Genomic DNA, 72089 nt, shown 5'->3' with positions numbered 1-72089 from the left:
TTACTGTGTGAACAATAAGGGCCTGATACTCCACTCCATTACACCAGATTTACACTGAGGTAACCATATGCACACTGGCATCAAACTGGTGAAACATTAGAGGAGAATCTGTTGCTAAACGTCTATTTGATTGAGGGAAGGCGCAATACAAGTATAACTGAATTACTTGTACTTAGATTATTTTAGTATCCTTTAAATTAATTTGTCCTTATTTACATGAAGAGTATAAAGTATGCTTAATGCTGCAGAACATGTGTTCTCTAGGAATTTTGTTCAGACTAATAGAGCGTGCTTTGCATGATGTAATATTTTAACCACAAAATACTGTGTGGGGAGAGGCAGGGGTTACTACTTTTAGAAGCTAGTTAGGAGTTGCTCTTTCATTACTACAGCTACAGGCCCAATACAGTTCTTATTTTGTTGGGCTTCAATCACCCCTTGCCAAAGTTCTTTATAGCTCTGCTATGGCAAAACTGAAAATGATGACATTTAATGCAGGCTTCAGTTGGACATGCTGCTTGAACTTGTGACATTGTTTTGTTATTGACTGCTGCAGCTGCAACTTCTCCCATTAATCTCAATCTGCATAAATGCTGATCACATTGTTAGCATTCATCTGTCTGACTTTTCAAAACAAAAGTGGGAATGGGATGGGAGGAGACTGTATATTTGAATGGCATTTCACTTTCTCCCCATTTCCTTGATCTTTGCTCTAGGCTTGAACACTCTTTGCTCGTCATATAAAGGGACTCTCTCCTAGGAACTACAATCAGAATTCATGAATAGCCATTTTAGACAAGTTACAAATACAGTTTCTATATTGCAACAATGTTTTCCTGTGTCTGACTGCTTTGGGCTATGCATGTATGTATTTCACAGGAAAATACAGCTTTAGAGGGTGGGGAAATAAATTCCAAAGCGGAAGTTATAAAAGTGTGGCAGTAAAAAAAACCTTGTTCCTGCATGATAATAGATACATTTATTTGTACAGTGTGTTTTGTTTCATATACCTAATGTAAATAATGCACAGAGAAATATATGTTTTTGTTTGAAGGTCTTCAAAATGAAAAACCAGTTAGGATCACCGTTCCACAGAAATGTGGTGATTTCCTAACTTTCGATGCAATGACTAGTATTGGAAATGCCCTGCTAGGATAGGTAAACATCCACTCTCATTAGATACAGTACTTTATTGACTAGTTTATCACAGTAGAGGCAGTCACAGTTCTACCTAAATGTTTGAAGAGCACATTCCTTCCTGACGGTTCCATTAGTCATTTCATAGAATCACAGACTCTAGAAAATCACTCTTTCTCTTATCTAGTTGATTCCCAACCTGACAGGGTCCATCTCCTTTTACCAGTGTCAAGTGGTGAACTGATTGACCTTGTGTGACATTATCTGATAAAATATAGGTAGATCATTGTTGCTACTACTGTTATATAATTGCAACAAATCTTGTACAAAGTATGTCAAGTAAGGTGTCTATGGAAAGTTCATGATTTGCTGAATATGATTATGTTATTTGTATGTGTAACCCACACACCTCCTCGGTGTGGTGTTCTGTCCCATCTAGTGGCACTGAGACCACTTACAGAGAGAGCTTAATGAGTCTGCTCTACAGCCTTAGCTAACAGCGAGATGACTTTTAGCTCATGCGGTAGAGGCTCATGCACTAACCTGCAGAGGTCCCTGGTTCGATCCTGCCTGCCAACGACTGGGGTCTGTCGGCGTTACATATGCATGTATCATTTTTGTATTTGAAGTTATGAGTCCTGGCTCTATACCTGTATTTCAAATATGTTTGCTCTTGTGGTAACACCTACGAGGTATTTAGCCTGCGCATCTTGACTGGATTATCCAAGTTAAGTGGCCCATTAATGAACACTTAACTCACAATGGAAGATGCCTATCAGACACTTAATGGACTTTCCTGCTGTAACTAACGGAAGTCATGCATGGACATGTGACTTGCTCGTGTGACTCCAAACACCATCTTGCTACCTGTAATTTTTCAGTAGCTGTGCTGAAGGCTGTTTGAAACAATGGATTTCACTCCACATGGCAGAAGCTATCAAAGGCCCTGGAAACATCTCCATTTTGCCTCTTCCCTGCTCAAACCTCTGAACTATGAACTTATACTAATGGGAGCACTCTAACCAGAGGATGGAGGACCTTCCAATGATTTGGAAGCAACCAGAGATTTAACATGCCAGAAATTTATTCCATCTCTGCTACAAGCCTGAACCAAGAACTTTGCAACTGTTGTATGTATTTGATTCCTTTAACCAATTTTAACTTTCTTTCTTTCTTTCTTTCTTTCTTTCTTTCTTTCTTTCTTTCTTTCTTTCTTTCTTTCTTTGTTTCTATAAACCTTTAGATTTTAGATACTAAAGGATTGGCAACAGCATGATTATTGGGTAAGATCTGAGTTGTATATTGACCTGAATATGTGGCTGGTCCTTTGGGATCAGAAGAACCTTCTATTTGATGAAATTGGTTTTAAAGAACCACTCATCTTGAAGTCTAGTGTTTTTGGTGGTGATACAAGAACTGGAATACCTAAGGAAACTGCTTTTCTAATTTCTTGTTAGCCAGTGCGGTGAAACAGAAGTTTACTTTTGTTGCTGGTTTGGTATATCTTATGAAAGAATAACCACGAGTTTTTCTGCCCTATTTCTCAGCAGTTTGTCCTGAATTTGGTATTCTCCATTGTGACCCACGGAGGCATGGTTACACCTTGATTAAAGGATTTATTTTTATGAGATTCTCTTTAATACTCGGTTTCAGAGTAACAGCCGTGTTAGTCTGTATTCGCAAAAAGAAAAGGAGTACTTGTGGCACCTGAGAGACTAACCAATTTATTTGAGCATAAGCTTTCGTGAGCTACAGCTCACTGCATCCGATGAAGTGAGCTGTAGCTCACGAAAGCTTATGCTCAAATAAATTTGTTAGTCTCTAAGGTGCCACAAGTACTCCTTTTCTTTAATACTCAGCACTTTTAAAAAGCTTATTTGACCAAACGAGGCCCCAATTCCACAAAGCATTTAAGTATGTGAATAGTCCCATTCCTATTCAACAAAAGATTTAAGTCTCATTTGCTTCCACAATACTTAAGCACATGCTTATGTGCTTTGCTGAATCAGGATCTTGGGCCCCAATCCAGCAAAACACTTAGATGCATAACTTTAAGCATATGACTTCAGTGGGGCTACTTGTGGGCTTAAAGTTAAGCATGTGAGTGCTTTGCTGAATCACAGACTTAATGAGTACAGGCTTGAGAACTATCACAATAGACTGGTTCTTCATATATCTAATTGCATTTGAAAAAAAATTAAAGGAAAAATCCAGTGTTTTCCTGCTAAATGTTCTAGAGGTAGAGATATATACAAATAATAATAATAAAATAAAACTGGAAGACACAGTATTTGAGAAATGCCTCTTGAAATCTCAACATTTCTGTAGATGGTTGTGGAGGTCTCTGAGCTTTTCTCCTGAAAGCTACCTTTCTTCCTATTAACAGGCAGGAAGCAGGAGAAATTAGGAAGGGAAGTAAAACTCAGTTTGCACAGAAATCAATAGGAAATGCATTTATTTCCTTCCTGGTTGCCTGAAAACTGCAGCTACCAAGTAACAAGTTTTATAGTTTAGTTTGCTAATAATTTCTAATGGTCTGCAAGCCTTGTTTATTCTGAAATTTGGGGGGGAAATGCTGAATGTTTTCCTTTGAAATATGAATCCCTGAACCTCAATGAGCCATTATTCAAAGCTACAGAACAGGTATAATATTTAAATGCACTGCTATGCTCAGTGAAGACTGATGGTCCTCAGGGAAAAACACTGTGATTTTATCTAGGGAAGACAGAAAGAATAAAAAATGTCCCATTTCCACCAGCACGTCAGAAGACACTGCCCAACTTTTATCAAGCATGGTAAAGTATAAGAAATGTAAAAGGTGTCTTTTTTTAAAACCATCTTTTCTTTTTAGGTACATGTGACTCAGTAAGCATTGGGAATGAGGAGTAGTTGTGGCACCTTAGAGACTAACAAATGTATTTACTCCTCGTTCTTTTTGCTGATACAGAGTAACAAGGCTACCACTCTGAAACCAGTAAGCATTGGGTGACTGATAATATGGAAGGACTCCTTCCAAGTTATTTCCCAAAGATTCAGACAAAAACTGATGTGCTTATGAAATTCCAGGAAGAAGGAAAGTTTATCTTTTGACAGGTAGATATCATACCCCAACCTACCCATAACTAGAGCTGCATATATAGTGTGCCACAACTGATACTTAAGTGTTTCTTTCACTACATTCTCAAGAATTTAGAATTCAGCCAGAAATTTCACACATACACACACCCTAATGCTTTCCAGATGTACGTACAACCCAAGATCAGATTTTCACAAAATTCAGGAGGATTTTTTCTTCTAATTACAAAGTATTAAAAAGATGGGTTTGAATTACAAATGCAAAAATAACACTCAAAACCAACTAACATGTTTGCTTTATTTTTCTATGGGTTGTTTCTTAATCATCTGACATGTCAGGGTTTCAAAGCTGAGTTACACAAAGTCAAGTGATATTGAAAGGATTTTCACAAGCACTTAGTATTGGCCTAACTTTGTTCCCATTAAAGTTGATGATAAAATTCTCATTGACATAGATGAGAGAAGAATTTGACCAATATTGAGCACTTTTGAAAATCTGATAGGTAAGAGGAAAGAACATAAAAATGCTAGTCACCTTGTAATACCTAGATTACAAAAGTGGTCTCTCCAATGACTTGGTTTTCAGATACTAAATACTGGATAATAAATACTTTGACCATGGAACTGACAGTACACTCTATATATGAGCTAGGATTTTTTCCCACTGTGTCTCACGTTGATGCTGCAGTATTCATAAAGAGAAACACAAAGACCTTGTTCTTTGTTGGCGATGAATACTGGAGGTGTTAATCTCACTGGTTTCTGTATTTTCTCTTATAGTAAAATTATAGTTTTATTGAAACAGTTGAGCAAATCAGCACTCCCTACTCCCATCAATTACAACAGGAGCTCCATGCATGGAGCAAGTGCAGGATCGAAACTAATATTAATAATATTCAAAAAACTTGGCTGTGAAGCAATTAGTGTTGCTAAACATATGTAATGTACCTAGCACAAACGCACAAAGCAAGGCACTGAAACGCTAAGCTACCTAACACTACATATCTTTTCTCCTCCACACACCTTCCCATTACCAGGCACTACAACTTTAATCTGCTCCTCACACCTGACCTTCTTGCTGCACACCTCTTTACCAAATTCCTTCCTTTACAGACTATTGGTTGTGAATGTTTGGTAAATAGTGTATGGTGTTGGGAGGGGGTACTTTGGTAAAGGCAGTTATAGGAGCCAGGTCAACCCCAGGGGACTGAAAGTCTGAAAATGAATCCAGGGTCTGGAATAAACAAAAAATCAAGAATTTTGCCAAAGTTTTCTCAAAACATATCACAGGTATGTGAACCTAGGGGAACCTTATGTCAAACGTAGGTTGTGTTTTGTTTGTAACCTAGTTTCAGACCTTGTTTCAAAGACTTTGTCCACAGCTTTTGGATCTGATTCTGCAAACCCTCTGCACACAGATCTCCCACTGAAGCCAGAAGGAGCTCTACATGCAGTGGGCTTGACTAGTAGTAAAATCAATCCTTTACTACTGCAGGATTGTTCCCTCCAATGTAAGAATCAAGAACACTAACTAAATAGCATATCTTTCATCTTATAGTAGCTGTTGTCCCAGCCCCTAGAAGCTGAAAGCTTACCAATAAATAATTCTAAGTTCTGTTGGAGGTAAATGTAGCAAAGGAAATGAGGAGGAAGAAGATAAATCTGTTTCCTGACATTGGTTTTCTGCATGGACTAGAGATGAGTTTGAGCTGCAAAATCCATACTTCTCTGTAGTTCAAGGGTATTTAGAGCAAGATCTATGTTTGACTTACATGCATACCCCTGGAGTTGAGATTCCTTTGTTTATCTGCAAATCGATTGTAGTAATGGATACCCTTCTGCCTGTCAGAATTGGCAGCAACAAGGGCTGGGTTCAGTATCTAGGGGTTCCATTCCAACAACAATGCAAAACCGGCTTGAGCCCCCACCCAGTGACCTGGGACAAATATATACCACCCCTGCTGGGCGCCTCCAAGAGGCAATACTTCCCCTCTCGCAAGCACATAGTCTGAGTGTAGCAAAAAGCCTTTTAATAACAGAGAGAAACAATGTGGCATTATGTTGGGGAAACACCACCAACAAGATTCATAACACAACCCATGAGCAAAAAACCCACCCCAAGCAAATTGGGGTGTGTCCTTTCCCTTTGGTTCTTGAATCCAGCAACCCAAAATCACCCAAAGTCCCGAAAGTCCAACGACCCAAAAGTCTCTGTCCCTGGTCAGGGCAGCCCCAGAGTTCGAAAGTTTATCTGCAGAGTTTTACCTCCCAACCTGGGTGGAGATTGGGGGGGGTGGTTTAAGGGGCACCTTACGTGGTCCAAAGCTGATGGCCCCACCTCTCCATAGGGCTCGGCTCTGCCAGGCGCCTCATGAGCTGCTCTAGGCATCCGACAAACTGCTCTGCTCCACCAGCCGCTCTGTTCCACAAGCCGCTCTGCTCGCCGTCCCGCAAACTGCTCTGCTCCACAAGCCGCTCTGCTCGCCGTCCCGCAAACTGCTCTGCTCCACCAGCCGCTCTGCTCGCCGTCCCACAAACTGCTCCACCATATATCGCATTAGAATTTGCAGTTTCCAAAAGGAGTTGGCTTAGTTCTTAAAAAAACACTTGGAAATAAGTACTGTCTCTCAGTTTTGATGAAGTTCTAAACATGATGGAACACAGGTTCCCTAAAAATACGGTTTCTTAGCAATTAATAGTCTAAATGCAGCCTTTGAATGGGAAGGTGAATGGCAAATATGATGCTGAGCCAGAAGAAAATGTTTAAATGTACTATTTGTTCAAATATAAAATTCTACTTTGCAGGATAATTTAAATAACTCCATATAGCAAGTATTCATACATGGGTTGGTTTTGTAAATTAGTATTATTACTGTTGGAACAAATCATGGTTTTGGGCCCCACACTACAAGAAGGATGTGGAAAAATTGGAAAACGTCCAGCGGAGGGCAACAAAAATGATTAGGGGACTGGAACACATGACTTAAGAGGAGAGGCTGAGGGAACTGGGATTGTTTAGTCTGCGGAAGAGAAGAATGAGGGGGGATCTGATAGCTGCTTTGAACTACCTGAAAGGGGGCTCCAAAGAGGATGGATCTAGACTGTTCTCAGTGGTAGCAGATGACAGAACGAGGAGTAATGGTCTCAAGTTGCAGTGGGGGAGGTTTAGGTTGGATATTAGGAAAAACTTTTTCACTAGGAGGGTGGTGAAACACTGGAATGCGTTACCTAGGGAGGTGGTGGAATCTCCTTCCCTAGAAGTTTTTAAGGTCAGGCTTGACAAAGCCCTGGCTGGGATGATTTAGTTGGGGATTGGTCCTGCTTTGAGCAGGGGGTTGGACTAGATGACCTCCTGAGGTCCCTTCCAACCCTGATATTCTATGATTCTATGGTCTGATACAGCAGTTGAGGGTCAAAATCCTTCACCTAACCAGCATATAGGGCCCAGGGAACCCACACAGATAAGCTATAAACATTACTACACAGCATAGGTAGGAATAACTGACATACCCCATTGCTTTATGCTGTCTTTCAATAGGTTTGTGGTCCAGTAAATCTGCCACGTATGGTTAAATGTTGATAGATGTTTGGCTGCTTGTGTGTGTGTGCCGCCCCAGCCCTGCACAGACAGCTGGCACGGCAGACCTTGAGCGAACCACCCAATGACCACAAGATCCGTTACAGGATGAAGGCACCCAGCCAGGTTTATTCCCCCGGATGTTGCTAGTTATTACCCATTAATTTGTACATGTTGGTTTGATTAAAACATATTTATTACATTCTGACCTTATTTTTTAGGAGGGGTCAGTGTGTTCCTGTTATCCTTGAGGAATGCTTTTGTGCTGTCCTTGATATTGGGATGTTTGGGTACCACTTGATAACAGGATGTATTTGTGTGAGTACTGTGTACCTAGCACTTCTTAGGAATGTGTATTTTTGCAATATCAGCCTTGTTCTTGCCAAATTCTGTGAGCAGGTCCTGCTCAGACAAGGGCTTATGTCTCAGGCTCTTCCTACTACAGCATACACAGCTCCACTGACCATGACCCAGTACATCTGTTATTCCCTTTGCCTCAGTCAGAAACTTCTTAGCCTTGCAAATATTCTAAGAAAATTATGGGCAAGTGAAACTACATTAATGTTCTTTTTCTCTCATAGGTCTCGTACATTTTTGGTGGCTCTCAAGTACATGCATTTAGCTATGAAGAGAGAAAGATTGTGTTTTCCATCAAGATGAATGCTTGGTTTGGATGTTAATACCCAAAGACAGTGCTCTCATAAGCACCAAAAGGATGCTATCAGTTTGAAGTGTTTGAAACAGCCTCCGTTTGTGTGCATGCAACTTTGTGCATGCATGTATTTGTTCAGCTTTCTTGGTGCACGAGCACCTGTGGGTTTAGCTGAAAGATGGTTGAATTTATACATGCAAAACATATTTGGAGAAATGAGATTTGTGCACAAAATAAAATCTCTCACATCCATATGTGCCACATGTGTGAAAATCATGCACTTAGTATTCCAGTATTCCTGCTCTTGACCTCTGATTGCTTGCAGCACAGATAAGTCACTCAGAAACACTGCTGAGACACCATGACTATGGGTATGGCATTTAAACTTGGGAAGAATAGATAAGAAAGAGCAGTTAAAACCATGAGCTTGGCTTTCGGTTAAGTGTTCCACACAATTATACAAGGGGCTTTTCCCGTATGGTGACACTTAAAGAAAAGCCTGGCTCATGACTGTAACTGCCTTCCCCATGGTAATGTGAAACACTTAACCACAAACCTAGCATATGATTGCAATTGCTTTTTAAAATGTGATCTGTTGGGTTTAGAGGATAAATTATAGGTTTCTAACTTAAATGTGTATAATATGCTGCTTTAATGTGTGTGCGCAAATTCCAGAAGGGTTCACAGCTCTCCCACACAAGTACTTGTGTTTGACATTATATGTTTGGCTAACCAGTAATGGTCCTGCTTGGTTTGATCTCTCAACCCCAGTACTGGAAAATCTTTATGAATGTTTACGTCAGTGAATTCTTATCTCAAATGTTAATCATTTACACAGCCCCAGGGCACTGTTAAGTCCTTGGTGTTTATTCCAAATATAGACATAGAAACAGTAATTTACCAGGTGGAACCTCAGAAAAACATCTACTGACCTCACGGTTTTTCATGCTTCTTTGGGGTTCAGGCATGCCCAAGCAGGATGCTGAAATGAAAACCCTGTGGTTTTCACACCCACAGAGAAGAATAAGACAGAATAGTTTAATTACACTAACAGGGAAACAAAACTCATCACTTTGAATAAAGCAAAAATGAAAATCATTCCAACTTTATAGCAAGGAGACTGATCAGCCCCATTTTGTTAATGTACAATAGCACAGATTCATATTAAAGTACCCAGTGAGGGCGTCATGGTTCACATAAACTGCCTTCCTAGCATTTGACCCAGGTATATTTCCTGATCAACATAGGAAGACTCAACATGTCTTTTCCATTGCTGATATAGAATGTTGCTTATTTATACAAATCCATCAGGCTGCAGTGTGTGCAGGTAGCATCCTTGCCTGCTCCAAAACGTAGTTCCTACATGTTGCTTAGGGTCCAAACTCACTCACCCCCTTCCTGGGGTTTGTCTTAACAATAAGTTATCGCAAAATCAACCACTAACTCCAGCTCATGTCTCCTAGGTTCCTCACCTTAGGAGTGGTCAGCCTCAGCCACAGGACCCCTTCATATTTCTAGAGAGAGCTATTTTCACCTTCCTTATATCTAGGGTGGATTTAACAAATCATGTGCAACAGTAAATCAGCAGCACTCACTTACCAACTTCCCACAGGATGAACATCTACTGATAGGGCGGGTTCACACAGGTTGTTAGTGTTTGAGCCCTACACAGCCTTATGGATCTTAAACCATAAAGCTCTTACAAGGGTTTTTATTTATTAAACCCAACAAGTGACTTGCGGAAAAATGTGTGGCCTTTAAAAACAGCTAAAACTCATCTCCCATCCTGATCGCTGCAACCTCCTGCTCCCTGAGCCGCACAAAACCCAGGTCTCCCCGCAAAGCCCACGCAGAATGCTGCTGCTAAGTCCATCTCCCTTGTCTGTCACTCTCACCCCCTCTTTGAATCCCTCCTTTCCTAACTGCATCAAGTTCTGCCATTCGCAGCTTATCCACCCTTCTCTCTTAGTGTGTCACCCCATTACCCTGCCCATGGCGCCAGACTGGGTGACCTGTTTATCCACTTCTCCCATAACTGTCTCTGTGCGTTCTTCCATGCTGCCCCCTATGCTTGGAGTGACCCTTCATGAGTGCTCTCTAGGGACCCAAGTGTGACAGGGCTGTTCTCAATTCCAACTCATAGCTCAGCCCCATGCTCTTAGGCAGAATATTTATCCCCATGGCTCTCCCATCTGTGGCTAATATATTCCTTTGAAATAAGCCCAGTATTAGATTAAGGTTTAGCAGCTTTGTCCTCACAAAAAAATTCAGGGGAATCTGGAGTAGGAGCAGAGAGGTTATTTTACCTCTATTTGGCACTGGTGTGGCCCCTGCTGGAATACTGCATCCAGTTCTGGTGCACACAATTCAAGAAGGATGTTAATAAACTGAAAATTGTTCAGAGAAGAGCCATGAGAATGATTAGATAATTAGAAAACCTGCCTTATAGTGACAGACTCCAGTAGCTCAATCTATGGGCAGGATCCCCTGGGAGGCTAATATGAGGGGGAAAGGACTCCAGGAGAGCTGGCTGTATTTTAAAGAAGCCTTATTGAGGGTGCAGGAACAAACCATCCCGATGTGTAGAAAGAATGGCAAATATGGCAGGCGACCAGCTTGGCTTAACAGTGAAATTTTTGGTGAGCTTAAACTCAAAAAGGAAGTTTACAAGGAGTGGAAATTTGGACAGATGACCAGGGAGGAGTATAAAAATATTGCTCGAGCATGCAGGGGTGTAATCAGGAAGGCCAAGGCACACTTGGAGTTGCAGATAGCAGGGGATGTAAAGGGTAACACGAAGGGTTTCTACAGGTATGCTAGCAACAAAAAGAAGGTCAGGGTAAGTGTGGGACCCTTACTGAATGGGGGAGGCAACCTAGTGACAGATGATGTGGAAAAAGCTGAAGTACTCAATGTTTTTTTTGCCTCAGTCTTCACAGACAAGGTCAGCTCCCAGACTGCTGCACTGGGCAACACAGTATGAGGAGGAGGTGAGCAGCCCACAGTTGTGAAAGAACAGGTTAAGGACTATTTAGAAAAGCTGGGCATGCATAAGTCCATGGGTCCAGATCTAATGCATCCAAGGGCACAGAGGGAGTTGGCGGATGTGATTGCAGAGCCATTATCTTTGAAAATTTGTGGCAATCGGGGGAGGTCCCAGATGATTGGAAAAAGGCAAATATAGTGCCCAGATTTTAAAAAGAGAAAAAAGAGAACTTGGGGAACTTCAGACCAGTCAGCCTCACTTCAGTCCCTGGCAAAATCATGGAGCAGATCCTCAAGGAATCCATTTTGAAGCACTTGGAGGAGAGGAAGATGATCAGGAACAGTCAACACGGATTCACAAAAGGCAAGTCATGCCTGACCAAACCTGATTGCCTTCTATGATGAGATAACTGGCTCTGTGGATATGGGGAAAGCGGTGGATGTGATATATCTTAACTTTAGCAAAGCTTTTGATATGGTCTCCCACAAAAGCAGCAAAGGGTCCTGTGGTACCTTAGAGACTAACAGACGTACTGGAGCATAAGCTTTTGTGGGTGAATACCCACTTCGTCAGATGCATGTCACCCACAGTATTCTTGCCAGCAAGTTAAAGAAGTATGGATTGGATGAATGGACTATAAGGTGGATAGAAAGCTGGCTAGATTGTCATGCTCAATGGGTAGTGATCAACGGCTCAATGTCTAGTTGGCAGCCAGTATCAAGCGGAGTGCCCCAGGGGTCAGTCCTAGGGTTGGTTTTATTCAACATTTTTATTAATGATCTGGATGATGGGATGAATTGCACCCTCAGCAAGTTTGCAAATGACACTAAGCTGGGGGGAGAGGTAGATACACTGGAGGATAGGGATAGGGTCCAGAGGGCCCTAGACAAATTGGAGGATTGGGCCAAAAGAAATCTGATGAGGTTCAACAAGGACAAGTGCAGAGTCCTGCACTTAGGAAGGAAGAATCCCATGCACCACTACAGGCTGGGGACTGACTGGCTAAGCAGCAGTTCGCAGAAAAGAACCTGGGGATTACAGTGGATGAGAAGCTGGATATAAATCAGCAGTGTGCCCTTGTTGCCAAGAAGGCCAAAGGCATATTGGGCTGTATTAGTAGGAGCATTGCCAGCCGGTCGAGGGAAGTGATTATTCCCCTCTATTCCGCACTGGTGAGGCCACACCTGGAGTATTGTGTCCAGTTTTGGTTCCCCCACTACAGAAGGGATGTGGACAAATTGGAGAGAGTCCAGCGGAGGTCAATGAAAATTATTAGGGGGCTGGGGCACATGACTTATGAGGAGAGGCTGAGGGAACTGGGCTTGTTTAGTCTGCAGAAGCAAAGAGTGAAGGGCGATTTGATAGCAGCCTTCAACTACCTGGGGTTCCAAAAAGGATGGAGCTAGGCTGTTCTCAGTGGTGGCAGATGACAGAACAAGGAGCAATGGCCTCCAGTTGCAGCGGGGGAGGTCTAGGTTGGATATTAGGAAACACTATTTCACTAGGAGGGTGGTGAAGCACGGGAATGGGTTACCTAGGGAGGTGGTGAAATCTCCGTCCTTAGAGGTTTTTAAGGCCTGGCTTGACAAAGTCCTGGCTGGGATGATTTAGTTGGTGTTGGTCCTGCTTTGAGCAGGGGATTGGACTAGATGACTTCCTGAGGTCTCTTCCAACCTTAATATTCTATGATTCTATTTAGCTCAACAAAGAGAATGTTAAGGGGTGACTTGATCATAGCCTATAAGTATCTATGTGGGGAACAAATATTTGACAGTGGGATCTTCAGCCTAGCAGAAAAAGGTATAACACAGTCCAATGGCGGGAAGTTGAAGTAAGACAAATTCAGACTGGAAATCAGGCATAGATATTTAACAGTGAGAGTAATTAACCATTGAAACAACTTACTCAATGTTGTGGTGGATTCTCCATTGCTGGCAATTTAAAAATCAAGCTCAGATGTTTTTATAAATGATATCTTTGGGATTGGGGGGGCAAATTCTCGGCCCTGTGTTATACAGGATGTCAGACCAGATGACCACAATGGTCCCTTCTGAGCAAGCCCATCAACAAAACCAGAGAGGGATTGTAGCTAATATGTGCTATATCTGTGGCTTTCACCTACTGCTGCAGCCATCCCTGGGTGCCAGACACAGGGGAAAGGATGGATTTTATTTATTTATTTATTTAGTATTCGCACTGCAGTAGCACCTAGGGGCATCAATCAAGGTTTGGGGCTCCCTTATGCTGGGCACTATACAGACACACCATAAAGAGGATAATCCCTGCCCAAAGAGCTCACAATCTAGATCATGAAAAGACAGCAGGTAGATAAGACAAAGGGGAGTTATGGGGAGGACAGTAACAGTAAAGTGAACAGGTTGTCATACAACAAGCAGAGGTCTCAGCCCCACTACTGGCCTAGCCATTAAATGTGAGCATTGCCTGAAATCAGTAAGTTTTTTCTCTGGGATTGAGTTATATAACCAGCAAAACTTGTAGACTCTTAGCAAAAGTATTGCAATTTGCAAATTTTGTCTGAGTTTGGATTTGTAGAAAGCCAAAACAATGTGCTGGAAACTCATGTGAACCAAAACCAATGTGTTGCAAACAGCTGTTAATTAACACCCCTCATATTCTCTTGTGACAGAGCCAGGGGATTTCAAAATGTCCCTCAGTTTTCCATCTCATCCCAAGCCTCACACCATCCCTGACAGCATTGTGGACTTTCATTTAGGACTGTATCAAACATAAATGAGTGAGTCACCTACTCAGTTAGGACCACCATTCCTGCAGTACTTTGGTATCTCATGGACATCTTTCAGCCAGGTACTTACCCTTGTTTAGTTTGTAAGATCTGATGTGTTTACAGCTGAGGAAGTGAACGAAAATTACTTTCATTACAATGTATTTTGGGATCCACCAACTCTTTCCTCTTACACATTGCACCATGTTCACTAGATTTCTCAATTTCTTTAACTCTAATAAACACTGCTGTGTTTTGTGGACTCATCCCTCATTATGCTGAGCTCAAGTTGCTCATGATCACTGATACCAGACTTCCTTATTATTCACATGTTTTCAGTAACTTCTTCTTTCTCAGGGAAAAACAGATGCAAAGGATGGTTGCTCTGCTTCTTGATTAAGAACTTTTCCTCTATTTCTCTAAGTTACATTCATTATGGTTACAATAATAATACTTTGCATTTTAATAGCCATGTATGTGCTCAAAGCACTGTACAGATACTGACTAGTTAATTATCACATTTCCCCCTTTGTGTTAGGTAGGGAGGTATTGCAATCCTCATTTTACAAATGGGGGAAAAGATGAAGTGATTTACCCAAGTCCATACAGTGGCAGATTAGAACTCTTGACTCCTAACTTAATGCTCCTTCCCCCACACCATGTTTCTTTCCAGCTTCTTACTGTACTCTGCCACTCCCCCATCATTATGTCACAGTATCAGGGTTAACTGCACCTTTGACTCCCCTCCTTCCTTGAAGGCACCTACTCAAGGTTTAAGGCTTCCCAGCTGTCACCTATCATGAGGCAGATACCTACATCTCTCTCCCTTCAGGCTGGGAGTTTAGACTTGCAATCCCTCTACACCTCGCTATGATTTTCCAGGAGGTCTCTCAAGGATCCAGCACTCGTGGTTAACCCTTTCTCCAGGGGCCACTTACCATTCAGCCTTCACAAAGGAAACTGCAATTATTCTTAGGGCAAAAGCATTACGGACAAAACACATAAAGAACAATAAAAGAACCTACACACATGCTAAAAGCTTACCAGAAGTCACCCCCAAATTCAACACAGCACTCTGTTAGAGGTCAGTCTTTCAAACCCCACAACTCATTTTGCCTCCTTGGTTACAAGTTCACATCAGTTTTTAAATCAGGAACCAGACCACAGCTGGACCGTTCAGCTGTTTCTTTATACACCTTGGGCCTTTGAGCTCCACTCTCCAGAACCCGGTAATCACTAGTCACTTACCCTCTGCTCAGGGCATAGTTTCAAAAGGCTGGGATTCTGCATAACTGGGGTGGTGTAATTTGCATGAAGCATGCCCCAAGGATTCTCCAGGAAACCCATTTCACACTCATTGTCCCAAAAGGCCATGCCGGTCTGGCACATTTCAATATAGTCGTTTGAACTCCCTACACCTCCCAGGTCTCACATCTGTTACACATTGTACCTCCCTTTTGTGAACAGTTCTATGAGGGAAGTGGGTGTCATCTCTGACTAATAATCACAGCATTTCCATTTTATATCTTAAGTTATTTTATAGCTTTACTGATGCCAAGTGTCACCATACTGGAAAGTCTGATAACACTGAACCCATTTATTATATAACCTGCCATCTCTTTTCTGTCTGCCCTACTTAAAATATTGTACTTCTGTTAAAAATTAATTTAAAAAGTTAAAAATGGGTCATTCTGTGCAGGGTAGAAGAAACACAGTCAACTGTGCATAAGCTTTAGGGAGTAAAATAGTCCATTTTACTGTTGTGCCAGTTTTCCACAATAAAGAACCTAAAGGCACACCGGTGTCATACAACCAAGAACAGAGACTACATTCGCTAAGTCATTCCATGTATTTTAGGTCCTGTAAGCTCTGTACTCTGAACACATTACATTACAGGTATGTAGATCTAGGCAGAATTGATGCAGCAGAACCAGCATCCACCATCAGTTCAGAGATTCTCCAATGATGAAAAGAGAACTGTTTATTAACAGGTTGAAGTAAATTACAATTATCTACATGAATGCCACATACTGGATATTGGGAGTGAGAACCACAGTATACTGAAGCAAAATGGTGCCTTTTAATACTGGAGCCCCATGGGTCATTATCCTGTGCAGCTGACTTCTGAACAGCAGAGATGTTCAACAAACTATCACATTTTTTCATAAAAGGAGGTTACTGAGGTGCTTATTTGATACCCATTTGATACTCCATTGATAACCATATCATCTGCCACTCCTGTGCTGGTTTAGAGATTGCACCATTAGGGAATGAAGAGCCAGATTTTCAGATTTGCTCATTACCCATATTTGGTGCCAGACTTTCAAAAGTGCTCAGCATCCTTTGAAAGCAATGAGTTGTTGGCCATGGAGCTATAGTCTCCTGAATGGTGCTGCTCGAAATTCCATTGTTCGTCAGAATTATGAATTTTCATGAAAAACGTTCCCCTTTCTCTACCAGTCTTACCCTATCGCAATTATTCTAGAATTTGCCAGAGGACAGTCAATTTGCAGTTCTGTAGAGTTACTTTGGGTTTAATCTCTCATGCTTATGTACTCTGGCTGTTTTTCCCAAGACATAATTTCAATCAGTGTTGTCAGATATAGCCTAGAATTGGTATGCAGAAAAACACTTCTAGTCATATTTTATAGAAATAAATATGTATGTTCTATTATCATCCAGCTAATCCTTAAGGTAAATCATATCACCAAACTGGTTCATTCCTCCTAGCCTCCATGTGGCAGCTAGGAGCTACATTAGTGACCCATGCGTTCTCTCTGAAGAGACCCATATTTAAGTTTAAATATACTGTGCATAGCAACTGTCTTACTTTTTAAAATTATAGAAATTCAATCCACTTGTTATAGTAACAATAACTGTCGTGATTAAATGAAAGCTGCACTTTGTTGCTCAGGTTATGCATCAATAGGTTCTGAGGGCTGAGATACAAATTTAGCTAATATATGTAGTGTATAGAGTACAAACCAAAGATCTAGATCTTATACTCCCTCAGAGACTTCAATTCACATTCAGATGGTTGCTCTGTGTTTTTTGCAAAAAATCCCATTGCTTGTAAAAGCTGGGCCTTCCTCACTTGTGTAGTAATATTGGCTGGTTGATTACTGGAAGAGCAACAATGTGTTTGAATGAGGATCCCCTTAAAATTTGTCTGTTTCCCTTCCCAGCTTGTTGAGCAAGTTAGGACATTTTGCTGATCTCTGCAAGGAGAGTTAAGCCTCATGACAGCCAAGAACAATAAAAAAGGTGATTAAACACTGAGAGAAATGACACACTGGGCCAAGCCCATCCCTGGGGTCACACCATTCAAGTCACTAAAGTTACTCAGGAGATTAATTTGGTCTACTAAGATTCATTGGTTGCCAGACACTTCACATATTTCTGCTATCATCATACCTTATTATGAAGCCCTATCTGCTCCTTATGTCATTTCAACCATGTGTTTTGCTATTCTTGAAAAGTACTATTCTATTTTACTGCCTAATGGATTAATTTTCTCCTTCGCAAATCTCAGGGACAAGGGGCCTGAAATTCCCATTGTGTGGTATATTTAAATCACACTATTGATATTCCTAATCTTTTTCTCTGTTCATTTAGCTACCTGTGCTCTATTGTTACTGGCTTGAAAAAATGTTTCTTTCCACATATTTTTCTTGCATGTCCATTTTTTCAGAAATTAAAATAAATATTGTACTGTAAGCTGTAGAAAAACCTATAATGTAGCATAATATTCTGCCCATGTACTGCAGATTTTTATTTCAAAAAAATCAAAAATATATGTTTCTCCCACATTATACTTGATTTAAATCAGTGTAAGTCTATGTAGAAGACATTAAAATATCAAGATGAAATGCATAAAGTCAGTGTAAGTTTATGAAGACAAGATTATTTTACTATCTCTATAGGAAGATCTTAGAGAAGGAAATATTGTAGGAAATCTCTCACAACATTAGGGTCCAAATTCTGCAGTCATGTCAATGGTGGTGTAAATTATACATTGGGACAAATCATTGCTCCCTGATATGTAAAGCTGCCAACTTGTGCAGGCTGGTATTCCAAGGACAATTCTGACTACTTGACTTTTACAGAAGTTAAATATTTGACTCTGGGTTGTACTCTCATACAATAACACGCAAAAACCTAGCTCAATCAGCTCCCCAGTAGCAAATTCAATATGTAGCTATGGAGCTGCCTCTGAAGCTGTTTTCTGCTTAGCTTGATTCTGAAAAAATGTTCTTGTTCAAGAAAAAGATCCTCAGTAGATCACCACTTCAGCAAACAGGTGTGATAGAACTCCTGGTCAGAGTTCTAGGAAATGTTTTCCCTTGGGGCTGAATTGTGGCCACATTATTCATGTAACGAATGTCACTAACATCCAAGGATCATATTATCCCTTGTGAAATCAATGGAGCCACACTGAGGATAAAAGAAAAGGAGGACTTGTGGCACCTTAGAGACTAACAAATGTATTTGAGCATAAGCTTTCGTGAGCTACAGCTCACTCATCGGATGCATTCAGTGGAAAATACAGTGGGGAGATTTATATACACAGAGAACATGAAACAAGGGGTGTTACCATACACACTGTAACAAGAGTGATCAGGTAAGGTGAGCTATTACCAGCAGGAGAGCGGGGAGGAGGGGGGAGAAACTTTTGTAGTGATAATCAAGGTGGGCCATTTCCAGCAATTGACAAGAACGTCTGAGGAACAGTGGGGGGGAATAAACATGGGGAAATAGTTTTACTTTGTGTAATGACACATCCACTCCCAGTCTTTATTCAAGCCTAATTTAATTGTATCCAGTTTGCAAATTAATTCCAATTCAGCAGTCTCTCGTTGGAGTCTGTTTTTGAAGTTTTTTTGTTTTTTGTTTAATTTATGGGCAGCACCAATCTTGCTGAAGGATAACATTTTAGATTAGAAAGGTGATTGTTTTTTCTCATTCTAAGTAGTCAGAGTGTGTTCTTGACCCACAACTTAACACACTCTGCAGTCCACTGGCCTCTATTGCACAAATATTATACACACAGGCTCATAGCTGTGCCTGGCATAACACCACTGAATTTCATGGAGTTGCACCCGGGTGAAATTAGAACCATATTTTAACAACATAATTACAATAGAATTAAAATATTTGAAATACATCGGCCCTTTGAACCTTGTGGTCATTTACACCTGTGTAAAGTGAGTGCAAAATAGATGTAGAGCACTACCAAATCAGAATTACACTCACACTGTGCACAGGTGTAAATGACTACATAAAATACATGGCACAGTGACATCAGGCTGACAGTCTGTCGTAGATCACATTCATACACATAGTGATGACAATATATTTGTTATAAATGTAAAGGAAAATTAATTTATAGGAAAACATGAGTGTTGGAAGTTCCCTGGTATTTTGCCATTCATTGGTCTTGCTACTCAGTCAAGGTTTGTTCTCCAGTGAGGTTATATAAGAATGCAAATTATGACGCATTAGGGAAGTAAAATGGGCCATGTTCCAAGGATTGAGGAGAGGCTTGGGATGGTTGGAGAATGTCCTATTTCCTTTATTAAACATTAATGCAGAGATCTATGCAGGACTGAAATGCATAAAAGACAAACACATTGTTCCTGGATTGTGCTCAGGGGACAATAATGGTGAATCACCTTCAGAACCAATAAACCACATACAGTTGTTCTTTTAGTCTGCAACTTTTGGATGTTGAATCAAAACACTTGAGTTAATATAACATTTATTTTCCTCATAGGGACAGTACAGGGACAGAAATGCATTAGAACATATTATAGCAACATCAAGCCATATCTTGCCTGATGCCTTCTACTGTATGTGATTTTGCTTGTCAGGCTCGCGGAAACAGAAGCCACAAAGGAAATTAGAATGTACACCTCCTCCCAGCAAATAAGAACCCACATTCCATTCATGTTGAAGATAAAGAACCTTACTATATGAGACTCAAGATACCATCGCTCATTTGCCTGGGACAGATAGGAGGAAAGCAAAACCACCTACAGCCAATATAAAGACCCAAATTTTGATCACTGTTATACTGGTGTTAATCCAGAGTAGCTTTTGTGAAATCTGTGGCATGACTTCAGGTTTACAGTTCACTGACATAATTGACATTACAATCTGGCCCAAATGGGTTAGCAATTCTAAAGAAAGACCAGCTATTGAAACATCCCTTTCTCTCTCTGACTTGTTTTCCATTAAACTTATAACTGTTCACAGAAAGTGAGCCTTACAATTGTGAATTATAGCCCCTGTTATCTACTCAAGGAAACATACTTATTGCTGAAGTGGCACTGGAAGTCATTTAACTGCAAGTATAGACAAGACCTGTATTCTTGTGTGTATATTTATTAATTCTGATAGCATCCAGTGAAACTCTCAGGCTTATTCCCAGCTCACTTCCACCTCTGCCTATGTAGATTCTTTAGAAATGTGAAAACAGCGTGCAGGACAGGTTCTATATGACATTTATTATACGTGTTACTATAATGCCAAGGAGCCCTAGTCATGTGGCAGGACCCCACTCTGCTATGTGCTGTACAAACACAACACACAAAGATGGTGCTTGCCCCAAAGACCTTACAATCTAAAAGGAGAGTTGTATAAGATAGAGTTTTCTCTCTCATTGCCATGGCAGGTAGCCACTTTGTTTGTCACCATGTGGTTAGAGGACACTTCTGCTTGGATTTTCTGAAATTTCATCTCTTCCTTTTTTTCCTTTTTGTGTCTCTCTGTGTGTGTGACTATATGATTTCTTTAGGGCCTGATTGTGTGGCCCTTGGCCACGCTAGTGAGCAGGTACTCACATGGATAACCCATTGAAGTTAGTCAGACTATTCATGTGAATCACTGTTTTACACACACACACACCTTTTTTAAAAATATGGTAGAATTCTCCAGCATAGACTCCTAGAGTACCATGTGCTAGCCAGAACTTCTGTTATGAGAAAAGAACCTCTGAGTCATGTTTATCGTGCGGGTTTTCTTCTTCTCCTTCATGCTGTTCTGCTCTCTCTAGGGACGGGGAAAAGTGAGATGGGAATATCTAGGAATCTTGTATTGGATGCTATTAAAATTAATGAAGCCAAACTCATTTTAGCTCTTAAAATTTCTAAAAGCAAAGGCCTGATAGAATTTTTCAGAATAAATTTCAAAACATTGTTGCCAATCAGGATAATAGGAAAAGAATGAATTAAAATGACGTCCCTGTCCAGTAAATTAATTAATGGAAAACAACAGAAAAACTAGAAATGTAAAGATTCTGGGTAGAGCTGGCTTGGATTTTTCCACAAACCTTCCCCCCCTCCCCCCCCCCATCAGAAAATGCTGATTCAGCAAAAACAAAACTTTTTGAAGAAATATATTTGTTTTGATTAAAATTTTGTCAGGAAGGTTTCTCAAGACCAGGATGAAATTTCTGATTAAAACCAGAGAGAGTGAGAGACTCCAGAACAGCCAATAACCCAGTCATTAGGACACAGGCCTAGGAGGTCGGAGACTCAGCTTCAAGTCCTGGTCCATATTAGGCAGACCAAAGATTTGGGTGTGGATCTCCTAGATCTTAGCTGAGTGCCCCAACCACTGGACTATTGTCTATTCCAGAGGGAGAGTGAGGTGTGTGTCTCCAACCCCCCACCAGTCCCAGAGCTAAGGTCTTGGTTTCATTCTGCATTAGGATGGAACAAATTTTGAAACCTCAACTCCAAATCTGATTTGACACCAGTTATATGATGGTGTAACCCCATTGTATTTGTGGAGTTCCTCTGGATTTACACTACCATAATGCAGATCAGGCTCAAACTTATTATCTCTGAGTCTTTTTTGATAGAAACAGAATTTTGTCAATCATGAAAACTTCTAAACTATTTGGTTTACTGTGTCTATATTCCCAAAACTTTATACAACCACCTAAGCATATACATCAGTTTGATCAAAAAGGATAAGAAGATCAAGACTGGGCTTGTCTATACAGAAACTTAGGCCTTGTCTACACCGCACAGTTTTGTCAGCAAAAGGCTGCATTTGCTGACAAAACAGGGGATATGTACAGGCTACAAAGCTACTTTTGGTGGCAAAACTCTGCTGCAAAATCACCTCAATGAGAGGCATAACACTTTTTGTGGCAAAGTTAAAGTGACAAAGCCTCAGTGTAGACACTGTCATTCCTTATGTCGACATAACTGGCCTCCCCCAGTATCCCACAATGCCCACCATGACCGCTCTGCTCACTGTTTTGAACTCAGCTGCCCTGCAGGCATGCGCCTCTCCCCTTTCCTCTGAGAAGCTTTGACATTCCTCAGCGTGGCGAGCTCGCAGAGCTGCTAAGGATGCCGCTCCTGGTAGCTGAGGCTGGGGCAGAATTTGGAGGGAATCACACAACCATTAATGTGGAACTGGCAGCCAGACAGAATGGGCTACTGCCGCAGGTAGGGAGAAGGGGGACAGACTGCTGTGCTGTGCTGTGCAGACCTGGGGGCTGATGCAAAGGGGGGGTGTCCCCCTCCCCCAGGATTAGTTGCTCAGGCTGCTGTCTGCACTTAAAGCGACAGCATGCTGACACAATCTCCCTCAACACACACACTTCCCCAACACACACTCTCTTTCTGTCTTTCTCCCACACACACACTCCCTGTCACACACTTTCTCTTCCTCCCCCCCACATACACTTCAGCTGAAAAGCGGCTGACAATCTAGTGGGATGCCCATGGAATAATTGGATTGAGAAATCTGCATCATGTGATGCTGTACCTGCCCCATGAGGCATTGCAAACCATTCCCAAAGCACCCTGTGGCCAGTTGCACAGTGGGATAGCTACCCACGGTGCACTGCTCTCTGTGTCGACGTAAGAGCTGCTAGTGTGGACGTGCTCTGCCAACACAAGGAGCATAGTGTGGACATGCAACAGTGGTTTTAATTAAAGCGGCATAACTTTTTTTTTGACAAAACTCTGTAGTGTAGACAAGGCTTTAGTGCATGAGTAGGCAGGGCGTGAATAGACAGTGCACCAGCTTAGTACATGCTAAGTGGCCACATGGATCCTGCTGCTGCACACTAAACAGCAGTGGATCAATGTACATTACAGAACTTTTCGTGCATGGCAGCAGCAGCCACATAGGCACTTAATGCATGGCAGGCTACTGCACAGTAGATATACACTCCAGCTTACCACACACTTAAGGCTTGTCTTCACTACTGGGGTAAGTCGACCTAAGTTACACTACTCCAGCTATGTGAATAACGTACCTGGAGTCAACACAGCTTAGGTCAACTTACCCCAGTGTCTTCACTGTGCTGAGTTGATGGGAGATGCTCCCAATCGACTTACCTTAATCTTCTCGGGGAGCTGGAGTACTGGAGTCAACCGGAGAATGCTCTGCTGTTGATTTAGCGGGCCTTCTAGACCCGCTAAATCAACCCCCGCTGCATCGATTGCAGCAGCGTCGATCTTCCCGTAGTGAAGACCAGCCGTAAGTATCTATACAGACAAGCCCAGATCCTCAAGGGTAGGAGTTAGACCCCTAAATAACTTTGAGGAATTGGACCTCTGTGACTGATTCTGACTATTCCTTATTTGCCTATTTATTTTTGCATTATTGTTAATTGTATTGCAGTAGTGCCTACAGCCCCACTCATGGGCCCAGACCACTCCATGCTAGACACTATACAGACACAGAATAAAAAGAGCACTCTTGACCCAATCTTTATTTTGTAATTTATTTTTAATTACAGTAATATGATTCCCAATGTGATTCTATAATGACCAGGAAAATGCTTGCAACTGTTTAAAAGATGTCAGTTCTTTGCTGTTTGATGCACATAAGCCATTTTAAAAAAAATTTCCCAGGATATACTAGGTGCTTTCCAGGCAGAAAAGAAGGACTCATCCCAGCTCCAAAGAGCAAACAATCTAAGAATAGGTTAACAGACAAATAAACATAGAATTATACATTCTTGATCGCAAAAATAAAAGGAGTACTTGTGGCACCTTAGAGACTAACCAATTTATTTGAGCATAAGCTTTCGTGAGCTACAGCTCACTTCATCGGATGCATACTATGGAAAGTGTAGAAGATCTTATTATATACACACAAAACATGAAAAAATACCTCCTCCCACCCCACTCTCCAGCTGGTAATAGCTTATCTAAAGTGATCACTCTCCTTACAATGTGTATGATAATCAAGTTGGGCCATTTCCAGCACAAATCCAGGTTTTCTCCCCCCCCTTCCCCCCCCCCCCCCCACACACACACAAACTCACTCTCTTGCTGGTAATAGCTTATCTAAAGTGACCACTCTCCTTACATTGTGTATGATAATCAAGGTGGGCCATTTCCAGCACAAATCCAGGGTTTAACAAGAACGTCTGGGGGGGCGGGGGGTTAGGAAAAAACAAGGGGAAATAGGAAATAGGCTACCTTGCATAATGACTAAGCCACTCCCAGTCTCTATTCAAGCCTAAGTTAATTGTATCCAATTTGCAAATGAATTCCAATTCAGCAGTTTCTCGCTGGAGTCTGGATTTGAAGTTTTTTTGTTGTAAAATAGCAACTTTCATGTCTGTAATCACGTGACCAGAGAGATTGAAGTGTTCTCCGACTGGTTTATGAATGTTATAATTCTTGACATCTGATTTGTGTCCATTTACTCTTTTACGTAGAGACTGTCCAGTTTGACCAATGTACATGGCAGAGGGCCATTGCTGGCACATGATGGCATATATCACATTGGTGGATGTGCAGGTGAACGAGCCTCTGATAGTGTGGCTGATGTTATTAGGCCCTGTGATGGTGTCCCCTGAATAGATATGTGGGCACAGTTTGCAATGTGCTTTGTTGCAAGGATAGGTTCCTGGGTTAGTGGTTCTGTTGTGTGGTATGTGGTTGCTGGTGAGTATTTGCTTCAGGTTGGGGGGCTGATCATTCCTCCTAAACTTCCTTTTTCGTGTGGTTATTCTTTCTGTCCAATTCAAATTTAATAAAGCAAAAATTGCATATCAAAAAGAAATTCTCATATAACCCAGGTGTGTGTGTCACCACGAAATAAAGAGACTAGATGTCTATGTAGATTATCAAGGAAGTGAAAAATAAATGTATAAGATGTCAGATCTAGGTATAAGGTAGGTAATGTTTTCAGGAATGCACATCCTGTTGTGGGTTATTGCTTAATTTGATTATTGCAAAAACATACTCGCTTGCACGGATCTATGTCCATTAATACCCAATGACTGCAAATATGATAAGAAGGTCATGAACCCATAGGATGAGACATATTCTGCCCTGTTGCTTAATTAGTGGGGGCTCAAGTGTTTCTCCATTGTCATAGAAGCAGGAGTGGAACCAGAGGAGACTTTAGGGTCTCGTTGTTATAGAATGTGCAGGCTGGAAGATTTACCAGAGGAGGTGGTCTGCTGGCTAGTCCCCAAACTGGAGAGGGAGGGAGAAGCACACTGGCCCAGATCCTCAAAGTATTTAGGCACCTAATTCCCATTGAAGTCAATGGGAGTTTGGCACCTAAATATCTTAGATGAGTATGGCCACTGCCTCCAAGGCTTCTGGAGGGAAGGTGGCTACTAAACTCCTTTCTAGAAGATAAGGCATCTAATGTAGTAAGTAATGGCTGTGAGATACCAGCATTGCACTATGTCTTAAGTAAAGGATTAAAATCAGTCTTGAGCCTTATTTAGTTAGAGCACTATAAGCCTATGTGGTTCTGTTGGCAAAACAGACTGTATAAAGTTGATACCCCATTGTAGTTGTTACTTGGCACCTACAGAATCTGAATACAGTAGAACCTCAGAATTATGGACATCTCGGGAATGGAGGTTGTTTGCAACTCTGAAATGTTTGTAACACTGAACAAAACATTATGGTTGTTCTTTCGAAAGTTTACAACTGAACATTGACTTAATACGGCTTTCAAACTTTACTATTGCAGAAGAAAATGCTGCTTTTAACCATCTTAATTTAAATAAAACAAGCACAGAGACAGTTTCCTTACCTTGCCATTTTTAAAAAACATTCCCTTTATTGTTTTAATACTTTACATTTAACACAGTACTGTACTGTACTGGCTTTTTTTTCCCCTACTCTGCTACTGCCTGATTGTATCCTTCCAGTTCCAAATGAGGTTTGAGGTTGACTGGTCAGTTCGTAACTCTGGTGTTCATAACTCTGAGGTCCTACTGTCCTTCTAACCATTAGCAAGCTAGACTTGGGCATGTCTGCTGAAAGAGTGCAAGACTGAGAAGACAGCTATCTGAAAGCAGCAGTCCTTTCCCTCCCTGTGACTCCTTCAATGTTTAGTGAAAGTCAGCATAAGTTAAACCATTTTTCCATTTTGAAAAGTTATGATGGTGTGGTTTACACTAGAATATTAGGTCTGTTTAACTAAGTCAGTTAGAGATGTGAAAAATCTACACTCCTGAGTGATGTAGTTAAGGTGACCTAAGTCCCCATGTAGACAGCGCTAGAATTCTTCAGTCTACTGCCTCTCGGGGAGGTGGATTAGCTACATAAGCAGGTCGGCATAAGTAGTGTCTACACTGAACTGCTACAGCAGCCCTGCCGCAGTGGCACCACTATAGTGTTTAAGTGTAGACAAGCTCTATGTAAAAATGCCCCCTAAATACTCATCTGTTCTGTCAGTCTGTGCAGTCAGAGTAATATTTGCTTCCTCTACTCTCCAAACTACATTTTTACCATATTTTACACCAGTTACCACTGCAGAACCAACACAGATATGGGAGAGGGAGCCCAGTCTGGCTGCCCTGGCTCATCCACCCCTAACGGGGCTGTTAATTAAGTTCTATGTGCATGTACTTAGCTTCTCCTTCACAGCCCCAGTGAAGACAATGGTGGTGAATCAGTATAGTAGTGGTTGTCATCAGGCCAGAAGAGGCTTTATTACTAGAGACAATAAGCAAACCAAAAAGAACAGAGCCTGATTTCCTATCCCAGGTTAGAGTTTGTATGGATGGCAATTTGGAAATTATATATTTACTTATAAATGGAGCAAAATTGACATGAAACACATTTATTATTAACAATAGCATTACAGTAATGCCTAGATAAGATCAGAGACCCATTCCAAAAGGAACTGTACAAGTAGGAAACTGCACCACTCCTGAGGAACTTACAGTCTAAACAAACAAGATGAAGTGTGGGAGAAAGGATGCAATATGATCCCTATTTGTACAGATGAGGAACTGGGGCAGAGACATTTAAATAATTTAGCCAAGGTCACACAGGAACTTTGTAGGAAAGCTGAGATTTGAACCTCGTTTGTGGAAATCCTAGAGTAGTGACTTAACCACAAGATCAACCTTCCTAGGTAGGCAGCCCATACACAGAAAGCTCCCCCTCCCAGGCCATTTTTTAAAAATACAGACATTATTCTGTTCAATAAAATTCAGATGGATTCTTGTGCATCTTCAGCATGACAAGGGAAGCCTAGGCCTGTTAAGAGCTGAAGAATCCTATGTGTTGGGGTTACAATAGTGGGGATGTTTGCAACTAAGGGAGACAGTTTCCGTAGAAGCTAAACCTAAATTATGGAATTCATTCTTGCAAGACATAAGTTTGACCACAGACTTCCCCACTTGCAGAAAGAAATGCAAACTCATTTATTTGACTGAGCTGTTCCCCAGAGACACAATAGGCACAAACAACCGATAAGCCAACCAAACCTTTTCACCTGAAAAGGAAGAGAGAGAAACATTGTAACACTTCATTTTAAATACTTGGAAGGCTCTCAGATACTGCAGTGATAAGGTTTATGTAAGCAGACAGAGAGATGGATAAGTGGTACACAGTGTTAAGTTAATGCATGGGAAATCATGTGGGGGTTGCATCTGCTGAAATAAACTTGGTTAAGAATATTTATAGAGCACAAAAGAGAAAGTAAGTCAAAAATTAACAGAACGAGTTCTTCATTTCAGCCTGTGGAGGAAGTTCTGAAAATATGGCACTTTAAATAAGCAGTCTCAGAGGGCTCTTGAGTTAAACTGTATTTCTGCCTCTGTGTCAAATAAATAGCAGACACTTGAGCCTACTGTAGGTGTTCAGATAAAGCTCCAACACCAGGGTCTTTCTAACTAACCTCTACACTGACAGGTGTAAAAGGTGCAGTAAGGTAGCAAGTAGAATCATAGGACTGGAAGGGACCTTGAGAGGTCATCTAGTCCAGTCCCCTGCAGTCACGGCAGAACTAAGTATTATCTAGACCAGGAGTTGGCAACCTTTGGCAACCGGCCTGTCAGGGTAAAGATGCTGGTGGGCCGGATTTGTTTGTTTATCTGGAGCGTCTACAGGCACTGAGCCCCGCAGCTCCCACTGGCTGTGGTTCGCCATTCCTGGACAATGGGAGCTGCAGGAAGTGGTGACTAGCATGTCCCTCAGCCCATGCTGCTTCCCACAGCTCCCATTGTCCAAGAACAATTTTTCTCCCTCTTCCTTGTAACAACCTTTTATGTACTTGAAAACTGTTATCATGTCCCCTCTCAGTCTTCTCTTTTCTAAATTAAACAAACCCATTTTTTTCAATCTTCCCTCATAGGTCATGTTTTCTTGACCTGTAATCAATTTTGTTGCTCTTCTCTGGATTTTCCCCAATTTGTCTACATCTTTCCTGAAATATGACGCCCAGAATGGGACACAATATTCCAGTTGAGGACTAATCCGCACGAATTAGAGTGGAAGAATTACTTCTTGTGTCTTGCTTACAACACTCCTGCTAATACATCCCAGAATGATTTTAGCTTTTTTTGCAACAATGTTACACTGTTGACTCATATTTAGCTTATAGTCCACTATGGCCCCCAGATCCCTTTCCACAGTACTCATTCCCAGGCAGTTATTTCCCATTTTGTATGTGTGCAACTGAGTGTTCCTTCCTAAGTGGAGTACTTTGCATTTGTCCTTACTGAATTTTATCGTATTTGCTTCAGACCATTTCTCCAGTTTGTCCAGATCATTTTGAATTTTAATCCTGTCTTCCAAAACACTTGCAACACCTCCCAGCTTGGTATCATCCACAAAATTTATAAGTGTACTCTGTATGCCATTATCTAAATCACTGATGAAGATATTGAACAGAACTGGACCCAGAAATGATCCCTGTGGGACCCCACTCATTATGCCCTTCCAGCATGACTGTGAATCACTGATAACTACTCTCTGGGAACGGTTTTCCAACCAGTTTTGAACCCACCTTGGATGCTCCATCTAGGTTGCATTTCCCTAGTTTATTTATGAGAAGGTCATGTGAGACAGTATCAAAAGCTTTACTAAAGTCAAGATATATCATGTCTACCACTTCCCCCCATCCACAAAGCTTGTTACCCTGTCAAAGAAAGCTATCAGGTTGGTTTGACACAGTTTGTTCTTGACAAATCCATGCTGACTGTTACTTATCCACTTATTATTTTCTTAATGCATGCAAATTGATTGCTTAATTATTTGCTCCATTATTTTTCTGGGTACAGAAGTTAAGCTGACTGGTCTGTAATTCCCTGGGTTGTCCTTATTTCCCTTTTTATAGATGGGCACTATATTTGCCCTTTTCCAGTCTTCTGGAATCTCTCCCATTTTCCATGACTTTTCAAAGATAATTGCTAATGGCTCAGATATCTCCTCAGTCAGCTCCTTGTGTATTCTAGGATGCAGTTCATCAGGCCCTGGTGACTTGACCACATCTAACTTGTCTAAGTAATGTTTAACTTGTTCTTTTCCTATTTTAGCTTCTGAGCCTACCTCATTTTCACTGACATTCACTATGTTAGACATCCAACCACCACCACCCTTCTTGGTGAAAACCAAAACAAAGATGTGACTAAACACCTCTGCCATTTCCACATTTTCTGTTATTATTTTTCCCCCTCATTGAGTAATGGGCCTACCCTGTCCTTGGTCTGCCTCTTGCTTCTAATGTATTTGTAGAATGTTTTCTTGTTACCCTTTAACTAGTTTGATCTCGTTTTGTGCCTTAGCCTTTCTAATTTTCTCCCTACATACTTGTGTTATTTGTTTATATTCATCCTTTGTAATTTTGGTTGGACTCTTTTTTTATTTTTAGATCACTGAAGAACTGGTTAAGCCAGGGTGGTCTCTTGCCATACTTCCTATCTTTCCTATGCAGTGGGATTGTTTGCTCTTGTGCCCTTAATAATGTCTCTTTGAAAAACTGCCAACTGACTTCAGTTGTTTTTCTCCTTAGACTTGCTTCCCAGGGGATCTTACCTATCAACTCTCTGAGTTTGCTAAAGTCTGCCTTCTTGAAATCCATTGTCTTTATTTTGCTGTTCTCCCTTCTGCCTTTCCTTAGAATCATGAACTCTTATCATTTCATGATCACTTTCACCTAAGCTGCCTTCCACTTTCAAATTCTCAACCAGTTCCTCCCTATGTGTCAAAAACAAATCTAGAACAGCCTCTCCCCTAGTAGCTTTCTCCCGCTTCTGAAATAAAATATTGTCTTGGAACTAACAGCAGTTTCTGTCCTCACCAGGGCTGGTGTACGGGTTAGAGGAAGTCTCTTCCTGGGGCCTGTATGTAACTTCCTCTTTGCTCCTGCCTGAGTACTCACCAGAGAAATGGCCCCCTCTTGATGGTGCAGATGTGATCTCTTCCACTTCAGTCTGCACAGCACAGGGAAAGCACTCTCCTGGCAGTGGGAGGACTACATGTACTTTGCCCCTCTGGGTTGAGGGGCAAGTTCTTCAAATGTTACCTAGGACTTTCTGTGTGCGTGCTGGGGGAGAAAAGGACCCACTGGCAATCCTTCTGGGATCTGGCTTCACATTGTGGCTTGCCTCTCACAATGAACCTGTTCTGGAAACCATACAGGGTCCAATTTAAGGCTAGTTTTTGCCCTGCCCTTATGTGACCATACAAGAGAAAGTAAGACTTGTCTACTCTCAAATGGCCAATGAAAGGGCTATCCAGAATTGCAGCCCCTGTGCTGAGGGAAGTGCAAGGGCTATTGCAAAGACAATTTCCCCACAAACCTCAGGGAGAAACTCAGCAGAGCTGGGATAGGGAGAAAGTGGAGCCATACTTCCCTACTCCCTGCATGAACCAGTAAGTAGAGCCAGCACTGCAGGGCAAAGATGCTGCACCTCTTAACAGGGAGCAGTACATTAGTATTGTCAGAGCTTCCTTTGAGGTGGTGCACTTGGGCGGCGGGTGAACCCCAGGCTCAGAGAGGCTAGTGCCCGGCTTAGACCACTCCTTCTGCCTGTGGCCCCACCCCTCCTGCCGGAGCCCAGAGTCCCCCCACTCCCGGCACAGCAGCCATCCCCCCTGCACACACCCCAGGCCTCCTGAGCACCCCCAGCCCTGGAGCGCCAAGCAGGTGAGCAAGCAGCATGGCCCCCATCAGCCCCAGAGCACCGGATGGGTGAGCGGCTGGCGCAGCCTCCCCCCATCCCCAGAGCACCGAGAGGGCAGGCAGCATGGCCCTACCCTAGCGCACTGGGTGAGTGGCGCGGCCTCCCTCCCCCACCTCCAGAGAGCAGGCTGGGGCCTTGGCGGGGAAGAGCCCCCCGCAGCACAGCCCGGGAAGCAGGAAGAAGTCTGGGGGTGGAGCGTGGGCAGGGCCACACAAGGCTGTTTGTGGGGAGACAGCCTCCCCATGCCTTCAATACCTGCTGCCCATGGTGGTACAGCTCCATGTGGCACCTACTGTGTATAAGGCCCTGCTCTAGAGCTCACTGAAGACAATGGAAGTTTTTCTGTTGACTTCAGTGGACTTTGGATCAGGCCCATAATGTGTATTGGCCCTGATTCAGCAAAAATCCTAAGCATTCAATGAATCTACTCCTGTTCTTAAAGTTAGGTACATGCCTAATTAGTGAATCTGGACCATACTGCACAAGCTAGCCCTTAAGATGATTTTCCAGCACTATTATCTAATTGTAAGTGATCCTACCTCTCCACTTACCAAGGCCCAAGTACGTGACAAAGACCAAAATGAGGGACACAAAAATATTATTCATGCTGGACACTTAAAATGCTATGTGATTAGTGTAATCAACTCTTCTTCTAACCTCCTTTTCATTTCTAATGTAAGTGATCTTCAGCAATAAAAGTGAGGGGACAGCAAATTTGTCATTCGAGAGGTATGGAATTGAGGCTGGAAGGTGAATGGAGGTTTTGCTCAATGCAAAACTTCCTGAAGCATTAGAATGTAGGAGCAGATTCTGCATATATCTTTCATAAATTGCCATTCTTTTCATAAATAAAAATGTGAACAGTAGCTTTTCCTGGTGAACTTAATAAACACAGATATGAAAAAATATTTAAATCAGGCTAAATACTCAGCAAAAGGGATTGAATGTCTTATCTATCAAAAGAAACTAAAAGAGTCTTGTTGTAATAGCAGATGTACAGTAATAATAAAGTTCATAGGTGGGCCAAAGAAAACTTTTCTCATGATTTCATGACTTTATATGGTAATTCTCTCTTCTGGGCATCAGCCAACACACTTGAGTGAATCTTGAACTCTTCATTTAAGGACAGGCTCAAGTGTTGCCTAAAATAAATTTATTCAGAACCTAGCTCAATCTTCCCTTACAAGAGCAATGACCAGTGACCATTCAACAATGAATCACTTGGTTCTACTTCACTTTTTCACCCGACTGAATGTTAAAAACACTGAAAGGCAAAATACAGAAGTCGTCATATCAGATATGATACATAGTTCCTAGTTTCACTGTGAAATACTGAGAGGCACTTTTGCCCACAGCACAAAAATTCCCCTCTCAGTCCGTGGGATTATTCTACAAGAGCTAACTAAGCATTGTTTTTCACAGAACAATTACTTACCTGAGTAAAGGTCCTAGGTACGAACCTTTAGATGGTAAGATCGTGAGATTTTTTTTATATAGTATTATGCTGCTTCATTGTGTGGAAGGAGAAGCCACAAGAATTAATATTACACAAGAACTTTTAGTCTAACATCCTATAGTTTTCAATATTTCAATAACTTTCACCTCTGAGGTTGAAATTTCCTGATTTGGGGCCAGACTTGCTGCATTGCCCAGTTTCTGTTGAGCGCAGCAGAGTGAGGGGGTGTTAGTGAGCTGGTTATGGCTCCCTGATTCTCTGGTTCAGCTTTGGCCCTTGCCCAGGTTAGAGCAGCCTGGGGGCTGCTCTAACTAGTGTTAGCTGATAATGACCTTGGAATTTCTCTGATTTATATGAGGAACCAGATCATGCCCCTGATAGTCCAAGATTGGCAGAACACAAAGTGGTGGACTTCCATCTTTTACCTATCATCCCTTTCTCAATTGTGCCAAAGCACAGCTCAGGCCCAGGAGTCTTTCTATTAACTTCAGTCAGAGTAGAACTGGGCCCTAAGGCCTCTCTCCTACAGTTATATATACTTAACTTTATGCATGTGAGTAGTCCCACTGTGAAACACAGAAGTACCCTGTGCAATAAATCCATTGTTTTCTGTAGAATTCCATGGAGTGCAAAAGAGGCCAGAATGTGGCTCCGTAGACCAGATAAACGGCTTTTGCCCAGCTCTGCTCTCATTTACACTACTGCTACCTCACTGAAATCCACAAGGCTGCACCTGCGTAACTGAGTATGGCTCCTTACTCTTTCATATAAGCATCTGTTTTTTTCACATGCATACCATAGGATAGTTCTAGCCCCTTTATTTTATAATCCATTATAGAGATTGGCTCATCAGAGCCCACCAGATTTGAAGGAAAAAGACATTGAGATGCCCCATAACCTTCCTACGTATAGAAGGGGCCAGATTCTGATCTCAAATCTGGAAACACCTCACTAACTTCAGTAAATTTACTCTGGATTTTCAATAACTTCAAGGTAACTGACATCAGAATTTGGGCCAGAAAACTTAAACAGAAACTTTTACAGTGGCGGGTATCACAAAGTATGTAGTTTTAAGTGATTTCACTCACATGGCACTAACACTCATTTAGTCACGTCCTCCACAGTCCATCAATACATGCAGAGTATCAAGCCAGAAGAGTGTTGCAATGTGTGTTAATGGCACGAAGGAAATTTTGGGAAGCTGAGATTGTACGCTAAGCATATTTATTGACTGACGTTAAGAAAGCTAACTTCCCTGTGCCCCTGTGGTTTTAGCACCTGAATCCCATGAACGGGGAGATAAAGAAAGTTGGCTGCCTGCTCCGTCAGTGTGACATCAGCTGTGCTGTCAACAAAAAGATTTAGTTAATGTTTCTTCATTTACATTTTGGAATAAAGACACTTTAGAATTGTTACCAAAAATAACAAAACCACAGAGGAAGCCTAAAAATGACTCAAGCAATCTATTACCACACGTGGCAGTAAGGGCCTATATAAGCATTATAGCTGTGATCATTAGACACAGAAGACCTAAGATTTTCTCTTTTTAGCAGAGATCATTTGATAACACTATGAGATACATCCTACTCTGTGCTGCACTGTTCCTGCCTGGAAGTCTTGCTCTCCCGGTTCCGCTTAAGACAGCGCCACCGAGCTCTGAAGACCTGAAGCGTTTACAGGTATGTCGTGAGTGGGGCTGTAAGGGTGAACTGTGAATATGCTGCGTTTACATCCTAATTATTCGCAAAAAGAAAAGGAGTACTTATGGCACCTTAGAGACTAACAAATTTATTTGAGCATAAGCTTTCGTGAGCTACAGCTGAATGCATCCGATGAAGTGAACTGTAGCTCATGAAAACTTATGCTCAAATAAATTTGTTAGTCTCTAAGGTGCCACAAGTACTCCTTTTCTTTTTGCGAATACAGACTAACACGGCTGCTACTCTGAATCCTAATTATAATATTTCTTTCCAGAGAGCATGTGACATCATTTTATTTTTACCTTGGTGTTATGTAGTTGTTACAAGTCAGTTCACAAAAACTAGAAGGCATAAAGTAAAAATTTTGAAAGCCCCTAAGTGAAATTGCAAAAGTGAATTAGGGCCAGGTATTAAAGATATTTAGGTATCTAAAGATACGGACAGTCATCTAGTGGGACTTTCAAAGGAGCTTACAATAATTATATATATATGAAATAAATTCTAAGAAAATGAAGTCTCTAAAACCAATGGGCCAAATTAAGGATTAATTTGATGTACGTGTGGGTGTGTATTATACATATATATAATAGTTCAGTAAGATAAAAATAAAATAATGGACTAGACTATTTTAGATGCATCTAACCATAGTTGTATCCAGTGCTCATATTTCTTTGAGAAGAGGCAAGACTAATTATATACACCACACTGGTTGGATTATTCTCTAGATTCTAATGCCCAGTGAACTCCCATTAAAATAAACAGGACCACTTGCTTCAGTGTCTTGCTATTATTGGGCAAGGCTTCCTCTGTGTATTTAATCTGTATTATGGAGAGATGAAAGGCTGTTTCAGAGCACTTGAAAGTGGTAGACTGAAGTGTGAAAAAAAGATGTTATAATTATCCATGATTAGAGTATAAAGTAACACCACCACCACAAATAAAATGTTGGGGGAGTTTTAGGATAGGTGATTTCAACTTATTGTGGAGTAAAACTTATGCTGAAAAATATCCTTGAGGAGTCCACAGTTCTCACAAACCCTCTCCTTCTGGTAAGACCCATCATATAAAAAGGTACAGGATGATTTCACAGTAATGTTTATCAAAAATTGTCACAATGAATGATGATTTATTATTATTTTTTATTAAGTACAAACAATATGATCCTTTGATCCTACTGTCCACCTCCTCTTACTCTTATCTATTTTCAAGCCAAAAATACTGCTTGGTTCCCGATAATTTTCTGGGAAGTCCATATATCCCAGGTCAAGTGTATAGTGCTTTTTTTTTTTAATTAAAACTCTCCCTCTTTGCACATTAGTGATTGATCGTCTAATTGTTCCTTTTTAAGAAGTTCATTGAGAACCTAGTTGCAAATGACATCTTATGATGTTCATTTGTAAGGAATCATAAGCCCTGCATTTGAGTAACTGCTTGTGCATGAACCTTTCCAGGCATAAGAACCTAGGCATCCATTTCTCATTTACACCTTTTTACACCACTTTGTAATGTAAAGGGATCTGAAAATGGGTATAAATTTACACTCATTTTAATGTCCCTTTACACTGCCAGTCTGGTATTATGAAAGGTCCTTAGTGTAAATGAGAATCAGACCCCCTGGACATTTACAAGTAATACTGTAACCGATAGCTGCACAGAACCCCTTCGTGTATTTCATAAGAGAAACCAGAATAGAGCCCTGACGCATAGGGATGTGAAGTAAGATGAAGTAAGTACGCAATTCTCAAAGGAGAAAGGTAGTGAATATTTTAACATCAATCTACATTTTTACTTTGTTCACATATATTGGAAAAGTGCCCTCCTATCTGTCTACATTGTTTCCCTGTTATGACAGATTTTTCTATGTGGGTTTCTATGGGTGCAGTAGTATAAGTATACGCAAGGATCATCTGGGTCTCATAGTGGTTGACAAGCTGATTCTTAAAGGTGTAAGAAAAACACAACTGGAGATACACCCTGAGTCTAATGTTTCTTTTTATTTTCAGAATTACCTTGACAGGTTCTTTCCATCCATTAATAAAGCAGGTGGCCGTACCTTAGAAGAGAAAATTAAAGAGATGCAGAAATTTTTCCACCTGACTGTAACAGGAAAATTTAATTCAGAAACGGAGGAAATGATGGATCAGCCAAGGTGTGGCATCCCCGATGTATTAGATTACAGCACATTTCCAGGAAATCCAAGATGGAGGAAGAATTTATTGACTTACAGGTTGGTTATATTTCACTTTTTGTGTATTTTGTTTTCTTTTAATGATGCCATATTATTCCATACTTTAAAATGACAATATTTTATTTTCTTGTGTTGCCAAAAGGATCCTTAACTATACACCTGATCTGCCTCGTTTTATGGTGGAGAAAGCAATACAAAAGGCTTTTAAGGTGTGGAGTGATGTGACTCCGCTGAAGTTTCAAAAAGTTGCCGGGAGAGAAGCAGATATCCTGATTCGTTTTGCACATGGTGGTGAGGCTGCTGCTGGATTTTTAAGAATCCATGAATTACATTTTATTTAAAGCTCAAGCTATGCTTTGAAAGCTTACACGTTTTCGTAGCCAAAGATTGAAGAGTGAACAAATATTTTCATTCTCAGTTTATCCAATTTTTATCTTGTTCTGTGAGATAAAATATATGGTCAGTATAGCAGCCTCTCAAGGGAGGCATTGATTTTATATATAACATTGATAACAAATATAAATATTTATATTATATTTGCTATCAATATTCTTTTATATTATATTGGTATCAGTGTTAACTGACCAACCATCACAAAAATCCCTTGGGAATTTGAACTGTAAAATGAGGAAAATAATATCTTCTTATTTGATTGTAAACATACTCCTCTGCCATGAACATTACTCCTATTTGTGAGCAAGCAAGGATTCTGCATGCCTGTGTGGGGTTTAGACATCTTGGTCACATGCCTCATTGTAAAACAGAAACATAGATTTTTTGCCTTTTTAGAGCCAAACACAAATACAGCAAGGCTTCTTTCCACTGTAGTCCAAAGCAGAGGCACAGGGTGTGGTATGTTTTAGCCATGCCCAAGGCACAGGTCTAAAGAGTGTCTCACTTCCAAGAAGTCTGAAAGAGGAAGAACAAATGCACACCCACACAAACACACACGCACCCTGGTTCCCATCTCAGTGCTAGTTCTCCTCTTAGGCCTTGTCTACACTAGGTACTTGCTTTGGTATAGCTATGTCCCTCAGTGCTGTGAGAGACAGCTATTCTGACCATTGTAGACCAGTGTTAGGTTAACAGGAGAATTCTCCGATTGACCTAGCTACCGCTAGAGCCCTGTGTGGATACAAATTTATATCTGTGGATATAAATCAGGCATCTGCGGAACCGCAGGGCTCTCCCGGGAACCGCAGCGGTGAAAGGAGCAGAACATGGGGCCGCTGTTCCCAGGAGCCAGCGCCCCACACCGGCAGCTCCTCCAGCGTGGCTGTACCACCCCCAGCCCTGCCTCTGTCCCTTCCACGCCGCTCTCTGCGTCTCCTGTCTCGGGGGGGGAGAGGAGGGTGCCACTTGAACACAAGAGTGCAACCAGCTGCTGGTGCCCCGCTGGCTCCTGGGAGCGGCGGCCCCATGTTCTGCTCCTTTCGCCACTGCAGTTCCCGGGAGAGCCCTGCCCTTCCGCGGATACCGATTTATATCCGCAAATAGCCGCATCGGCAGATATAAATTTGTACCCATGCAGAGCTCTAGCTACTGCCTCTTGGGGAGGCAGAGTACCTACGCTGATGGGAGAACCTCTTCCATCGGCATCGGTCACGTCTCCACTGAAGCGCTACAGTGGCACAGCTGCAGCATTCTAAGTGTAGCCAATCCCTTAGAGATTCATCCCCAAACATCCAATAACACAGTAATCTTACAGTGTCTTCCAGGTGATGAATTTTTCACAACTATCCTGAAAATCCTTGCACTCCAGCAAGAAATTGTAGCCCTTCTTATAGGCAGAGGAGGAGAGTCAACCTTTTCCAGCCAACCTCTGGATAAGGGTCTGGACATCCCACACACTGTTATAGGAGAATCTAACAAAAGATACACCAAACCAGTGTACCAAGTGAGATGCTCAGTTTTTCAAAGCTGTGGTTACTGATATCATTCACTTCATGTATTACAAGTGGTGCAGATGGCATTATCTATAATTATCATTGCCCGAAACTGTCCATTATAGGACCTTCAGATGCTTATAACTTTGCAAAACTTAAACCATTCAGACATTTTCTTGCTGGGTGTCAGCCTCAGGCTGAACTTTTTTGTAGTTTCGATAAGCTGATTCAGCCATTTCTGAGGACATGTCCTCAATAACACAGAGGTCCTGTGGGGAAAAAATAGTATACAATCATGTAATTAAAAACGGTACCATAATGTACACACAGGAGCTGAATTCATTGCATAGGCAATCTTAAGTATGGCATTTCCTACCTTTTGAGTGCTTGACTTTGCAACCTTAACATTGTTTTAGAGTAATTTATAATGTAATGTAATCTACAATTAATAAAAGCAAACTCTAAACTTCAAGATGTAGAATTCAATGTTTAAAATGCATCATTCTGCCAATTGACGACATATTCATTTCTTTTCACATGCAGCACATGGCGACTTATCCCCCTTTGATGGAAGAGGGGGAACACTGGCCCATGCATTTGCACCTGGCTCAGGGTTAGGAGGAGATGCTCACTTTGATGAGGGTGAGAAGTGGTCACAAGATCATATAGGTAAAGTATTCCATGTACCTATCACAACAATTTCAGCTCCTTCTAAACAAAACCCTGATCTTTGCAACATACTTATATTTACCTACCATAATAGGCATATAGGGCCTGCGGAGCTCAAAGCAATTTACAAAGGTGGGCAAGTAATATTATCCTCTTTTTGTAGATGAGGCACAGAAGGTTTAAGTGATTTGCTCATGATCAAAAGGTGAGCCCAAAACAATTGCCAAAAGGTGAGTCGGGAACAGATTTCAGGTTTCCTGACTCCCTTTCCTGGGCTCAGCAATATTCTTCCTAAAACATGTGGACATACATATTGTAATTAAATGGGAGAGCAGGTAAAAATAAATTAAACTTATTGGATTTCATCACAATGGAAAGAAAGATGCGAATTGCCCTGCTTGTGATGCTCTATTCCATTATATGTTAACTATTTTTTCCTTTTTTCTATATTTTAGGAACAAATTTGTTCCTTGTTGCTGCACATGAATTTGGTCATTCTTTGGGACTGGGTCATTCAAATGTTCAAGGTGCTCTGATGTATCCTATCTATCGCTACTGGGACCCAAACACCTTCAGCCTTCCAGCTGATGACAAACGAGGAATTCAGAAATTATATGGTAATTTCAGTGTGAGATGTTAATTTTGATATAAAAAATTACCAACAAAGGGACAGATTTTGCCACACTTTACACTGAGAAGTACCTTACTCACCAAACAGCCCACTGATTTGAATGGCCTACTCTCAGCGTAAGGTACTATTCAATGTAAGGGTATCAAAATTTAGACCAAGACAACATAATTCACTTTATACCTCCCACCTACCCTTTCTGGAGTCTGAGAGCAATGGAGTCTCCATATTGCTAATGGAGTTGGAGATCCTGCCAGACTATGGGTTCCCTAAACACCAGTGCCTTGCAGAAATCAATGAGGATGACATTCTGCTAACCTTCTACTACTGAGTAGTACCTTGCTCTGCCAAACAGGCCATTGAAGTCAGTAGGACTACTTGCTGAATGAGAGATTGCTCAATGTAAGTATGGCAGAATCTGGCCCTCACTTCACAGCTCATGGAGTGAGGTACTACTCACTGTGTGTTACAGTGGCAAAACCGTGCCCTAAACCAATGAGCAAATCTTGCCCGCGGCACCTGTGTGTGGACATTCCCTTCTATGGAATACTTCACAAAGGGACACCGATCGTGGTACATATTTCTCTGTATTTTGTCTCTTAAACAAATACCTTAATGTTTCCATATTTCTATTCCACAGGCCGCAAACGTGAAAACTTCTAAAGAACCCTGGTGTGTTTAAAAAGAATGAAGAATTCACACCAGAAATGTTTCGTTTTATTTCTTCCATGAATTAAAATGGCAAATGTTTGAAGAGCAATTTCTGCTCCGTTACATTTACTGAGATTTGAAAACCTCTTTAAATTTATTCAGTAGTTTCTGTGAAAATAAAAATTCTCTCAGCACTATTCTGCCATCCTACATTCTGTCCTAAACTCAGGTGGGCTGCATTTCACTGATGGGTTCAGTGACTCCTGTATGTACAATACATATACACAGGACAAAATTCTCAGTTGGGTGCTTGAAGTGCCTCTAACTCCATAGTTTAGGCTCCTTGTTCCCAGCCCACTCCCTTCTTCCGCTCCCTGCCCTGTACATACCCAGACTCAGAGTACCCTCCACAGGGCCCCGCAGAAGGATGTAAGATGATGCAGTGTACACAACCAATCCCCGCTTCAGCACCAGAAGGGTTGGATCCCCAAACAGAGGGTCTTTCCCTCCACCCCCAAATCCCATGGAGATCTGAGAGGCAAGTTCTGTTTAGGCACTTAGGGGATATGGCCTCACTCACTGCAGAACTTGAATGCTTCTCAAGTATTTAAATATGGAGATCAAAATTATAGTACCCCATCCACTCCATTTTTATCTCCTCCTTACTCAGTCAGGCTCCTGTGGAAGTCAGGACAAGATAAAAAAAAGAGTAAAGGCCTCAGGAAATAGCCTATGGCAGCAATCCCAAATGTTTGAAAGCTGAGTCACCCTTCAGGAAAGTAATCACACATTGTGACACAGAGACTGGGTCATAGGCAGTCAGGCCTAGTGGTCAGAGCAGCAGTCAGTCCTAGTCAGAGTCCAAATGCCAGAGCCCAAGGCGGAGTCAGAGCCAGGGATCAGAGCCAAAGGTCAGAACTGAAGGCAGAGTCCAAATGCCATCGCCAAGAGTTGAGTCAGAACCAGAACCAGGGCTGAGCATCAGAACCGGATTCAATGGAGTCAGGAGCAGGGTACCAAGGTAGGTATCAAGGCAGGAGCAAGACTGGGACAGGACAGGAACAAGGTGCAGGGCAGGGTCTAGCCTGGAGTGAGGCTGGGTGCAGGACAGGGTCTAGGTTGGAGCAGTTCCAAAGCAAGTCAGGAGCATGGCTTGGAGTGAGGCGAGCACAGGGAGGCACAGAATTTGTGGGCATGTACATTGATCCTCTGCAGCTGCTGGACTTAAAAGCAAGCCACCTGACTGCTTTAGCCAATCAGGTGGTTCTGCTGTGCTCATTGGCTGCCTGGTGACTGGGCAGGCACAGCTGCAGGTCCTGACTTCTAACAGGCCCATTGGTGCCAGCTGGCAACGGTTTCACTACTGTATGTCACCAACTCCCATCAGGCCTGACAAGCTCATTACAACTAAGATGCTGCTTTCATGTCCCACAAGGGACCTGTGACATGTCTAGTAAAAGCTTACATCATACTGATCCTCCTAATTCTTGTGAGATGTATGTACAGATGAAATTTAAGGCGTTACGTATATGTACTGAAAATATGTCTTAGAGACTGTGGCCCAGGCAGGGTTGTCAAACAGGGTTGCCACACAAAGGGATGTGGATTCACCTATCTGCTTAAGTTCACATGTAAAAGAAGCTTTGTAAGCCCACACGATGGAAGGCTCCACATGCAAAACAGACAACAGGAGTAAGTGAAGATAGTTTGGAGCCAGCACTCAAGGAAAGACTCCACAAGTGTCACTCTGACTCAGAGGACAAAATCAATGGAGGCAAAAATCACCTTGTTTATCCTCCCGTGCATGCAAAAAGCCTTTTTCCTTCCTCATGAAAGTTGGATTCCAGGCATGTTGGTTAATGATGCTGGGAGATTGCTTTAGATGAGAAACTGCTGTAATCATGGATTTTAGCCTGTAAATGTTAAATTTAGACTCCAAGCAGCATGTTATGATTTTCATTTTGTATGTAACCAGTTCTGTTTCCACTATCCTGACTCAATATCTCTTAAATCTTAACCTTTGATAATAAATTTAGGATTATTTCACTATACATATATCTCAGTGCTGTGATGTTATAAAAAAAAATCTGATCCTAAGCTGTACCAATCAAGCTGTTTGGATTCTGTTCCCTTGGGGACAGCTAACCTGGTAATTTCTGTGAGTGTCCTGTGACAGGAACCTGCTGCTACAGGGGGACACTTTCAGCGGGACTTGGGGGCTGCGGTGCACCTACTGCTACCATGCAAGTCAAAGCAAGGGCTAGCAGAGCCCTAAGGAAATTGGTAGGATGGCTAACAGACTGGTGGTGTTAGGGAGCAGATATCTAGCCAAGCATGAGAAAATCTTCCTCTTGCTGGATGGGTAAAAAGGTGACTCAGAGCCCTGGCACCCCAAGAAAGCTACACACATACCTCTGTAATCTCCTTTCCCTCCTCCAGGTGCCTCTTTATCTTAGCCAAACCCTCATATGGCCAAACCCTCAAATATGTTAAGGACTGTTATAAAGAGGACCCTGATCAACTGTTCTCCATGTGCACTGAAAGTAGGAAATCAGCTTAATCTGCAGGAAGGGAGATTTAGGTTAGATATTAGGAAAAACTTTCTAACTAACTATAAAGATTGTTAAGCTCTGGAATAGGCTTCAAAAGGGAGGTTATGGAATCCCCATGATTGGAGGTTTTTTTAAGAACCCATTAGACAAACAGCTGCCAGAGATGGTCTCAGTATACTGCTGGACTAGATGATCTTTCTAGGTCCCTTCCAGCCCTACATTTCCATGATTCTCTAAACTGTGGAGTTTAACTGGTGAGCCCCACAATGAATTGACCCTCCAGCCTTCACCCAGGTCTAGTCCAATGTGAATTATGAACAAAATGAGCTGGTCCTTGATACGGAGAAGTCACAAGACCAGTGAGCACAGCAGGACATACCCTATCAGAGATATTCAATGACAGTCAGTCATTCTCTTGTAGTGCAGTGTGGGAAGCTAGGAAATCCAATGGTTCCTCTCTGATAAAGTCTTGCAGTGCACAAACAGGGACTTGGCTTAGAAAAGCAGAGATGCCTTCCCTCACACACTATTACAGGCACTTATCCCATTAAATTAGGCTTGAATAAAGACTGGGAGTGGATGGGACATTACACAAAGTAAAACTATTTCCCCATGCTAATTTTTCCCCTATTGTTACTCACACCTTCTTGTCAACTGTTTGAAATGGGCCATCCTGATTATCACTACAAAAGTTTTTTTCCTCCTGCTGATAACAGCCCACCTTAATTAATTAGTCTTGTTACAGTTGGTATGGCAACACCCATTTTTTCCATGTTCTCTGTGTATATACACACATCTTCCTACTGTATTTTCTACTGCATGCATCCGATGAAGTGGGTTTTAGCCCACAAAAGCTTATGCTCAAATAAATTGGTTAGTCTCTAAGGTGCCACAAGTACTCCTCGTTCTTTTTGCTGATACAGACTAACACGGCTACCACTCTGAAACCTATCCTAAGTCTGTAAGTAAACAGACAGAGTTCACAGATAGCCTTCTGACCCAGAAATAGGCTAGACAGGGGGGAGGATATTTTTTATATCAAAATTAACATCTCACACTGAAATTACCATATAATTTCACCAGAACACAGTCTATTCCACTTACAACCCAGAATTCATCAGCAATACTGAATTCCCAGAAAGACAAAGAAGAGGATATGATTAAGAACCAGACCCCAGATCACTAACTATAGGGATTAGATCTAGCTTTGTGTGGATCCCGGAAGAGTGGTTAGCGACCCCAAAGAGGCACTGGGCTGAAGTTTTCGTCCATCTCCATGGAGAAAGGGCAAGGGAGGAAGCGTCTACATCATGGTTACAGTGGACATGCAGGAAGCCCCACAATGGAAGAAGAAATCAGGCCTCTGAGCAATTGAAACAGATACTTCAAACAGTTTAGTAGGAAATGTGTGCACAGTAAATACAAAAGCTGGGGCTGGGTTATCTGCATAGGACCTTGTTTGTGAGATACATGGCCAGCACCTGAAAAAAAAATGTGAAGAGTCATCAGTATTGTACAGTGCCCCTTAATACACAGAGTGGAGAATACTAGGGAACAACAATATGATCACATGGACTGGGAATAAGCTGCAATCACCAAAACAGGAAACCCTACAAGAACCCATATTACTTAATATAGTTGCTTTTGAATTAGCAGAATGTGTCAATTCAACAGGAGTCTCTATTGATATTCAACTGTTACAGGAACATTGTCTCCCCATTGAGAATTATGAGCAATGACATCCCAGACGCCCTTTGCCTTTCGCCCTCCTCTGCTAACTGGTGCCTGGTGAATCAGAGACTTGGTGGGATAACTCACATGACTGGAGTACTGTCATGGATGGTTATAAACTGTTCAGGAAGGACAGGCAGGGCAGAAAAGGTGGGGGAGTAGCACTGTATGTAAGGGAGCAGTATGACTGCTCAGAGCTCTGGTACGAAACTGTGGAAAAACCTGAGTGTCTCTGGATTAAGTTTAGAAGTGTGTGCAACAAGAGTGATGTAGTGGTGGGAGTCTGCTATAGACCACCGGACCAGGGGGATGAGGCTTTCTTCCAGCAACTCACGGAAGCTACTAGATCGCATGCCCTGATTCTCATGGGTGACTTTAATTTTCTTGATATCTGCTGGGAGAGCAATACAGCGGTGCATAGACAATCCAGGAAGTTTTTGGAAAGCGTAGGGGACAATTTCCTGGCGCAAGTACTAGGGGAGCCAACTAGGGGGGGTGCTTTTCTTGACCTGCTGCTCACAAACCGGGTAGAATTAGTGGGGGGAAGCAAAAGTGGATGGGAATCTGGGAGGCAGTGACCATGAGTTGGTTGAGTTCAGGATCCTGACGCAGGGAAGAAAGGTAAGCAGCAGGATACGGACCCTGGACTTCAGGAAAGCAGACTTCGACTCCCTCAGGGAACAGATGGCCAGGATCCCCAGGGGGACTAACATGAAGGGGAAGGGAGTCCAGGAGAGCTGGCTGTATTTCAAGGAATCCCTGTTGAGGTTACAGGGACAAACCATCCCGATGAGTCGAAAGAATAGTAAACATGGCAGGCGACCAGCTTGGCTTAATGGTGAAATCCTAGCGGATCTTAAACATAAAAAAGAAGCTTACAAGAAGTGGAAGGTTGGACATATGACCAGGGAAGAGTATAAAAATATTGCTCGGGCATGTAGGAAAGATATCAGGAGGGCCAAATCGCACCTGGAGCTGCAGCTAGCAAGAGATGTCAAGAGTAACAAGAAGGGTTTCTTCAGGTATGTTGGCAACAAGAAGAAAGCCAAGGAAAGTGTGGGCCCCTTACTGAATGAGGGAGGCAACCTAGTGACAGAGGATGTGGAAAAAGCTAATGTACTCAATGCTTTTTTTGCCTCTGTTTTCACTAACAAGGTCAGCTCCCAGACTGCTGCGCTGGGCATCACAGAATGGGGAAGAGATGGCCAGCCCTCTGTGGAGATAGAGGTGGTTAGGGACTATTTAGAAAAGCTGGACGTGCACAAGTCCATGGGGCCGGACGAGTTGCATCCGAGAGTGCTGAAGGAATTGGCGGCTGTGATTGCAGAGCCCTTGGCCATTATCTTTGAAAACTTGTGGCGAACGGGGGAAGTCCCGGATGACTGGAAAAAGGCTAATGTAGTGCCAATCTTTAAAAAAGGGAAGAAGGAGGATCCTGGGAACTACAGGCCAGTCAGCCTCACCTCAGTCCCTGGAAAAATCATGGAGCAGGTCCTTAAAGAATCAATCCTGAAGCACTTACATGAGAGGAAAGTGATCAGGAACAGTCAGCATGGATTCACCAAGGCAAGGTCATGCCTGACTAATCTAATCGCCTTCTAAGATGAGACTACTGGTTCTGTGGATGAAGGGAAAGCAGTGGATGTATTGTTTCTTGACTTTAGCAAAGCTTTTGACACGGTCTCCCACAGTATTCTTGTCAGCAAGTTAAGGAATTATGGGCTGGATGAATGCACTATAAGGTGGGTAGAAAGCTGGCTAGATTGTCGGGCTCAACGGGTAGTGATCAATGGCTCCATGTCTAGTTGGCAGCCGGTGTCAAGTGGAGTGCCCCAGGGGTCAGTCCTGGGGCCGGTTTTGTTCAATATCTTCATAAATGATCTGGAGGATGGTGTGGATTGCACTCTCAAATTTGCGGATGATACTAAACTGGGAGGAGTGGTAGATACGCTGGAGGGGAGGGATAGGATACAGAAGGACCTAGACAAATTGGAGGATTGGGCCAAAAGAAATCTGATGAGGTTCAATAAGGATAAGTGCAGGGTCCTACACTTAGGATGGAAGAATCCAATGCACCGCTACAGACTAGGGACCGAATGGCTAGGCAGCAGTTCTGCGGAAAAGGACCTAGGGGTGACAGTGGACGAGAAGCTGGATATGAGTCAGCAGTGTGCCCTTGTTGCCAAGAAGGCCAATGGCATTTTGGGATGTATAAGTAGGGGCATAGCGAGCAGATCGAGGGACGTGATCGTTCCCCTCTATTCGACACTGGTGAGGCCTCATCTGGAGTACTGTGTCCAGTTTTGGGCCCCACACTACAAGAAGGATGTGGATAAATTGGAGAGAGTCCAGCGAAGGGCAACAAAAATGATTAGGGGTCTAGAGCACATGACTTATGAGGAGAGGCTGAGGGAGCTGGGATTGTTTAGTCTGCAGAAGAGAAGAATGAGGGGGGATTTGATAGCTGCTTTCAACTACCTGAAAGGGGGTTCCAAAGAGGATGGCTCTAGACTGTTCTCAGTGGTAGCAGACGACAGGACAAGGAGTAATGGTCTCAAGTTGCAATGGGGGAGGTTTAGATTGGATATTAGGAAAAACTTTTTCACTAAGAGGGTGGTGAAACACTGGAATGCGTTACCTAGGGAGGTGGTAGAATCTCCTTCCTTAGAGGTTTTTAAGGTCAGGCTTGACAAAGCCCTGGCTGGGATGATTTAACTGGGAATTGGTCCTGCTTCGAGCAGGGGGTTGGACTAGATGACCTTCTGGGGTCCCTTCCAACCCTGATATTCTATGATTCTAATCCTCACAGGCCCTGAACTCAGGGGGACAGTAAACTGGAGAATGACATGGTGATGGAGACTAGAAACCTGACCATTCAGTGACCTTTTTATATGAGGTGGAGGATCATAGTAGCTAACTTTGGAGGATGAGTTATATCTGCGAGCACCTTCTCTGAAGGGCAGAGCATCCTTATAACATCAGTGGGAGTTTGAGGACACTCAGCAACTCGTAGGATTGGGCAATACAAGTACAAAGGCCCTGGGTGACTAAAGTTAAGCACCAAAATCTGCAGTTAGATGCCTAAATACCCATTATAGCCACCTGCAGAAGTGTTGATTAAGGCACTTAAATCTCTATCAGCACGAGGTGCCTAAAATAGATATTTGAATTCCCAATTATGGCTTCCAGTGTCTAACTTTAGGCACTCAAGTTTGAAAACTGAGCTTGAGTTAGTCATATTAATCCCCATGACCAGCCCCAACTGAATAAAAATGAGGTGCAGGGTTTAAAAACAAGGGGAATGATGTTTAAGGCATATTTGTCCTTTGGTTGACATGAGACAACTTTATGCCAAGTGACTGAAATTTCCAAACCTGAATACCTAAACTTAGACGCCTAACAATCACGTGTAGGTGCATAAATAGGGGAGGGGTTAGTTGTAAAGTCACCTTTTTGCAGATAGTGGGCCATGCTGCCCTATGTTGCAGTGGAGCAGGGCAAAGTAGCCATGAAGCTGTCCTAAGAGGGCAGCTAGGAATTCCCCCAGCATGTGCAAATCCCTAACACATGGAGAGCTAGCATACATAGTGTGCAGCCAGTGTAGCTGCATGTCACCAACTCCTAGCTTCCCTCCCGAGTATATGGGGTGTGAGCTGGAAACAAAAGATGGCACAGACAAAGTGCAGTGTGCTCCAGCAAGCTACAGTGCAGCAATGTCTGTAACAAGACAGCATAATTTAGAACACCCCAGAGTCTACAGCTCAGGTGTATTTGAGGATCTGGGCCAGTACTTGGCTGTTACTATAGTAATAACCCTTGAGCAAGCAATATAATAGTACATGCTTATCACTGAGCTTGTCCAGAGGCTGCATGTCCATCAGAATGACTAGATGTTCTGATGACTAATAATTTGAGTAATAAAATCAAAATTTTACTTTACAGGGCCTGATTCTTCTCTCACTTACAGCATCTGAGCAGTATGACAACGGCAAATACTGGCCAGTATTATAGTTGCCTCTCTCTCGTTCCAATTTTGGGTAGCGGGAAAGCCTTGTTCTCTTTGTCTCCTTTCTGCTTCATTCCCCCAGCATTCTGCCAGGACAGATGTCACTTAGGACCGGAGTTGCCACCAGCTGGACAGTGGGACTCGGGTCTTTCTGTAGGACCTGGAAAGCTGAAATTACAGAGGACAACGTGTTAGTGAATAGACTGTCAAATCACAGCTAAGAGTAATCACAGAACCTTGAAGTACCTGAGCAGAATGATCACACGGAAAAATGTGAAACTGGTCTCAGTACTCTTATTGGGATGGAAAATAGATGAGAGATGAATATGGCTCACTTTTCATAGTCACCTGTGCCTGAAATAGCTGGAGCCTTATTACCTCTGAATACCATGCTACAGAAGCTCTCCAATACAAACAAAGCTTTAGGTTCCTCCACTGGGACCCTTTTTCCATGCTCCAAACTGTGGGGAGACCCAGACTCTACCAGAAACTCATCCACTTTGCTGTAAATGGAAGAAGATCCATTGTTTCAATAGCTTCCACTTTTAAGTTATTTTCCATCTCTATTCAGGAGCCACTGCTTGAGCTCAAATAAACCTGGAATTAAACAGAGGCCAGGTCCAAGCTGGTTTATACGTGATACAGGGCACCTACTGGAAGAAAATTTGCTGGTGGGAAATTTGGGGTAGCAGAAAGTGGCTACAACTTCTTCTCACCTGGGGAGTCCACAGGGAGCCAATGAAGCCCAAAGAGTGGGTAGCATTGGTTGGGGAGGGGGCATTGCCAGGACAGCCAGGAGATCCACTGACTCATATCACACCTGCTGCAGCTTCCTCCTTCAGGGAAAACTAAAGCTGACTTCTCCTGGGCAAGAGTGAATCTGTCCTTTAATATGTGGCTGATGCACTTTGCACCAGTGGTATTGGTTACTGCTGCTTGTCAGCTAAATTCCTTTATAACTCACTAATGAACAGGACTTCAGCTGTATTTATTACTTACAGATCAGCAGTTGTTCCAGGTCCAGCCATTTCATATGCTGGGTGTCCATGTGTTCCAGGATGATGCCTAAATACACAATGTAAAAAAAAAAAAAAAAAACCAACAACAACACCACCTTCCCTTGCTGAGTGCACGGTGATCTTAGCAGCTCCCAGACAGGTCTTTGGCTTCTCCTATTGTGGGCCTAAGGATGAGCTGTGGACAAGAGGATGCTAGAGCAGTTTAGAGTCCACACTGAAGAGAATAAAAGACACTTTTTAAAAAGAATGTTTACATAAAACCCATTTGCTTTAAACAGTCTGTGTTCCTCTTGCCACTGCTGTCAGTTATTGGAGACATACTAGGACAGTGTCCTGGTCTAGTGGTCTGAGCAAAGGACTGGGGCCAGGAATAAGTGAGTTCTAGGCGGGGATCTCACAAGGTGACTGATAGATGACTTAGGCCACAATGCCTGCCTGTCTCACATGGGTATGCTAGGGAGAAGAGGGCACAGGGCCAAAGAGGAGGAACCTAATTCTTCCTTGACAAGGTGGTGTGGCCAGGAACCTGAAACAGCAGGCACTATGGGGAGGCGGGCTGCATGAATGATGAAGTAGCAGTAAGGAGCACTGAACAATGCTGTCGGTAGGTCTGCACTTTGAGGTAGGGGTATCATTCCCAGCTCAATGGGACATGCCCACACTAGCTCTGACTGAGCTAGCATGTTAAAAATAGAATGTAGCTAAGGCAGCACAAGCAGTGGGAGGAGCTAACCACCTTGAGAATAGACTTTGGGGTTTGGATGGGATCATACTTGGGGTGGTTAGCCCCTCCTGCTGCTCCTGCCATCATGGCTACTCTCTATTTTTAGCCCTCAGGACTAGTGCGGGTATGTCTCATCAAGCTGGGAATGATACCCCCAGCTCAAAATGTAAACATACCCTATGTGACAGTGTCTCAGCCTCTACTACTAAATGATTGCACCATGCTTTCCCTGCAACAATCCCGAAGCACTTTATAGCAACTAATGAATTCCTCCTACCACCACACTGGAGAGGTAGGGATATTAATATCTCCATTTATGCGTGGGAAGCTGAGGTACAGAGAGATTAATGGCAACTCAGTGATTCACAGTGAGATTTTTTCTGTCTCCCTCAATAGGAATACCAAAAGGGACACTGGGCATCATTTCTCACCAGCTAACTTGGCTACAACTGCCCGGATCTCTTCCCAGCTGCTGTAGAAGTACGTGATGGTGGTTTTGTACAAGTTCTCCAGCAGCTCTGCATTCTCTTTGGCAGAGAGGAAATCAGGGACACATGAGCTCTCTCCGGCTAGAAGTGTGCTTTGACGGCCAACACATGCTTTTACGAACCACAGGTAAATAAGAAAAAGAACGGGTGGCTGGGTAGAAGTGGGAAAAGTGGGAATCTGTGGCAGATTTACATTTCCCATCACCCTCAGTCATATATCCTACTCTTACAGTTACTTACATTACCGATCACACATCCCCCCACACCTCTACACCACAACAAGCCACTGCAGTCAATATCACATACAGTTCTACAGCTCACTCACAAGGTGTCTGCAAATGTCCACCTGGAGCCCTTCAGGCTTCAGCTCGGCTGTGCCACCAAGGTGCTCATTAACTGCAGCTTGGAGCCTCTTCAGTCCCAAAAACGGGGCACAGAGGTGAAACGTAGCTCTGCATTCCTGAAAAAGAGGGTCACACCATTTAATTGTTCCCTACCAAGTGCTATGTTCATTCAAATGGAACTAATCTCCTTGACTGCTCATCTAGTCCAGGATAAAAAGGGATTCACCTGGATGTAATTGGCAGAAAACATGCAGGAATGACTAATGGGGGGAGAGCTTCCACTGAAACCTGGAGGTAGCATCAATGTCTTTTTGGAACAGATATATCTATGAAAGCTGCTTCACCAGGCATAGCTGTGGTCTCTCCTCTGTTCTAGAGAGGCAGGGTGCAGAGAGACAGGAACAGAGACCTGTTGGGGTCAGACCCATGACCTATCCTGGACTCTGGTGAGGCAGCCATAGACCAGTCTGGCTGGAATTGACTCAGTGGGCAGGTAATGAACTGAGGGGAGAATTTGGGCCTCCACAGCAGGCAGGAATAGCAGAGCTCCCCTGGCATTGGGAGGAAGATTCCTTTTCCTTAGTAAATAAGTCACTGTCGGTCTTACCATTGAAACCTCGGGGTTTGGGTCTTGCAGGCGCAGCAGAAGTGTGACCCAGCTCTGTCTAACCTGATCAGTGAAATTGGCCTTCCATTTTCTTTTTGTCAAGTGGGCCAGGATGCCAAATAGGACAAAGGCCAACGAACGAAGAGGTCATCACCCTCCTACAGCCAAGAAAGCCCCGCAAGTTGGTAACTAAGGGACAATCACATCATGCACCTAGCACAGCCATCTCTTCTATGCTAAAGTAGAGTGATTCCAACTACAGCTGGTTGGAAGAACTTGAATTAACCAATTTTTTGTCCAAATTTGCTGATTTGTCAAAATATTTTAGAGACAGTTCAATTTTAATGAAATTTCTCCAGAAGCCAGGCAGGGATCCTTAGAAACCTGTTTGTTGTCCTGCCAGTGCACCCACCCAGCTCCTTGGCAGATCATGGGCTTCTAGGCAGGCTGACAGGGAGCCAGGAACTCTGGGAGTCCTGGCTCTCAAATTTGTGGCTCCCTGGCACCTCTAGCTCCCAGAGTTTCCCGGGTCCCTAGCTCTGGGATAGTCTGCCAGCAGACTGCCCTGGGCCAAGGCTTCCACAGGAGCTGGGTTGGGAGTAGTAATTCCATTTCACAGAGAGTTTTGAAATTTGGGGAGGGAGGTTCCCCCAAATAGGAAAAAAACCAAAATTTGAAATCTCAAAATTCTCTGCAAAATGGAATTATCATTCCCACCCTCTCAAGTAAAAATGGTATAGAGCAGGCCCAGCACTCTATTGTTCTCTGTAACCCCCTCTTCATGGTTATCTAGCTACCTAATCCAGTATTCAGACTTTCTTTGCCATTCTCTGTGGAAATAAAGATGAACAGAAGGGTGAGACTGTGGGAGCAGGGATGTCATCCCCATCCTCCTAATGCTCTCCTCCTCCGTAAAACACTTCTCTCCCCAGAGGCCTAAAATCTCTTCACTCTGACATGAGCAATGCCCAGGGAGTCCACATCACACATTGTAAATGGAGTCTAATCAAGATCAGTTGAACGGGGTTGGAGAGTTCATAAGAACGGCCATACTGGGTCAGACCAAAGGTCCATCAAGCCCAGTATCCTGTCCTCTGACAGTGGCCAACAGCAGGTGCCCCAAAGAGAATGAACAGACAGGTTATCATCAAGTGATCCATGTCCTGTCACCCAATCCCAGCAAACAGAGGCTAGGGACACCATTCCTGCCCATCTTGGCTAATAGCCATTGATGGACCTATCTTCCATGCATCTATCTAGCTCCCTTTTGAACCCCGTTATAGTATTGGCCTTCACAACACCCTCTCACAAGGAGTTCCAGAGGTTGACAGTGTGTTGCGTGAAAAAATACTTTGTGTTTGTTTTAAACCTGCTACCTATTAATTTCATTTGGTGGCCCCTTGTTCTTGTATTAAGAGAAGGAGTAAACAACAACATTTCCTTATTTACTTTCTCTATACCACTCATGATTTTATAGACCTCTATCATATCCCCCCTAGTTGCCCCTTTTCCAAGCTGAAAAGTCCCAGTCTTATTAATCACTCCTCATATGGAAGCCGTTCTATACCCCTAATCATTTTTGTTGCCCTTTTCTGAACCTTTTCCAATTCCAATTATCTTTTTTGAGATGGGGCAACCACATCTGCACGCAGTATTCAAGGTGTGGGTGTACCGTGGATTTATATAGAGGCAATATGATATTTTCTGTCTGTCTATCCCTTTCTTGATGATTCCCAACATTCTGTTCACTTTTTTGACTGCTGCTGCACATTGAGTGGATGATTTCAGAGAACTATCCGCAATGACTCAAACATCTCTTTCTTGAGTGGTAACAGCTCATTTAGACCCTATCATTGTATATGTATAGTTAGGATTATTTTTTCCTATGTGCATTACTTTGCATTTATCAACATTAAATTTCATCTGCCATTTTGTTGCCCAGTCACCTAGTTTTGTGAGATCCTTTTGTAGCTCTTCGTAGTCTGCCTGGGACTTAACTATCTTGAGTAGTTTTGTATCATCTGCAAATTTTGCCACCTCACTGTTTACCCCTTTTTCCAGATCATTTATGAATATGTTAAATAGGACTGGGCCCAGTACAGACCCCTGGGGGACACAATTATTTACCTCTCACCATTCTGAAAACTGACCATTTATTCCTACCCTCTGTTTCCTATCTTTTAACCAGTTACCAATCCAGTTCTTTTTAACCAGTTACCAGTTCTGTTCACATACATTGTCAAAGCAGGTCCAGATCTGTGGGGTGAGGTCTCTGAAGGAAGAAGCTATGTCCTTCTCCATCAGCTCCTTCAGGACTTTGGCCAGAGCCTTCATGCTCTCACCAATGGACTTCAGAACTGAAAGTGTCATTTAAGGCCCTGATCAGTATGTCCAGAAGAAACTTCTTGTACTTTTTCACCTGTACAAATATATGACATTAAAAACCACTTATCACTGATCACACTTCTAGTAAGTTTTCGTTAGCAGTTATGAAGCTGTGGGAATTTCATCTACGCCCCAGAGACCTATAGCTATACTTCAGACCAGGTGCTAGCTACAATGAGCCAAACTCGGTGCCATATTACACCTGTGTAATCCTATTAGATTCCTAGCTACTTAGATTCCAAGGCCAAAAGGGACCATTATGATTATCCAGTCTGACCTCCTGCATAACACAGAACTTCCCCAAAATAATCTGTTTGAGCTAGAGTGTATCTTTTAGAAAAACTTCCAAACTTGATTTCAAAATTGCTAGTGACAGAATTCACCATAACCCTTGGTAAACTGTTCCAATGGTTAATTAAAATTACCATTAAAAATGTAAGCTTTACCAGTCTGGATTAGTCTAGCTTCATCTTTCCCCATTGAATCTTGTTATACCTTTGTTTGTTAATGTGAAGAGCCCATTATCAAAATTTGTTCCCCATGTGAGTAGTTATAGACTGTCCTCAAGCACCCCTTAACCTTCTCTTTGTAAAGCTAAGTAGATTGAGCTCCTTAAGTCTATCACTAAAGGCATATTTTCCAATCCTTTGATAATTCTTGTAACTCTTCTCTGAATCCTCTCTAATTTATCAGCATCCTTCTTGAATTGTGGACACCTGATCTGGTCACAGTATTCCAGCAGTGCTCACGTGAGTGCCATATTCAGAGGGAAAATAACTTCCTTACTCTTATTCAAGATCCCTCTGTTTATGCCTCCAAGGATCATCTCAGCCCTTTTGGCCACAACTTCATGCTGGGAGATTATGTTCAACTGATTATCTACCATGACTCAAGTTTTTTTCAGCATCATTGCTTCCTGGGATAGAGTCTCCCATCCTGTAAGTATGGCCTGCACTCTTTGTTCCTAGATGTATACATCTACATACGGGCATATTAAAGTGCACATTGTTGACTTATGCCCAGTTTACCAAAGGATCCAGCTTGCTCTGTATTGACTGCAAAGAGGTTACTAGGGTGAGAGAGCAGATTTTGGCCTAGTGCATTGTGTGCAGCCTCTGTAAACTCTGAGCAACTGTTTTCCTTGGTTTCTCTAGTTATGCTGCATTCTATTCAATATTCTCTCTTACCGCCTCAGGCGCCCCATAGACTAAATTTCCCAGGCCTCTTAGACATCTGATGGACAACGCTGTTCCTATCATGTGACCTTTCTTCCAAGATGTGTAAGACAGAATTAAGGAACTTCTTCTCCCTGAGCATGGGATCACTCATTAGCTGAAATAAAATCAACATGTCCGTTAACCCCAATATGTTCATTAAGACTGGAAATATAATTTGAGCAGACATGTAAGATACTAAAACAACAAGGAGCCCTCCTACAGCCACAGTCTTGTGGATACAGACTAACATGGCTACCCCTCTGATACTTGACACATAATACATTGTAACTTTATTATTCCACACAAATGAGAAATGTCTTAAAAACATGGAGCTTTCCTTTTGGGCACTGTAATAGGGGTCCACTCACCTTTTGAGAGCCTCTTAGTGGCTGGGTATAGTACCACAGTCCTCTTCTCACCCCTGGTGCACCCTGCCAGCCAACCTCAGCCAAGTCTTCTGTGGGTCAGCCCTCTGGCCGAGTCCTAAAGTCCAAATGAACCCCTTCTGGGGAAGTAAAGAATAGTCCCATTTCCCTCACTAGGGTCTTCAGCCCCAACTCTGGGCCCTTTAAATTCTGCCCTTTGTTCAAGCTCTCCATAAGAATTGTCCCCTTCGTGGGGCTTTTGCCATTGTGGATGGTAGGGGAACCTGGGCCTGCCCATTACTATGGGTTCCAACCCATGGACCTATAAACAGTAGCTAGGCACTGCTTGATTTCAGTTCACTGTTGCTTCTTCTCCAGGCTTCTTCCTACCAGCCACTTTCACCTCAGGGTTAAAGTTCTTAGGGACTCTTTTCCTGCAAACCAAGCTTAAGCAAATGTTGCCAGAATCAATCTCTGGCTATCCCCTAAATTTCTGTGGCCAGAGAGGAGCAGCACCCCTTCTTGCCCCTCCAGTTCCTGCCAGGAACTGACCTGCTAAGGCCCTGCAGCTCCTTTTATCTGAGCCTGATGGGCTCTGATTGGCTGCTTTCACGAGGCCTCTCTAGACAGACCTGGAGGACCCACCTTTGTGGCTCTTTTCCTGGGGCAGGGTGTAGTAGGACCACGGAGCCTCTTGTAAGGAGCCTCAAAGCCCAGGTACAGCCCATCACAGGCACAGATAGATTGTATTTCTGAGAACCAGATGAGCCCCGAAGATAGTTGCTTAGCGTAAGTGGGAAATATGATGCAGATGTTGGAGGAAGGCTGTGGAAAGGGAGGGTGCTCCAGCAGGTATCACACTAGCCTAGGACGTAGGAGACCCAGCTTCAATTTCCTGCTCCCTGAAAGACTTCCTGTGTGACCTTGGGCAAGTCACTTAGCCCTTCTGTGCCTCAGTTCCCTGGCTGTAAAATGGGGATAATAGTGCTTCCCTACCTCACAGGAGTGTTGTGGGGATACATACATTAAAAAGAGTTTTGAGGTATTCAGATACTACAGTAATGAGAACCTAAGATAGATGTTAATGTATTTGTATGTTGCTTATTTGATAGTATTAGGACACTAGGTTCATTCAGAAGATCTGCTGAGCTAAACCAAAATCAGGAGCTGTTGGTTAGGATCAGCACTAGGACTTGGCAGAAGAGGTCCAGTCATTCAAACTCTGTCTGTATCTCTCTCACTCTCTCTCAGCCAGCACCAGTGGCTGTGTAGCTAGTATAGGCAATGACAGCGATAAAAATAACACAGAGAGAAGGACTCAGAAAGGTGTAATGAAGTTCCTTGTGAGGTTTCCATATAAAGGAGGACCCATCCTGCTATCTAAAATGACAATTACTCCTATGAACTGAACTGTACAACTCCTGAAAGAAAGGCACACAACAGACAACAGCCTAATGGTGAAACTGCTCTTCAGAGCCCTGTGTCTTACCCGGACAAGGAAAGCTGTGCTGGTGACTGGGTGGTTTTCTGTTGGGGAATTCACTCAGGGAAGGAGGTTCTGTATGATCTCAGGTGTTATTAGTCCTGATCTTAGCAGAAGACTGGAAGACAAAAGAAACTGCTTTTGGGGTAGATTGCACACTTTGAAAACTCAGCTGCTCTGACCATACAGCTCTGATATCTATGAGTGGGAGCTGTGTGTTTCCCACCCAGGGCACCCCCCACAAAGCTATAAACTGGAGGTTCCCTCTCAGCCACTCTATTCGTTACTGATCCCCAAGCATGAAATGATGCCTCCTAGATCTCTTACCTCACCAGCAGACACACCCCCTCATGGTGAGTCTTGGGGTTTTCAAGAAGAATCCAGGTTCTCTGCTTCCTGAGTGCTCTCACCAGTCTCTCATTCACACCCTTGAAAAGCACAGAATCTAATGCTTCGATAGAAAGCCTGGGGAAAGAGAGGCACAGAACTGCAGCAATCAGAAGGAAGGTGCAGCCTGAACAGAGTCCGGAAACCCTGGTTACTTGTCAGGTGTGCTGTTCATTGACAGTTCATCCATTGACAATAGCCTGGAGACCAGTGTCCCTGGAAGGACTTGATGCCAGGAGGTAAGTTTCAGTCTCATACATCTCATATGACTAGTTTTGCTAGGGACAACATTTTGCAGTCATTTTTCTCTTTCTGCAAGGAGTATGGGCACTAGCAAAGTACAGTGATATGGAAAAAATACATGATCAGGACCGAAAAACTAGGAGCATAGAGTGTGGTGATCACTAATGGACATTTTGGGTAATATCTCCAGATATGATGTGACAAAGTGCTGTGGGCTTGCACTTGAGCCAGCACTCTGGTCACTATTAGTACTAATTTGGTTCCCCACAGAAGGCCTAATTGGACAGAGGTGTACCCTGATTACCAGGCCAGATTGGGGCTAGTGAGTCAAGGAACCAATTATCCCATTAACAGGGAAACTGTATAAAAGGACACAGGCAGGAGCCCTTTGAGGGGGAAACAAACAAACGAACGAACGAACGAACGAACGAACGTGACCAGATGTCCCAATATTTGGGGCTTTATCTTATACAGGTGCCCATTACCCCCCACGCCCTGTCCTGATTTTTTACACTTGCTGTCTGGTCACCCTAAGAGAAAAAGAAAGACAAAAAGCTAGGAGAGCCTGAGAAAGTGAGTTCTCTGAGTGGAAACACCATACCCCCCCCCACTTTTGGAGAAGAGGTTAGAAAGTTGAGATACAATGTAAAGGTGCTATCTATTGGTAGGGGGATTAAATAGACTACATGTTGGTGTTTACAAGCAAGAAAGTCTCAAAGCGGTCTGTGTTTGTGGAAGACGAGGGGGTGCAACATCCCTCCCTCTCACAGCTGCGGGCTCATCAGGGATTTCCCTGTTATCTGTGCTATACCCCTCTGTACCAATATTCCAGTCCTGAGATTTATCCCATCAAGTATCTGTGATGCCAGTTAAGCTTAGTTATGACTTATGAACTAAAACTCCCAGTTCTTACTGTTTATTCCCCATTATTATTACTCCTAGCATTTGTGTATCGACTTCTAAGATGTTAAGCAGATGCCCCTATGGATTTCCCTCTTGTTGCTCCTATAACTCTACTGGTTTCAGAGTAGCAGCCGTGTTAGTCTGTATCCACAAAAAGACAAGGAGGACTCGTGGCACGTTACAGACTAACAAATTTATTTGAGCATAAGCTTTCGTGAGCTACAGCTCACTTCATCGGATGCATCACGAAAGCTTATGCTCAAATAAATTTGTTAGTCTCTAAGGTGCCACAAGTCCTCCTTTTCTTATAACTCTACTGTAATTTTCCACATCTACTTCTCCCCAAACATCTAGTCCTCTATTAAGGTCACCTTTTTTTAACCTGGTGGCTTTTGTCACTTGCCCCCTCTCTGAACTTAGTTTAAAGTCCATCTCATAAGGTTGATCAGTGCATGAAAATGTTCTTCCCCTTCTTGGTCAGACGGACCCCATCTCTTCCCAGCAAACCTCCTTCCTGCAACAGCATCCCATGGTTAAGGAAGTCAAACTCTCCCATCGACCCATCTTCATAACCCTATTATGTGGACATGCCTACCATTGAGTGTACTGAGCAGAAAGAACACTCAGTGCAGGAAACAAGGGGACTGAGTTAAACCGCAGTTCACATACTTCCATTTTCAATGACTAATACAGCTCGCTCTCTTAAGCCAGTGGGGATGGCCACGGTACAAAAGTATTTCTGTAGATCAGCATGTGATTATTTGTATTGCAGTACTGCCTCATAGTCCCACTCACAGACCAGGATCCCATTGTGCTAGGCTATACAGACACAGAACAAGATGGTCCTTAACTGTCATTAATTAACACCTATTAACAGCACAACAAACAGACAAGAGAATAATAAAGTAAGCAAAAAAGGCCCCTTTGATCAGGTACCAGCATATAACTAATGTAATGCTACATATTTAGGGAACTTTCTCCCTGATTCAGGGTCTGATGTGACTAAGCCCCTGTTCCATACCATTGTGTAAACTGGGAACTTGTACAATTGCACAAGATGGAAAAAGAACAGGAGTACTTGTGGCACCTTAGAGACTAACAAATTTATTTGAGCATAAAGTTTTGTGGGCTACAGCCCACATCATCGGCTGCATAGAATGGAACATATAGTAAGAAGATATATATATACATACAGAGAACATGAAAAGGTGGAAGTAGCCATACCAACTGTATGAGGCTAATTAATTAAGATGAGCTATTATCAGCAGGAGAAAAAAACTTTTGTACTGATAATCAAGATGGCCCATTTAGACAGTTGACAAGAAGGTGTGAGGATACTTAACATGGGGAAACAGATTCAAAATTATTCAATATATCTTCTTACCATATGTTTCAGTCTATGCATCTGATGAAGTGAGCTGTAGCCCATGAAAGCTTATGCTCAAATAAATTTGTTAGTCTCTAAGGTGCCACAAGTACTCCTGTTCTTTTTGCGGATACAGACTAACATCGCTGCTACTCTGAAACAAGATGGAAAGTACGCAGTGGCACACAGTTGAGGCCTACTCCATTTTTAGTACATAAACAGGAGGCCACTTCCACAAGAAGCTACGGGCATGGTCATCACAGAGAGTTTGCCTGTCTCTGTGCTGTTATGCACCCCTCACTGTCTACACCTGGCTCCATAAAGTCAGGCCTTTCAAAAATGCAGCATCTTGTAGGAGCACAGGTAATTTTAATAATGCTTGTTCACTGCAGCTAGCCCATAGCAGGTCTTGGGGTTGCAATTCATACACTTGTCTCACTAATGAGGATCAACGGATCAGCCCATACTGAATGCAGCTTTACAACACACCATCACTTAAAACACATTACAGTCAGAGAGGACGATAAATATACCATTTATACACATTATGTACAAGGCCCAAAATGCCTGAGGAAGCAAGAAAACAAATGTGGTAAATGAAGAAAATGCATTACTACAAAAATAGTTAGCAGATTTACTCCTGCTAGCAAAAAGCTTCTGTATAACGTACAGTAAGATATAGGGCTTAACCCAACTCAGTGCGAGGTTGAATTAAAGTCAGTCAAAGTTTTGTCTTAGTAGGGTATGAGACCCAGATCCTTCAGGGTATTTAGACTCCTTACTTCCACTGAAATCGATGGGAGCTAAGAGCCTCAATACCTCTGGGGATCTGAGAAAGGATTGTAGAATTTGACCCAATAACAACAATAATAATAATTTGCATTTCTAGAGAGATTTTCTTCTTCAAAGCATTTTACAAACATGTTTTCTAACTCTCTGCTTCAAATTAAAGCCATTATTAACAGACAATTATATTTTTCCATCACAGCACAGACAAATAGGAGAGTAAAGATAACACAATTTATTAAAGGGATTTTAAGCATGTTCTTGCATGGAAAAAAAATTAAAGATCCAGCACTCTATAGATGACTCTGCTTAGCTGTGTGCCTTATGGCTTAAAGCAGAATTCCAAGAACATTACTTCGCTTTTTGAAACAGTTTCTCAATAAATGACAATTCAAAATATCTGCTTCCACCTAGTGGTGTGGGTTTGCATAACCTGTGTTATTTATATTCCCTGTTTTAGATATCTTTGCCTACAGGATAAAATACATCAGAATCTACTGAGACAATTCACACTTCTGCACAAAGCTACAACAGCACTAAGAATGTATATATTTGTTAGCAAATAGGATCATTAGGGACAAGGAAAAGGATAATCCCAAGAAGCGGCTCTCTCTTTCTCCTTCACTCTATTCTATATAGGTTCTTATACTATCATCAGTGCAGTATCTGAGCAGCTTCCCCTAGTACATTAATAATATGACTAACATCTGTCATGGTAATATCTTTTATTGGACTAACTTCTGTTGATGAAAGAACTCCACAGAGTTCTTCTTCAGGTCCTTGAAAGATTGTTTCTTTCACCAACAGAAGTTGGTCCAATAGAAGATATTACCTCAGCTAGGTGACCAGATGTCCTAATTTTATAGGCACAGTCCCGATATTCAGGGTTTAGGTGCCTATTAAACCCCTCCCCCCCATCCCGATTTTTCATACTTACTATCTGGTCACCCTATACCTTACCCACCTTGTCTAATATCCTGGGACCGACATGGCTACAACATGATTGCAAATAACATTTGTCATGTCCAGTTCATTCTCTCTCATCCTCTTCTCATGGGGAGAATTGTGTGTGCAGTGGATTGTTTTGTTTTGGTAGGGCTTTGATTTCTGGTTTGTTTGGGAGTGAGGTTAAGTGTACACATTGCTCATGTATTTATATTAGAGAAGTCAGGTTGAAGAAATGCACTTTGCACTGGGAAAGGTGGGGAGGTTTGTCATGGTCTTTAGTTCCTTTGGGAGTTTGTTCCACTGTCACAGACTGTCCCCTGAGAAAGCTCTATCTCCTGCACAAACAAACCTCACCCTTATCGTAGAAAACTTCATGGTGCCTGAGAAATAGGACCTGTCAGCCTGGTACTTTAGAGATACTGGGCCCTGGCCATTGAGCACCTTGAAAATAAGGACCGAGACCTGGAACCTGACTTGGTATGTTGCAAAGTATGTACACAGGTGCACAGTGCCTGAAGGCAAACAACAAACAAAACTTTAATTACCACTGAATGAGGGGGCCTGTGGAAAAAAAACAGTGCAATTGTGTAATTAAAGACTGTGTCAAAATGCATGTGCACAGTGTTCAAACTACCTGAATCCTGGCATTTCCTAACTTTCCATTGCTCAATTTTGCACACTTATTAATAGTTATTTTAATGCAGATTTTTATACATTTGTTTGGCATATAAATATGAAGAAATACAGACACTGATTCATATCATTTTAGTGCAAACATCCCCAATTCGCTGTTTGTTTGCTTTTAAATAAAAAAGTACAGGACTAGATTCTGGCAATTTCTATATTCAGCTGTAAAGAAAGATATTTTTAAAGGTTTTAAACTGTAGAAACAGAGACACAGGAATTGTCTAACACAGAGAGGAACAGGTGATGTAGTGCACACTTTTCCAAGCCAGCAGAGTTGCTGCACCCCAAGAAATTCCCCCTCTATTCCTGAGTCAGCCTTTGCCAGAAGCAAGCAGACAAAAGGGTAAAAGTAGCTCTCCATTTTAATATAGGCTCTTGTAACTTCCTAGGTAAACTGTTCCCTTCCATTCTTTAGTTGACTACTACTCAGGCTCTTTTCTTACTGGCAAACTTGGAATTTGATTTTTCTACGTCATGGCCCATCTTTATCACCTCTCTTGTAAACTGAATATGTCAATCCCTGGGAGGACATACTTTCTTGTTTTTTCCTGATTCAGAAATCATAGCTCTGGGGATTGAGCTCCCATTTAAGATACCTTTAAAGATGACCCCCTCCCCACCCAGTCCTTTATTTCATCTACCAGGATGTTCAAAGAGAACAGCTATAGTTAGGGTGACCAGATAGCAAGTATGAAAAATTGGGACAGAGTGTGGGGGGTAATAGGCACCTATATAAGAAAAATCCCCAAGTATCGGGACTGTCCCTATAAAATCAGGACATCTGGTCACCTTAGCTACACTTCACTGAATGCCACTGCTCTGACTTTGGATTCCCTTGTAGAATGTGTGGCACTGGGGTAGCTGTCTCAGCTGGATCCTTAACCCAAAGGAAAGACGCTCTGTCCTGTTAATTCAAGATCGGGAATGGCACATAGATTTGGGATAAAAAGTATATTTTACTTTGACTCTGTTTTCTTATTTCTCAAAAGGAACAGTACAATAAAGATAAAACCATCGTGAATAAACAATCTAGATATTGATGCATCTTGTATGAAATGGGACAGCTGCTCTTCGACTATAGGGATGGATGCCATATCAATAGATAAGATAAAAAGACAGGCCTGACTGAGAGATTGAACCCATATTAGGGCCAAAATCTGCTCCTCAGTTACATGAATATGTCACCCCCTGACTAGGGCCCAAATCTGTGTAAAGAAGAGTAAACCTGGTCCCAAGGGAGTATAGAACAACTTGCAATTGTTTTTATTTTCTGTCTTCCAGCAGATGGTGTTACAAGTCAATAGTATTGTTCATGCTGTAGCTGTATTACATTTCCTTGACTTTGGCTTGCTCTAAGATAATTTTATATTTGTTATCAGGGTCAAACCCTGAGCTAATGTAAATCACATCGTTTCATTAAAGTCAAGAAACTTTGCCAATTTACCCCACCTGAGAATCTGATCTTTGCAGTTTAATACTAATTAAGCCCCTTCTATATTTATAAGGGAATCATTTTCCTCAAATGGTTTTAAATCTGATGTCAAATCATTTCAAGTTTAAATGTGTTTAACAAAAATTAACTGGTTCAAGTTAACATACCTGGGGGGCCAGATATGTTAAAACTGTTTTAAAAAGGGTGGTTGAGTCTAAATTTTAAAGATATTTCCAAATATGGACCACAGTTCAGGAAAGCAGCCCTATTTATCATAGCATATGAATGATGTAAGCAAGTTCTTAAAATTTGGATCTTGGCTCATGGCCATAATTAAAAAAAATTCGTTGACACAGCTGGACACCATCCACATTTGAAACATAAAGTAGCTTAAAACTGTTCTAGCTTGAAGTGGTTTGAAACTGCTTCAGGAAACATGGTCCTCTTACAAGTATAGATATGAGGTTGCATGTATACAGAGTAAATGCTGATTTTAATCATAAAAATTTCCTAAGCACCTTACAGAATATCTAATTGCTTATTTTTAAATCCTAATCAGAGAAAAATTAAAATGATTTGTGCAAATAACTGAATTCTAAGTATTGTGTAACAACAAAAAGAAAAGGAGTACTTGTGGCACCTTAGAGACTAACCAATTTATTTGAGCATAAGCTTTCGTGAGCTACATCCAATGAAGTGATGCATCTGATGAAGTGAGCTGTAGCTCACGAAAGCTTATGCTCAAATAAATTGGTTAGTCTCTAAGGTGCCACAAGTACTCCTTTTCTTTTTGCGAATACAGGCTAACACGGCTGCTACTCTGAAACCTGTGTAACAACAAACACTCTTATTTTCTAGATCTACTGATAGCTAGCTCTGAGCCAACAAAACAGTATTTTCAGCCTTTATGGTTCTTTACTCCAGCAGGTCTATTCTTTATCTAAGAACAAGCAAACCAAAGAATTCATAATATTGTTATCCCTTTTGATCTGAGCAAGTAGTGAATATTTGGGGGACTTGTGAGTTGTTTCCACTAGGGGGAGAAATTGATGATGGAGTCAGGTATTTCTTTGATGCAATGCTGTTTATTTACAAAGAATGTACACAAAGTTCTATTTCCCTAAGGACAGCAGGAACCAGTTTCTTTGCTCACACTTCCAAAGCTCTTTCTATCCAGCAGTCTACCCAAAAGTGGGCTGTCATAAATAGAAAGGGAAGGGTAAACCCCTTTAAAATCCCTCCTGGCCAGAGGAAATCTCCTCTCACCTGTAAAGGGTTAAGAAGCTAAAGGTAACCTCGCTGGCACCTGACCAAAATGACCAATGAGGAGACAAGATACTTTCAAAAGCTGGTAGGAGGGAGAGAAACAAAGGGTTTGTGTGTCTGTCTACATTTTGTCTTTGCCGGGGATAGACCAGGAATGAAGCCTTAGAACTTTTAGTAAGTAATCTAGCTAGGTATGTGTTAGATTATGATGTCTTTAAATGGCTGAGAAAAGAATTGTGCTGAATAGAATAACTATTTCTGTCTGTGTATCTTTTTTGTAACTTAAGGTTTTTGCCTAGAGGGGTTCTCTATGTTTTGAATCTAATTACCCTGTAAGGTATTTACCATCCTGATTTTACAGGGGGGATTTCTTATTTCTAATTCTATTTTTATTAAAAGTCTTCTTGTAAGAAAACTGAATGCTTTTTCATTGTTCTCAGATCCAGGGGTTTGGGTCTGTGGTCACCTATGCAAATTGGTGAGGCTTTTTATCCAACATTTCCCAGGAAAGGGAGGGTGCAAGTGTTGGGAGGATTGTTCATTGTTCTTAAGATCCAAGGGTCTGGGTCTGTAGTCACCTAGGCAAATTGGTGAGGCTTTTTACCAAACCTTGTCGAGGAAGGAGGGTGCAAGGTTTTGGGGAAGTATTTTGGGGGGAAAGACGTGTCCAAACAGCTCTTCCCCAGTAACCAGTATTTGTTTGGTGGTGGTAGCGGCCAATCCAAGGACAAAAGGGTGGAATATTTTGTACCTTGGGGAAGTTTTGACCTAAGCTGGTAAAGATAAGCTTAGGAGGTTTTTCATGCAGGTCCCCACATCTGTACCCTAGAGTTCAGAGTGGGGGAGGAACCTTGACATGGGCTCTCTCTCTCTCTCTCTCTCAGCTTTTTCTGAGAGATCACACTACAAATACGTCTCTGCGGCTCCTTTGTGCTTCTGCAGTGTCACACTCCTTCCCCCCCCCCCCCCATCCCCCTGCATTTGCATTCAGACCCCAGTGAAAACCCCTTCGACTGCATGGCTCAACTCCTATTCCAACTTTACATTGTGGTGGCTTCTATTATGTCAGCCATCTATTCCACAAAGGAGCTTGATTATTCAGGATAAATGTAAAAACAAAAGGATAACTAGTATGCCCACCAGGTTCAATAAGGCTTCACCTCCCCCCAGCATAACAACCTGTTTTCATGTTTTTTTAAATCTTGTACACTTCCACAAAACCTACAGCATTCTTTTATTTTTACTAACCTGAAACAGGATATTGAATGCATAATTTCAGTTACACCAATGTAAATCTGTAGTAATTCATTAGAATTATTCCATATTTATCCTGGTGGCAAAATATGTTAGCAAGTCACGAGAGAAAACATTAAACGTTTTGATAATTGTTATAACAGACCTATCACAAGCCAGAGAATTGAGATAATCATTTTTGGTTGGAAAATGCTGATGAAAATTGAACATTTTTTGCATTTTCCCCCCATTTTCTAACCAGCCCAACAAGTAATGTTTATAGCCAAAAAACCTAAGGGGCATTCAGAAGGGCAGACTCTAGTAAAACTGCAGTTCCTGGAATTTAGTAGAAAGAAAATCATATGGTATTAAAGTGATGGGGAGGCTGTTTCTATAGCACTTCATTTCAACAGATTTGGATTCAACAAGTCAAATAGAGCATGTTTGCAGGTATCAGTAAAGCTATTCCTACACGGATATCTTCCAAATGAATTGCATGTTCCATTAAATAGTTATTCTCCACCCTTGCCTCAACCAGTGGTTCAAGGCGATAAGTTGACGATAAACATCTGTCTCTCTGACGACACTTGAGAGATTTCAGAAGAGAGCAGTATTTGTAAGGGACAGGATTCATTGTAAAGTGATTCGATCCTATCTCTGTAGTACCCAGATTTTGAGGTTGGATAATAGTCAATGGCATGACCATATACATGCAAACACCATGTACATCAGGTGCCAACCCAACAAAAAAAAACCTCTGGAAAATAACTCATGACCTTTGCCTCCAAAAAATAGGTCTCTATCTAGTAAGTCAAATGAGTACCTCCACCTTTTAAGGCTCTTACTGAGCAAAACACCAGCATGTCTTATGCAACCATTAACTTTAAACACATGCTTAATTCCATCCCTCTTCAGCACTGAATGGTACATAAGCAAGTGCTTAATTGCTTTGCTGAATTGGTGCTTTAGCCAGGAGATGGAAATTGCATACATACAAGCAGGTCTGAAGATCAGTATTTGATTTAGTACAGAGCAGTAGAACAGGTACAAAGGGGTCAGTCTGTTACAAAACTTCTGGGAAAAGGAGGCTGGCAGAGACTTTCTGGAACAGAGTGATCAGAACGGAAATTTGACAATACTTAAATTATTTCAATCCCGATGCTGTTAATAATTAGAGGCCTGATTCTGCCACGCTTATTTACATCAACTAGTAGTTTATTTCATCAGTAGTGCTTATGTAGTAAGATAATTCCACGTAAGTGTGATGGCCACCATCTTGGCCGATGCACTGGGGACCTCCAGAATTAAGAGCATGAGATGCTACAGCTTAAGCTAAAGAAACAAGGCTCTGTAGCTGGGGGCTGTCACAGCCCATATGCTCTGTGGCTCAGTAGAGAGTAGGACCTGTAACACACACTCACTGGTGGGTTACAGAAGGGTGGGAAAATCTGGCCCCATGACTGGCTGTGTGGTTGTGCAACGGAAACAGAGGATACAAAAAGCCCTTCTTCTTTCTCATGTACCTACCAGCACAGCTGAAACAGCCAAGAACTTAGTCCTCAAACGCAAGGGCTGAAGGAGTGCTAGCACCACCGGTAGCAATACAAAATCCAAAGGGGCCAGAATTAGATGCCTTTCTGCACAGGCTGTTGGGTGTAGCCAACATAGCCAGCCCTATAACTCTAAAAAGGAAATGCAGGAGCCACAACTGAACTTCCAGCCAGAACCAGTGTGTGCTCCACCACTAGAGGCCCTGATGCAGCAAGCTACCCCTATTCAGCAAAGCATTATGCTTAACAAGTTTTTGCTTGAATCCCACTAAAGTAAACAGGATGTAAGCACATGCTGAAAGTTAAACATGTGCTTATGCAATGTAGTTGTAGCTGTGTCCATCCCAGGATATTAGAGAGACAAGATGGATGAAGTAATATATTTTACTGGACCAACTTCTTATTGGTGAGAATGACAGGTTTCAGAGTGGCAGCCGTGTTAGTCTGTATTCGCAAAAAGAAAAGGAGTACTAGTGGCACCTTAGAGACTAACCAATTTATTTGAGCATAAGCTTTCGTGCTTCTCCGATGAAGTGAGCTGTAGCTCACGAAAGCTTATGCTCAAATAAATTGGTTAGTCTCTAAGGTGCCACTAGTACTCCTTTTCTTTTATTGGTGAGAATGACAGGCTTGTCACTCTCACCAGCCAAAGTTGGTCCAATAAAAGATATTACCTTACCCTCTTTGTCTCTCTAAGCATGTGCTTAGGTGGTCTAGCTGAATCAGGGTCAACTTAAGCATGTGCTTACCTCAGTCAGGACTCATTGAGGACTAGTTCTGATGCGGTACCCCTCAACACCCTATATACATGGCTGTACGTTCTAAAGGCACTGAGTCCTTGATGTTCTGCGACACAAAGGTAATCATTTCTGGCACAGGATTCCAAATACTAGAATTAGAAGGAAAACTGTTTGAATGCATTAATCTCTGGCCAAATATTGCATAACACTAAATCCTGCGGGGGAACTGGCAAAGCTGATTGAAAGTGCATTTCAACTCAAATGATGTATGTGCTAGGGAAGTAGGCTGAGAAAACAGCTAAGATTTTTTGGGGCAGCTTCTGCCAATCCTGATTCACACCAGTTTAGAGCAAAATTTGACAAATATTATTGATAATAGATAACACCTTTATCTGAAGTTTACATTCTGTGTTCTAATCTAAAGTATCTTACACCACAACATTTTTGTCCAAAAGCTGGTATAATTTAAACATTAGTGCAATAAAATTTGTAATTCTCTTTTCTGTTGACTTCTTTCAAGGACCAGTATACAAAACATTTTTATTTTCAAAGAAAAAGGATAACTACAGCGCTAGACATTTTTCTCCCTCTGGGACTAGAAAATATAACTCATTTAAACTTATGAAGCTATGAAAAAATACATTGGTGCATCAAGTGGAGACCTGCATTGTTTTCCAATTGGCTCATTAAGAGTCTGATTTTCAGATATGCCAAGTTCTCAGACCTCCAGTTCAAGTCAATGGGAGCTGCAGGTGCTCAGCATCTTTGAAAAGCAGGCCTTGTCAACTTCCAGTCCAAGGTTTTCAACAATTGGCAGCTAAAATTAGGCTCCCAGATCCATATTAGACAATAGGTATCCGTTTTTTAAAACCCTAGCCTTACTGCAAACACATTTGTGGAATAACTATAGCCATTCAATTTGCAGAAGTCTCTATTAAGAAACAAAAACAAAAAGAAGGAAGAAGGTGGTTTGCATTTCTAAGTGTATTTATTTCTCCAAACTGAAAGTAATTAATTTTTTCTGATTTGACTAATAGAAGATTTCGTAACCAAAAAACTTCTGGTCTCTGATGTTTAAAGCATGCTGTGCTGGACATCCTGTGCAGCGAGCAATCTACATTGTATCCAGCTACCAATATTTTGGTGAAGTGTCTTTGAAGATGAGTTAACTGTTTGAAGTGCAATATTAATTGAGTTAATACCTGAACACATGCATTTCCATCCTGAAAAAACTATTCCCATGCTTATTTAAGAACATTACAGTAATAAATGGGCTGTTTTGACTTTTGATTTGTTATTTTATTTTATTGACGGTTCAAAATTAAGTAGTTTAATAGTTTTATAATAATTCCATTGCTATCAGATCTCTCTCCAATGTCTATATAAGTATTTCCCAAAAAGGATCACCACATTAGTCTCAGTCTTAGTGACCTCTTGTAAAACAACAGATAATGAAAAGATAGCAGCATTGTATTGTGAACCTGTCAGATCTCAGAAGCTATAGCCGGTTCAGTCAATACCTAGACAGGACATCTCCAAGTGCTGTAGAATATAGCACTGGTATGAAGAATTCCACCTGTCTGGGTCAATATGGAATCGATGCCCAACAATGTGTCAGGGGCACAGTGCTGCTAAATGCGTCATCTTTCACATGAGCGGTAAAACTGACACTTGTGTGATCAGTAAGGATCCCATGGTGAATTTTGTAAAAGTAGGCGTTTTTTAACTCCAGTGATCTGGCCAGGCTCCAAATCAGCTAATTACATTTTAATCTAAGTGTTCCGGCACTTGCAATTAGACAATGTATTCTTCATCGCTTCCTACTCTGAACTGCTGCGCTATAAAACAGTTGCTGCATCCCATCTCAGAACTGGCTGCATTTTAGTGGCCAGCAAATGACCCCTTATCTACATCACCAGGGTGTTGTGATACTTAAGCGTTCTATATATGATAGGGTTTTTACGTTGCCTTCCCCCCCCCCCCCATCACCAGAGCATCTACACGTGATCAGTAACAGAGTCCCTAGTGGTCTTAACTTTTGTAAAGTGTTTTGATATTTGGATAAAAATTGCTACATAAGAACAAAGGGTTATATTTTTAAAATACCAAATCAAGAGGCCATCACAGTGAACTGGGTAGCTCTAGTGACTGTGGTTTTATGGAGCCTTTTACCCACAGGTGCTAGAACTAGGGATGCTGGGAGTGCTGCCAGATCCCCTGGCTTGAAGTGATTTCCATCATACACAGGGTTTACAGTTTGGTTCAATGGTTCAAACAGCACCTCCACTATACAAATTGTTCCAGCACTCCTCCTTTCACCTTTGTGTTACTGGTACATGTCAGGTGAACAGTGACTAAAAGTTGTTACCTTCTGATGACCAATGGAATATATTAAATAAGATGGTGGCTCCATTTCCTCATCAACAGATAATAAAACAGAGAGGCTGAGGACAAAATGAGCATGGAGATTGAGCTATTCACCTTTACTTAGATGAGGCCCCTCCATTTCATGGTTGGCAGAGGAAAGTTTGTGCTACAACTTCCAGGCTGTATCTGTTCTCTGAATAAAAAGACTCCAGGGCTGTTGGTCTGGCACCTCTCACCAGTACTCAGGTGACAATCAGAATATTCCATACAACTGCAGCATAAAAGAATGGGCCCCAGCCACACTATTCAGTAGGATATATTTGGTCACAAAGATTTCAGTATAGCCCATCCACAGTCACACAAGAGTAAGTACCATGTAGCAATAAATAATGATGTACAGATTGAACAGACAATGTACAAAGCCAGTAAGGAACAAAAAGCTCAAAGACTTAAAGGCCTTTTACAAGATAAATTCCAAGACTCTTTA

General features: G+C 42.1%; 1 protein-coding gene and 2 long non-coding RNA genes across 4 annotated transcripts; 1 reads left to right on the top strand and 2 right to left on the bottom strand.

The window, feature by feature from the left end:
- Positions 1-34609: 34609 nt before the first annotated feature.
- On the top strand, positions 34610-40868 carry MMP7 (matrix metallopeptidase 7). Its single transcript, XM_074943260.1, has 6 exons — positions 34610-34730; positions 36755-36978; positions 37082-37230; positions 39369-39494; positions 39950-40111; positions 40763-40868. The coding sequence occupies exons 1-6, from the start codon at positions 34623-34625 to the stop codon at positions 40783-40785; spliced, it is 792 nt and encodes a 263-aa protein (XP_074799361.1). The 5' UTR covers positions 34610-34622; the 3' UTR covers positions 40786-40868.
- A 3770-nt stretch (positions 40869-44638) lies between these two features.
- Positions 44639-50338, bottom strand: LOC141981620 (uncharacterized). 2 transcript variants are annotated; one of them, XR_012637862.1, is made up of 3 exons: positions 49779-50338; positions 49022-49230; positions 44639-44806 (listed from the first exon to the last, which is right to left on the bottom strand). It is a non-coding gene; the product is annotated as an uncharacterized LOC141981620 (long non-coding RNA). The 2 variants fall into 2 exon arrangements; XR_012637860.1 differs by having other exon boundaries at positions 50062-50338.
- A 5508-nt stretch (positions 50339-55846) lies between these two features.
- Positions 55847-69424, bottom strand: LOC141981614 (uncharacterized). Its single transcript, XR_012637857.1, has 4 exons — positions 69245-69424; positions 58022-58159; positions 57701-57812; positions 55847-55961 (listed from the first exon to the last, which is right to left on the bottom strand). It is a non-coding gene; the product is annotated as an uncharacterized LOC141981614 (long non-coding RNA).
- Between the last annotated feature and the right edge of the window lie 2665 nt (positions 69425-72089).

The sequence above is a fragment of the Natator depressus genome, chromosome 1, assembly GCF_965152275.1.
Source record: "Natator depressus isolate rNatDep1 chromosome 1, rNatDep2.hap1, whole genome shotgun sequence".
Classification (NCBI taxonomy): Eukaryota; Metazoa; Chordata; order Testudines; family Cheloniidae; genus Natator; species Natator depressus.
This window is presented reverse-complemented; position numbering and strand designations above follow the sequence as displayed.

Coding starts and splice junctions, on each gene's coding strand:
- MMP7 (XM_074943260.1), top strand. CDS start 34,623: ATGAGATACATCCTACTCTGTGCTGCACTGTTCCTGCCTGGAAGTCTT. Junction 37,231..39,368: donor GATTCGTTTTGCACATGGTG/GTGAGGCTGCTG, acceptor TTTCACATGCAG/CACATGGCGACTTATCCCCC. Junction 40,112..40,762: donor AGGAATTCAGAAATTATATG/GTAATTTCAGTG, acceptor TCTATTCCACAG/GCCGCAAACGTGAAAACTTC.